This window comes from Balearica regulorum, chromosome 8 (genome assembly GCF_011004875.1).
Source record: "Balearica regulorum gibbericeps isolate bBalReg1 chromosome 8, bBalReg1.pri, whole genome shotgun sequence".
Taxonomy (NCBI): Eukaryota; Metazoa; Chordata; class Aves; order Gruiformes; family Gruidae; genus Balearica; species Balearica regulorum.
Genome location: NC_046191.1, coordinates 24,650,538 through 24,722,626, shown reverse-complemented (window position 1 = coordinate 24,722,626; position 72,089 = coordinate 24,650,538). Strand labels below are relative to the sequence as shown.

The 72,089-nt window shown below is 38.4% G+C and overlaps 1 long non-coding RNA gene across 2 annotated transcripts; it reads right to left on the bottom strand.

The window, feature by feature from the left end:
* Positions 1 to 40,206: 40,206 nt before the first annotated feature.
* LOC142602777 (uncharacterized) lies at positions 40,207 to 70,185 on the bottom strand. 2 transcript variants are annotated; one of them, XR_012836569.1, is made up of 3 exons: positions 69,975 to 70,185; positions 50,277 to 50,389; positions 40,207 to 42,213 (listed from the first exon to the last, which is right to left on the bottom strand). It is a non-coding gene; the product is annotated as an uncharacterized LOC142602777 (long non-coding RNA). The 2 variants fall into 2 exon arrangements; XR_012836568.1 differs by lacking the exon at positions 69,975 to 70,185 and adding an exon at positions 51,190 to 60,134.
* Between the last annotated feature and the right edge of the window lie 1,904 nt (positions 70,186 to 72,089).

Below are 72,089 nucleotides of genomic sequence, written 5' to 3'. Positions count from 1 at the left end.
GCGTTGCAAGAAATAAATTGAGTAAAATATGATTTGATGCCAATAAGCAGGTGGGTTAGAATCATAAAGTACTTTTATTCAAAAATATTTATTGAAAATGGGTATTTAGAAGGAAGAACCCTGTGGCTGGAACAGAAATTAAAGTAATTCCCAAAGCAAGCACAGACATGAAACTTCAAAAGACAAATTTGAGACTGACTAGAAAAGGGAGCAAGAAAAGTTTCTGTTTGGAGCAAGTAATTATCTTTTAGGATTTTGCCCCACATTGTGTGAATGCACTGGCACCCAATTTAGCTTGGAGCACAAGTCTTTCATTCATTACTAAACTTCTTTTTTCTGTACATGAATTACATATTCTGCAACATCATCATGCAGTGAGAGTGATTTTAATAGATTGTTCTACAACTTCACATTAATTTTCTAAATTTAATAATCATTAGTGAATTAATATCTATGATTATTTTAAAGGAAATTTCTCTCTCTAATATTGTCAATAATATGAGATTAATCTACAGCCTGAATTTTGTGGTACAAATTCTGGAAGGATGGTAGTTCTTTGGGGGAATTCAGCTTCAAACTAGAAATAAGTCATTTATTAAAGAAGTCACAGAAGTAGGAGCAATTCTTTCCTCCTCTGGCATTTCTCCCTTTTTCCCTTCATGCATTTCATATTACCAATGTGCTTTTTTTTTTTTTTTCCCCAGCACCCAAATTTTGCGAGTATGTTAGAATGCATTCATCTTGCTGAGATTTGTTACATATGCAAGTTTTATTGTAATTGACAGTTCAGACTAACGCTGTCCCTTGAGTTTTGCATTTTATTTTCTGTTGAAATGTTTATTACCTTCTTCTGATAATCTCTGCCAGTGAGAACAGAGTGGGAAAGAAAAAAAAAAAAAAGGAGGGGTGATGTCCTCATTTCAGAAACACTGCAAGGAGACCAAAGATCAGAAGGATAGGCATTGGAGTAAGAATTATTCAGAACTGATTTGTGAGCAAATGCAAGAGCTGCCTTCCTTCCTGGATAATATTAGCTGTTAAATGTGGGAAAGTCAAGTCTTCCATTTGCCTGTGAGAGCTCAAAAGGATTCATAAAGGGAACCATGGTTCCTAAATGAGATTCATCATACAGATCAATAGCTTGGGTGAATTTTGGCTGTGTTTAAAGCTCAGCACAGCATTTCAGGCTGGATGACCCCAAATAAGGATTTACCAGCTTAGCATTTATTAGCATTCAAGTTTCAAACTTTGGGTTTTGTGCGAAGCTAATTATATGTTGCACTATGGTATACAACTTGCATCAATTTTGATACCTTTTAACTGATCTGAAAGGGGATTTACATTGGACATGAACAGATCAAATCACTTTGCCTCGGGAGGCATCCTCACAGCCTGATTTTTGAGAGTTGCAATTACCTAGGTACAGTGAATACAACACTGGTGGGAGACAGCTGAAAAAAGGACTGGTTGTTCCCAGGTGCCCTGTGAGGTTTCCTTCCCTGGCCTCGCTATATATGAGAGATTTGAGACTTATGTAAAACTGGGTCTTATGCAAGGACTTTGACTCTTCTGGATTTGCTGAAAGTCACTGCAGACAGCTGCAGGTATTCCTTTGCTTTTTAAATTTTTTATTCAAAACAGAGCCTAACAACTGAATTCCAGAGAAGCAGCAACTGCTGAGAGCATTCTTATTTCGTTGGGAACATTCAACATCTTTAAGAACTGATGCTTTCCTGGATAGAATTGGCACTGTCAGCTTGCTTTCACTGTTATTTTCTGTTTCATCTACATTTTTCCTCTAGTTGTCATTGGTGTCAAAAGAGAAATAAGACAACTGATTCAAAGGTCAGAGACATCATTTCAGATTTGATGAGTCAGTGACAATAGAGCTCAGAGAGGTAGCCCTTGGCAAGTTTAAAAGTAGTGACAGCTTTGATGGTGAAATGGTTACAGGCAGCTGTGAAGGAGGCTTCTTTCTACATAGAAAAATATATAATGAAAACTAAAATTCCTATTGATGATACACATAAAATATTTAAATAGGGACAAGATTGGCCCTTAGTTTTCATACTGGAAAGTGAAGAATGTTCGAGTATTACAGCTGCTCCTATGAATGGGTCATGCTTGCCAGCAGGTGGTACGAAGCAGGTCCCCTAGGACTGAATCTCACCCCTTACATGATACAAAAGGATAGACCCTTTCCCAAACATATCCCTTACCTTGCCCAAATATATCCCTAGTGCAAGTGATCCTGTACGACTGGGAGACAAGCTGCTACTTATATGGCACTAGTATTGTATTTTTTTTCTCCCTGAAGCAAGGAAGAAAACAGAGAATAACAGTGAAATGTAAACCTATGTTAATAAGGACATGACATTTAAATGATGAGACCACTATCAATTGTCTTCCTCCTCAAACTTGAAGGTACATCTTAAAATGAAACTAATGAGCTACATTGTCACACAACAATGTTTCCTATGTTATGGGTCCTCAGCTGGCAAAACTATGTGCACGGCTCCCCGCCCTGGCCTCTCCATTCATCATTCAATCACTAGAAAAGCTAGAGGAGGAATCAACATAAAAATGCATTTCTTACAGGGGAAACCACTGACTGTGTTACCCTTTTTGACTTGCAACAGAATTTCACTAAAAATGTCCACATCAGATTTCATTTCTGTTGACTCAAATGTGGAGTCTAAAACAGAGGGGGAATCTTTGATAATATTAATAAAAACTTTCCTGCTTTATGCTTTGATTCTTGCCTAGAGTAGGAAACTGGTCACAGAAAAAGTAGGTCACTGAAATAATTGCTGTACTGAAAATAATATAGCCTGACAGTTCTGGGGTTGAGCTACTGTATGGCCATTGGGCTGTAGCAGGTTTGGATTCTGTGTATTAACGTAAAGATGGAAGTCTCTAGTATTTAACGTTAGTTGTGTAGTTGTGCCTAATCTCCTGTAAGAGGTGTTTTCTTGTAAGCTAGATGAGTTTTATGTTCATTTTCAAAGCTACCTTTGAATGTAAAGGAAAAAAAAAACAACTTTATAATTGTTCTTGCAAGTACTGCATTTTTATTTTACCGGACTGTGTGTATATCTACTTCCTTTCTGATCTTTGTTCCTGTTGTTCAGGTTTGTTCAGTTATTTAGCACTTAATTCCTCTAATTTTTGCACAAACTTTTAAGATGGATTTCTTCTTTTAGTATCATTGCAAATCACTTATATAACAGAGCATTTAAGGCCAGGTTGGATGGAGCTTTGGGCAACCAGGTCTAGCGGAGGGTGTCCCTGTCCATGGCAGGGGGGGTTGGAACTAGATGATCTTTAAGGTCCCTTCCAACCTAAACCATTCCATGATTCTATGTTTACACTGAATAGGGGGGGGGGGGACCCAACACAAAAAAAACCCAAAAAAACAAACAAACAAAACCCCAAAACCACCAAAGGTGGGGAAATGTGGAAAAGGGGATCCAAAGGACAACTGAAGGTCAGATTAGAAAGTCTTTATGTTACATTAATTCCCAACTGTTGCCTTGTCTTATATTCATGGTGTACCATGGGAGAAAGATTTGACTGTATAAAATATGTTTTCCTGCATTTTGTGATCTCATGTCAAAAATGTGCCATATAAAAAAAAAAAAAAAGTCATAACTCAAAGGAATGCTTTAAACCTACTAGTAAATATCCTCCTTTCTAAATCATTTACATAGAGCAAAGTAAAGGTAAGAACAAGGTTATGCCTTCCAGTAAAGATACATAAATCAACAGGAGAAAAAGTCACTACAAAACACAGGAATGAGCTCCAAATCATAGGTTTTACTGAGGACAATATTAGAAAAATAAAATATGATTGTAGTTTTAGAGACAATACTATTGCTTCTGATGTTTCACAATTCTATTTTTAGACAGCCAAAAGCTCTAGTGTGTTAAAAAGTCATTCCTTATGAATTATACATTTGTTCTTTTTCATTTGGCTACAGTGCCTTTGTCATATGAGTCCTCAAGATACTGAAGATGTATGTATGGTATGTCGAGATATTCTGTTGGCAGTATGCACAGTTGTCTGTTCATGCTTTTTGACTTGTTTTGTATATTTATATGTTGAATAGATTATACACTTTCTTTGACAGTGATTAATTTCTTTTTTTAATTCTGGTTTTTTATTGGGTTTTTTTTTTTTTTTAAATTCTGGTGCATTGCTTCTGCCTAGACTTCTTTTTAAATTAATAGTTTAAGAAGATGGGTATCAAATTTTTAAAAAATCCCCTTTAATTTTTAAGGACTAGTAGGACAAAAGCGTTCTTCAGTTAGCCTCCTGGCTGCCCTTACACCTTACAGAAAGATGAGAGACTGATCAGATTGTTGTCGGTGTTGGACTAAACATTCTGGGCACCTCTTGAGCAGAGCGTGTTGTAAAATATTTTAGGCAACCATCTTACCTCTCACTTTGATGAACAAGAATACAGCCTGCTTATGGATGTTGGGAAGAATTGGTGGTTTATTTTTTAGATTGTATTACCAAAGTTGTACATAATTTTCATGGTATGAAGATGTATACTGAAACCCTCAGCTGTTCATCAGCAAGCCAATACTTTCCTCTGCCAGTCACAAAAGCCCCACCAAACTGTCCTGCATGCTAATGAGACGTTTGGTATATTAAAAAAACAAAGGCAGAGCCAAGTAACCTCCAAAACTGCATATGTAATGTATTTTTCATTGTGATGTTATTTAATTGGTGGCATAATTCAACTTGAAATGATGGCTCTGTGGTGGTTAGCAATATAATCTGGGGTGTGGGCTCCATTTTGTGCTTTCCCAGGGATTACTTGTCCCATTTGGTCAGTAATTTAGTTGTGCTGTCTTCTCCTTCTGTGAAATGACCATGAATGCCCTATTTCACTAAAATATTCTGAAGGTAAATAGATCATCTTTTGTGAAGCATTCTGGCCCCCCTCTCATAGAAGTCAGATAAGAATTTATCAGAGATCAATGAATTGCAGAAGACGACATTTTCTGCCATTGAGAGGACAAATGAACATATTTATTTCTCATTTTCACAAGAACATTTGCTTTGGCCTTGGAGAAAAGGGACCATCTTACTCAAAATGCTTCCTCTGACCTCTGCTTCCTTTTCTCCTTAGCTATTTCCATCATTTCAGATGCCAAAGATTCCTTTTCACAGTCCTTTCCAGTCACTTGCCATCTGTAACCCTGAGTATTTTGTCTTCGCCTTTCTCTGCCCTGGAAAAGCTACAGATTAAAAATGAAGTAGTTTTCCTGCTTTCCAGAAACTTAGTTCATGCTCTATAGTTCTACTCTATCAAGTCAAAAGAGGTGAAACTCCTCTTAGACTAGGGGTTTTCTGTTTGATTTTTTGTTTTGGATTTAATTTGGTTGTCGATTTTTTTTTTTTTTAATTTAGTAGACAAAATAATACTTAAACATCTTATATTACCTACAGCATCTAATTTTGTTTCACCAGCGTACAAGTTTGCAGATCTGAATCTGCAGAACTTATTCAAACTGAACACCTACTGAAATTAATTTTTTACCTTGATTAAAACTGCAATTTCTGGTTTTGTGTATTTTAAATGTTTTTTTTTTTACCACAGTCTTCTGTAGTATGACATGAGTTTAAATCATGAGAGTTAGTATGCTATGAGTAATATTCAACAAAATGAGTTAATACAAGTTAACAGTCTCATAGCTGATGGAGGAATTTTACCCATGTTACAGTACTTCTGATTTTCTTCTGTCAAAATACCTCTCTCTGATTCATGGCAATTATGAACACTCAGGAGTTGTTAATTACTATTATTTTGACACATTTGTCTTTGATTCCTTCTTTGTAAATCTGTGGTTATTTTAAGTATCTAGTCTCTTTTTTTCCTCTGAACCTTACTTTTGTTTATACTCATATTTGCCATATTGCTAAAATCTGGAGTAGAATTGCTATATATCTTGCATGAACTTTAGAAAGAAAACCCGCCAGAGTGGAGGGTGACCGATTTCCTGCTGCTCCTCGGGGGCAGGCAGCAGGGCTGGGCAGGGGGCCGTGGGTTAGCCCCCTGCTCCAGGGCAGAGAACTTGTGTGTGTGGATCTCAGGAAGAAGAGATGCTGTATTCCTCTTCCTCGCCCTAAGCACCATGGGGGCCGCACCACAGCCTGAGCTTGAAATGCAAAATTAAGCATAATGTTGCCAAGTACAGCTGTTACCTGCGTGTGAACACCAGTACAGGGTGTGCCACAGAGCTTGTGGGATGTGGGAGAAGGACCCTCCACCTTCCCCAGCCTCAGGGATCCCTAAGGATTGCTAACATTTTATTACTGCTACTATTAGTAGAAAGAAACTTTATACATGTTTTATATGCTAGAAGAATAAATGAAAAAGTACAGATGACTCAAGGAGATGGGTAGAAGTTCTTGTAGCTTCTTACTTTACTGAAAAATTTTAAATTATATATAGTATTAGGAAATTGAGACCTTGCTCTGTTTTTATTTTCTTTGCAATAAATTGTGGATAATTTTAAAATGTGTTCAGTTACTCATAACAGTTTTAAAATTACAGAAGTTCTGTAATTAAAAAGGTCATAACACAGTAAATTATAATGATATTTTACAACGTACTTGTGGCAAATACTGGTAGGACATAGCTGGTCTAAATATAGGAACTAATGTAGGAAGATTCCATACCCTATGTCGATGACATTATTGCATTGCAAAGAGTTCATAAAAATAAATCATAATTTCACCTCTTTCAAATCATCAGCATGTATAGTTTGTGTTTATACTACATCATTTTGTACTACAAGTTTTCACTTCCTGTTTTGAGTTTTAAAACAATGTTATCTTTATTCATTTTTTCAGATGTGCTCACACAGTAGAATTTGCCTTAAACTGAAATTTTGAGTGATGATGACTATTGTGAACATTTACCAGAGCTCAATTTTTACTTGATGTACAATGTGTCTTCTTCTGTGTATGGCCTAAAATAGGAGCGGAAAGGAAAAAAAAAGTACAAAAATAAGCTGAATTTGTCTTTTTCTTACTTTGGGAAACTGACCTGCAAAGCCTCCTAACCTGTAGCAGGATTATGATACTATAAAGCTAAAGTCTTTTATTTCTCTTGTACTTTATTTCAAAATATTTAAAGCATTCAACTCAAAAAGCTGATTTAAAAAAAATCAGTTGGTGTATTGTGTTTTATCAGTAATTTTGATGGGTGAGAAAAGAAAGCTAGATGGTATGTGGATAGTGCTAAGAAATTAAATAAATGAACTAGACAATATTTCTGTAAAGTGGGAGACAGAGCTTTGGAGTCAGAAAAACAATGATATGATATACTACTGACTGCTTGTTATCTCAGTGTGCCTATGATTTTTTCTTCCAAGTCCTAATGCTTGACGCCGTGATTAATGTTATAAGTATTGTAGGTTATTTTTAGCCAAAACAGAAAATGGTATACCTCCTTTCCACCAGAAATGTGTGGAAGTAGAAGGTCACATGGCTTTCACAGCAATATTCAAGCAGCTGTATCAGAAAACTCTTTCCAAAAAGCAAACCGTCCCCCAGGCCCATCACTAAATTTGTCAAACGTTGACTGGTCTGTTTGCACCATTACCGCTGCAGATCAAGGGTCAGCACGACAACAGGAAGAAACCTGTCATTGGAAAATGGACTCGAAAGGGTAGAGAAGGTGAGGCTGTGTGGAGGGAGGTGAGCAGGACGACTGCGCTCTGAGATGCTGCATTGCGGGGGAGTGAAGCTAATCCTTCTTGATGTGGTGGCTGGGGGCTGAGGGAAGCCGTGGCCTCTTGGCGCGGGGAAGGACACCCTCCCCCACTACAGTATATGTGTGAAGCTGTCTGAAAACAGCCCTGAAGAAGAAAAGAAAAACTGAGGATTCTGTTCACCCCTCCAGTTGTGTTTTTAAGTACCTATATTCAGTTACATGGGAACTAGACACTTTAAGGGACAGCTGTGTTGGTGCTGGGTTTCCTACAGCTTCATGTCAGTCTAGCTACCAAACGCAGAGGATCTAGCATTTCCCAAAACGATACGGTTATCTGTACTGTGCAGGGCTGAAGAGGCTGCAATAGTGAAGGAGTAGTGTGGGAAGGCATATGCATATTAACACTACAGGAACCCCTGCAATTTCCAGGAGATGCAAAAAAGATGTGCAATGAGTTGTCTGTAGCGCCTGAGAGAGACTGATGGTGTTGCAGGGTGTTTCTGCCTCTAACAAATGATACTCAGTATAACAGCAGTTGCAGAGATCATCCCTACTAGGTTACCTTCAGACAGCTTAGAGCTGTTTACAGTTTAACTTTATAGCTTATGCAAGTTTTACTAGTTGGGTTGCTGGAGTGAACACAATACTGCATTAATTCTTTTCAGCTCTAGAAGGCCTTTCTCATCTTCAGTAGGTAAACAGGACAATAAGACAGCAGAATTCCTCTTTTTTTTTTTTTTGTTTATGTGGGAAAAGATGTCACAGAAATTTCAAACCACTCAGTGTGGCTTGTTGACTGTCAGCTTTATAATGCCAAGTGATATTCTATACTACTTATAAATAAAAATACAAATGAAGCCAGAACACAAGTTATTTGCTGGTGATGGCATTTTAAAGTTAACTTCAAAAAAGTCAACCAAACAAACCAAGTTTGGCTTAACTCTAGATCTTGTTTTCCTTTATCTTTGCTATGGAGAGACCTAAGAATTATTTTTTTTTAATATCATTTTCAAGAATGCAGTAAATACTGTGAAAAAGCAGATGCTATGTAGCTTCACTAATAGTTTTAGAGTGCAGACTTGACCAAAACGCTACCGCAATTTTCCTGCATGTGCCTTATAAGGCGGAAGAGATGTGTCATACCAGTCTGGTCTGGCAAGCTTGTATGCCTCCTGCCAGCATGGTAAGGAGGGACTAAATCCACCTTACTGAGCTTCATGGGGGTGAATTTGAAGGAAATGCCAGTCATGCCTCCATGCATTCAACCCAGAATTGCTAGTGTGGTGCAAAGTGAGTTTCTCTTAACCCTGCAATATGCTGGGACTGTGCAAAAGTTGCCCTTCTGTCATGATGATCAAATAATCCAAGACTGAAAAAGCAACTTGCAATTAGACTTTCAAAGCAACCCAGAAGGTTTTAGACACTATCCTGAAACCTCTTTGAAAGTTTTCCTAACTAAAGTTTTAAACAAATAGGAAAAAGTCAACATCATTTAAAAGCAAAGCCATTAAGAAATGGGTCAGTTATTTAGGTAACATCACATATGTGATGTCCCAAGTGGATTGAAGAGGTATTTTCTCTCACAGAGTTTCTGGGGAAAAAATAATCTACAAGTCACTGGAGAAGATAAAGCTTTTTTTGCTAAGAAAGAAGAGAAATTAGGAAGGCGATTCACAAAAGAGTCTGAACATAGGTTTCAAGACCATAGTAAATATAAAGCTGCAGGATTCATTGACAAAGATACAAGGACATGGTTCCCTCTCATTTTACAAACATGCTATCTGTAATGCCAGCATGATTCCTAGCTGTAAGTCAACATTCTCTCCTTGACCAAAGATTAGATTAATGGTTGTCCTGGAATGATTGGCGCATTGCATTCTGGCATGTACTGAGAACACCTAAATTAGCTAGCATTTAAATAAAGTCGAGTTGCAGAAATGCAATACTTACAACAGGCAGGTTAGGTGGATGTCTGCTACGGTGTTTGTTGCTCTGTCCATCTGCTTGAAAATAATCAACTACATTAAATTTATAGCAGACATCTCCCCTCTCATTCTTTGCTAGCTAGCTGGCAATGTGGAAATGATTTATAGAAGTATGGGTAGCATCTTTCATACTAAAATTATTTACCCAGGTACTAGGACCTTAGGGAAAAATCACTAAAATGGAGGACACAGAAATAAACTTAATTAAGTAAATCAAAGACTAGATATGAATTGCATAAAGTACATGCAGTTATATTGCAGAAAAATCTCAGGTTAGTCTCCATTGTTTTAAGCAGTGAGTGAAAATATGACAATACTCAATATTTTCTCAGTGACTTTATGTACAGGACTATATTATTTTTCCCTCATTGACAAAAAAAAAAAATACCAAGAGAGGAGCGCTTGTTTAAGGCTTCTCAACAAAGCAAGAGTAGGGGTTAGCATAGGGTATCTCAAAGTGTAGGTTATGACCAGCAGTAGAATTGCTAAAAGATTCAGAGATGTGACTAAATAGACAAACTGGAAATGCTCATTTCCCTCTGGTTAGAGGAATGAGCAGTGAAGAGGGTTGCTGTTGATGACAGCCCACCAGGCAGGCACAGCAACCCTCTCCCTCCTTGGCAGCAGCTCGGTGCCTCCTGGCCGGGGGTGCCCCAGTAACTGCAGGTGGTTCTCACCCTCCTGCTGCTGTTGCATGAGGGGGGCTGTGCAAATACTGCCTGAACCAGGAACAAGGCTGATACTCTGGTGCTTTGGCATCCTGGAGTTTTCTTTGAACCAAGAGCTCTAGAACATACATGCACAGGATGGTTGTGATTGGAATCAACAGCAGGGTCCTGGTCTATTTAGACCTGCAAAATGACGTAAGACACTAAGATTGTGGCATGCAAATGGAGAGAGAGATGGGGATTGGGAATAGGGGAATATCTTTCTGAAAGATTTTTAAAAGTTTCTTGGTTGGTTTTGTGGAGTTTTTCCCCCCAAAAATCCCTGACTCCTGAAACCCATGAAGGAAGAAGGTGCAGATGCACTGTCTTTTAAACAGTTTTAAATAATAATATTATGTATGAGGGTCTTTAAAAAGAAAAGAGGACAAAAACCCAAACATTCATTTTCTCCTTCTTTCATCACTTTCCTGGAAGGCATTATGTCAGCTTTTCTTTGCTGCGCTCTCATGTTAATACCTCCTCTGGCATCTGGGCCTCAGAAGTCAGCCTAGGCTTGCAGGATGTGGGAGAGGAGTGACCACAGAAGTGGTGTTGAGGCTCCGTGTGCAATGCAACTACACAGCCTCTCAACTGCTTGGCTCATAGTGCGGTAGACTAAAGTGTGTAACTGTGCTCCCAGGAACCCGTAGTCGCGCAGCACGTGTTCGTTAGGATCAGTCCCTCTGCCCGCATGGGGCTGGTGAGCATCTGCCACTGTGCCAGAATGGGGAGCTGCAGCTTCCTCCAAAGAACCTCACAGCACAGTTCGTGTAGTCCATCAGACAAACTATCGTTGGTTCTGTAAAATCAATTAGAAAGCAGAGGCAGGGTGAGAAGTCATTGAGACAGAATTTGATGCTTTTTTGAGGAAAGGAAGAGTTAAAAATGGATGTTAAACTAAGAAAAATGGGAAGCAGCTGGATAGTATGTGGGGGATGGTTTATTACAACTTGCTAATTCAAGTTGATATTTAAATATCTTAAAAGTATTGAAAGGGTTAAAAACCATAATGGGCAGAGCATTCAAGTCTGTACAATTGCATGAAAACCCTGTAACAGCAACAAGAAACTGCTCTCAAATGCCAAACCTGCAACTAGCCTAATTTGAAATGCTGGTTAGAAGCTATGGGTCTGCAGTTTGCATGCCGATTATCTGGGCGTCAGTGATTTTCTCTCATTCTGTGCTGTGATAATAGATAATAAATGGGTTATTTTCTTAGCAATCTTTAAGTTCAGTTATTGGGATGCTGGAGGCGGACGGTTCTTGGAGGAAGTCTGTCAGCCCCAGAATTTGTTTCCCTGTTGGTTTGTCAAAGCTATTCTTTTGACCTTCAAGGTGCAGAACAGGGCTCATCTATTCGCTCAAGCTTTTGCCTGAGGAGAGGAGACTGAGGGAAATCAAGCCTGTTCTTGGATCACAGTCTATTTGGCTTGACGTTGTCAGTAAGCGTTATATATCACTGTAAATGTTTACTTAGCCTGTTGGTGAAGCACACTTTATAAGATGAAGGATATATAAAAGCAGTGTGGATATGTGTAAAGAGGGAGACAGTTAAATGGCACTAGGGCAGAACAAAGAAATGAAAGAAATGAAATGTATTTTACTGTAATCCAACCCAATGCATCTCCACTGCAGTAGACATTGGCAATTATTTTCCATGATTTTGGAGACTAAAATGCATCTACTAAAATGGAAGACTGTAGATGCCAGTTAAATTGCATTTTACATTTGTATGAAAATATGTATTTTGATTTAAACATGGTAGAAGCAATATTTACAGAAGGTTGATCTGCTGCTTGTTAGTATGTAGACTGCATTAAAAGTAAAAGCTGAGCATGAATGTGAGGAAAATCCTAGAGCCAAGGGGCAGTGGGTCTCTCTTCCAGGCTGTTCATGGTGTGCCCTTGCTCACAGGCAGTAAAGCTCCTGAAACCTTTGCATGGCAAGGCTGACTCCAGCTTTCCTGCACAGAAGTGCTCCATCAGCGTTACAAATAGGCCTATCGAGAGCCCAAGATCTATCAGTTAAGTAGCTTTTGGCAATGTTATCTAGGATAAAAAGAAGTCTGCCCATGAGCAAGTCCATTTATTTGCATGGATGGGCATTCGCATTTTAAAAGTTTGAAACAAGTAGCTTTTGCAGATGTGGTAGGTGGTCATGTTTCTAATTCTCGAATTATCTCCAAATTTCAAGCTCTCTGGAATGTTTTGCCCGAAAACTTTTTGCCAAAAAAAAAGTTGGCATTTAAATCAAAACCAGAAGTTTTGTCTGGTAAAGGTAGTAATTCTTTTTTTTTTTTTTTTTTCAATGGGAATTTTCCTTTAATTATAACTTTTGTTCTGTTTCTGCTTGGAAATGAAATAGCAAACAGCGAGATCAAAATAAACCAAAAATTTCCTGGGAAAAAATAAAATACTCCCATTTTTGAGCAGGAGAAGGAGTTGCATTTTCTGGCAAACTTTTCCTATAAATGTTTTATAAATCTGAAAGGATGTATTGTGGCATTAAAGAAAAACAGTTCTTTCTCTGCTTTTAGAAAATACATACCAAAATTACCTTCTTATTCCATGGTCTTTCCACTGATATAAGCACAGCAAAGGCAATACAGACCCATTGCTGTGGGTTCAGCCACTCTGAACTCAACACAACAGGCATAAAGTCTCACAGAATCTAAATGGTAATGTCTTATGCCACCTTTGTACAGGTGCCTATATGACAGTGTTCTGTTGTGTTAGAAAAGAATTTTTGCAGTCACCATGGCACATGAGAAACCTTCTTTGTCTTGTCCCATCCAAGTCAAAGCTGTTACAGCTGTGTGATTGCAGCTAGCACGGAGTGATGCAAATGCTCCTTTCCATTTACTATCACTCAGTGTAAAAATAGAGCACAGCTGGATCAGACTACTGGCTAGACCATCTGAGTGTGGATTTAGGGAATGAGAGAGATTTTCTGAGTTTGGGTGGGGTTTTTTAATAATTCCTAGAGACTATAAAATCGGTTTAAATTTCTGAGAAATTATTTCTATGAATAAATCTGACCAATATAAACTTTGCATCCATCCCCCATCCAACACACTTGGTGAAAAACCTCATCTCTGAACATGCCTTCAAATGTTCTGAAAGTGCAGATCTGAACACCCCGGTTATTGCTAACATGTAATGTTGTTTAAAAAAATAATAATTTGGCATGAAATTCTGTAGGCAATGTGTTAGGAAAGGAATTAGGAAATACAGTGAGTAAGAAATAGATTAGCTTAGGCTATTATAACCAACCTACATTTTTTTAAATGGCTGCCCAATTTATCTCTTCTGCAGCTGTATCAGACCTTGTAATGGGATTAGGCTGTTCCTTAAAGAGCTTTTTTTTTTTTTTTTTCGGAGCCATAGGTTTCTGGCAGGGAATAGTATTCCAGTTATCCCCCGCAAAGAGACGATACACTTTATTAAAGGCAAAGAGGGGACGTCTATGGAGACTGAGTCAGAGTGTGAACTCATTTCAACATGATGGCGAGTGGTACACAGTGTGTGCATTGCACAACAGGCTGGTCCTCATTTTGTTTAGATACAAATGCTGTTACTGGAATAACTTTATGGCTCAGTATTGGTCTGGATGAATGGTACAGAAATCCTGTCTCCTCACAAAAGAGGGAGAAGGAATTCACTGTTTAAACAACAAAAAAAAAATTCCCATGCTTTGCCAGCACTGACCTGAATAAGGACATAAACTGACCACAAATCTCCAGTAAACTGCAAATATTCAGAAGCCCGCAAAATGATGGAAGTCCCAAAGTTCAGCTTTTCAGTGATCTCAGCTGTTAAATGTCTGCCACGCTATTTCTGTAAATTTGCCCAGTAAATGGAGTGTCCTGATTATAGAGCATCCTGACACAGTTGGCACCCAGAATTGGGGAATCAAAAATCTACTAATACTAGTAATGAAAAAGCAGAGAGGGATAGGCTCTGTGAGTAAGCAACAGTTGCTGAAGCTGTTGAGGCTATCGCCAGCGAAACATGCCCTGTCTAGCAAATCAGAATATATCTGGTATTCAGTTAACTTGGTCTAGTAAATACTTTATTTCTTTGAGGAAGTCAACTCAATGCTGATTGCTGACCATAGCATGGTTTGCCTCCTGGAAGCACAGAAAGCACACGACACTCAGTGGATACGCAGTGTGCTCCTTTAGTGAATGCAGCGCTCTCCTGTATTTCCGAAGGGATCTGCCGGGGTCACATGCAGAGCACTGAGAACAGTACTGTCATTGCTTTTAGTGATTTATTTTGCTCCTGATTTAAGAGGGATTATGAATTGAGGTTAAATTGTACATCTCTCTAATCCCTATTGTGGGTAGTTTCAGGACAGATATGCATGTGTCAGGAATTCTTAGCAGAGTCCCTGTTTAGCACGGATGAGAGCAGAGGGGGCTGCGCCGCACGACTTGCTCCAAAGACAAATTGAGAAGTGTTGAGTGGGCTTGCTCCCTGGGATGACCTGGGTGTAATCCTCTGTAGGTGTGGCACGGTTTTTGCTGCCAGGCCAGCACGTCTTTGGGAGGCTGTCCTAAAGCACAATTAGCAAAAATCATGGAGTTGTGCTATTTTTCAGTGTTTCTGCCCCAAGTTTTAGCAGGATTTGAAGCAAATGCCTATTAATAAGAACAAAGTTTGTAATCCCTATATTATAATTCTTTAAATATATACTAATAAATAATATATATAAATATGTATTTGTGTATAAGTCTGTATGTATGTTTACATGTATATATGCATACACACACAAATGTGTGTATGTGTTGCTGCTGTTATGGTCACTCTGATTCCAGGTATAATACCTACTGAGGGTCACAGTCTGGATGTCAGCAGCTGGCGTGACTCTGACGTGACCCTGCCTAGCAGAAGTCAGAGTGTGACTGGGGCAGATGACTTCATGGGGCAGGGCAGCACAAGGTGGCACTGGACCATAGCAAAAGAGGCTACAACATAATCATCTATTACTCTTCCTCCTCTGTGTCGAGTGTTGAAACCTGACACAGAATGTACTTTGAAAGTTCTTTTGTGTTTATTGAATACAGCAGTATGCAGGGTCTTACACGTTGAGCATGACAATCTGGTTTTCAAATAGATGCTATCCTGGATTTATAACTTCCACTTGTCCTTTCTCCCCACGCAAACATGCAGAAAACTGTTTTGGAGTAAGGTAGACCCTACTGATTTATGTTTTATCTTTTTTTTTCCTTTTTTTTTTCTTGTTGTGTGGCTGATTCCTGTGTGAAATAGGTGTGTTCAGTGCATTTGCTGAAAATGCCCCAGGTCATCGAGAGGAAGCATGTATTTGCTAAGACATGAAACTATAACTTCCATGAACAACATTTGCATTGCAGTGCATTACTTCCAGTAGAAAAAAGGGACTGATAACGTAGGTTTCCACATCTCCTGGGAGTTCATTTTATGACCTGTCTTTCTACAAGCTAAGAAGTGTTTGTCTTGTGTCCATGTATGATTTTAAATGAAAAAGCATACTCTGTGCTCTACTCCAGCCATATAAACAGAAACACAGACACAAGTCTTTATTGAGCTACAGTGAGCTGTTCAGCACAAAATTGAATTCCTGCCAACTCCACCTCTCAACACTGTCTTAAAAACAGCTCAGATCCGGTTTTACATTTCCCTGTTAGACTTGGGTTGGGATTACACAGGCCTAAAAACAAATGGAAGGCAAAAAAAGTCACCTTGAGGTTAGAGTTTTCAGTTAACCTATAAAAAAGAAGATGGCACCTAGCCAGGGGAAAGACATCCACAGGAGTCTCCTGCTGGAAAGAGATAAAAAGTTGGGAGTAAGAGAATTTGAGTGCTCAGTCTGAATAGGAAGCAAAGTACTGTGGATGGCAGGACAGGGAAAATATCAGAGTGAAAATTAAAATTCTCCAAGAGCTGTCTCTTGAGCTAATGTTGCTGCAGAAGAGATACAGGAGCTATGAAGAAAATCTCTGTTCATAGTGGAAGTAGCCATGCACATTCCTTGACTTGTACCCATTTGCTGCACAACCTGCCCATCCTCTTGAGTTCCCTGAGCCAGGCAGCAGCTCCAGAGGGAGGGAGATTTTCAGTGTGACAACTTCAGTCAATGAACTATTCAGAAGACATGAACTGGATTCATGGTAGACTCCCCTGTCAGGCTTCCTCCAACTGTTGGATAAATTATAATGTGTTCTGGGAAGTTCTGGTGGCCTGGGCCACTGAGCATGCCAACTTGTTTGAACTGTTTTTTAAGAAAGATAACCTGGATAGGATAAAACAGGACTCTTGGCCCAAAACTTGATCTAGAATGGTTTTACAAGTAGAAGCAAGATAGGAGGGAAGGATGGAAACAACGGGATTTTTTTTTTTTTTTTTCAGTTTCCAGTTAATACAAAGATAAAACTGCTAGTCACAAAGAGTGGTTGCTGTTCTCGTTTTTTCAGGCCAGCGGGAAAGAGAAGGCACTAGTAGAAATGCTGGAAAACAGCTAATTCTCAGGAGCAATGTGATAAATTTTAGACTCAAGGGCAAGATTTTCAAAAACAAGCAGCTAAGTTTATGCATTCTAATCACTGTACCCACTTTCAAAATGAGTAAGCTCCAGGTACTCCCACTGTGATCAGTAGTTTTAAAAATTAAACTGAGTAATGGAGTTTAAGACTACCATTAGTGTTTCCATATAAAATCAACAAGAAAGCCTGCTCAAGAGATTCAGTTAAATGTCTAGCTTCTTGAGGGTAATTATCTTAAACAATTTTCCAAGTCATCTGAAACTACACTGTCATTATTTATGGGAATTCCAACACATTTCAGAAACTCTTGGGTATCATCAAAAGGGAATGAACATGTTACTGGATGAGGTGCTCTGTAAGAAAAGCTGACAAAGCCAAGGACCTTCAAAGGTACTTCTAGGGAAGCAGAACTTACCAGAACTTCAAAACCTGCTCAGGTTAGAGGCTGTACAAGAAATAGAGTTATTTTCCTGCACTCATTTGTTTATATTTAGCATATTCTTGACATCAATAATTATCAAAGACATTATTAACACAGGATTTCTTCTCTTACTGATATTCAGAATAGTCCACATTGCATTTGAAAATTTGATTTGGTTTGAATATTGCCAGGGTACTGTCTGCTAGACACAGGGCTACATCACAGCTTTTTTCCTTCAAATATCATTAAAGAGGACTTGTTGAGACTGTAATACTTATTAAACAGTTTAGATCCCCCAATTTCATAAACAAATGCTCTGATGTCCTTTTTCATTTAGGTGTTAAGCTCCTCGCATGCAATTGTTAATTGAAATCATTTTCCTCAGTGACCCCCAGGCAGCCTTGATGCAATGCATCCCTGATTTCTGATTGCAAGTCCAGAAGTCAAAAGCAACAAAAGATAATTGTTTTATTTCTAGTCTTTGTTTTAATTTGTAATTTTGAAATTAAGTGCTTCCAAAGTTGCCAGACAACAGTGCTATTGCCTTTTTAATTGCCTAATGTGAGAAATGTTTGCCAAGTGCCTTGGTAACTGAAGAAATACTGCAATTTACTGATTAATAAAAGCCTTCTGTAATTTAGTTTTATGTTCCATACTGACTTTCAGTCACCCAAGGAAAATGTCCTTTGACATGGCCTCTTTTACAGTCCTTGATTATTTGAACGCAGCTATTTATCTGCATTTCAGATCTATTTATGTACAAATAAATGCCTTCACAAAAAAAAAAAAAAAAAAAAAGCCCTTGCATGACCAATATGCACAAATTCCACGGATCTTCTGCATGACTGGAGCTGCATAATTGTACATGTAGTTCTAAAAATGGATGACTTACACAAGGGAACACTAGCCTGCAGCCATGGTTGAAAGTGCATATTTCTGTGAAATATTCAAATCTGAACCTGAGTTTCCAGAGTGAAAATGAAGATTTACATTTTTTTTATAAGATCTGGAATTGCTGTATGTCTTGCAACAGACCTAGATGTCATATGGGTCACTGGAAGGTACACAGATTGTAGTAATAAAATGGATGTAGTTCAGCAGCAAGTATTACTGAAAGAATAACACAATGTAGACTGTCATTAGAAATCATCCACTTTATTCCAATTTTAGTTACAAATGAGAAATGTTCAAAATATTGAGAATTTCCATTTGGACAAGCCTTTGGAAAGGGAATGTCCTTATCAATTTTTCCTTGCTCTAAAAGCAAGGGCAGTTGTCTTTAAAAATAATAAAAAAAAAAATCTGGTGTTCTTAGACTATAGTCTGGATAGAAAAGAATGATCTACTTTATCTGAAGTCTGTGATAATTTCATACTAACCCTAATTGAAAGAGGAAATTGAAGTAATCATAATTTATGCTTACCCATTACTTTTGATTCATGAATACTAACAAATTTCACAAAGACAGGAAAACGTTTTTACATGGATGGGTTAACTGAAACCCAGCAAAGTTAATGGCCTAATTTTTCAAGGTTTTAGGCAGCTGTAACTGCTAGTGAAATAGTTTTACCCCCCATTCTAATAGTTTTCCTAAGAAATTTTCAGTAAGTGACTTATCTGCTCTGTGGAATTGACAAAGAGGTGAGTTATGCACAACAGAAGACTTTAGAGGGAGTCTGCCTAGGGTGTGGGAGAGGATTTATTTCCAGTCACAGTTCAATGTTGATAGCCAGCAATGGGATAGTGGATGGGATCTGCAAGATACAATATTTTCTTTCCTGCTTTTATGTAAGACTAGAAACATCCCCTTTATCCTCAGAGCTGGACGTTGCCCTCTCCTAGGCTTAGCCCTGCACCAATGAGTTACTTCTGTGCAACGGCAGTCCTGGCTCCTCCTCGCCCCAGTACAGGAAGATCATTTTGCAGTGATTAATATGTGATGTGCATTTTGAAAATGCCTGTTCTAGAGGACTGTCATTCTAGGCTAATCAGATGCTAATTAAACTAATTTCAAGAAAACGTGTGTGGGGAGACAGAGAAAATAAGTATTGATAATCAAAGTATTAGGAACAAAACTACTTAAGGCATTGTGATACATGAGAAGAAATTCTTTGTTATGAGTCTGGGTGATAACACAATTTGGAAACAGTCATTTGTGAGCCTACGTTCAACTAAAATCCATATGATTAGAACTCGCTATTTGACAATGGGGTCCAAATTCCTCACTAGCTGGAAAATATACTCCTAAGTATGCATGGATTAGCTGTCAAGGTGCTCTTGCTTGCAGCATGTGTATGATTTGGGGATCTGTGGCAAACGCCAACACAAACAAAGATCGTGTCCAGAAAAACCTGCTTAACATAGTGTGAAATGTTTATGTTTGGACCATCGTGGACCTTCAGACATGCAAACTTCTGCGCCAGAAAATGTTGGAATTTCTTTCAAAAACTATAAATTATAAATATCAATTTCCTGGCTTGATGAGCACTATATCTTCCATGCAAAATCCATAGTAATCCTCATCTTAATGTTTATATAGGAAGTGATCTTGGAACTAACTATTGGTGGTTGTTCTGATTATGAAATGATTACTTGAGATATATGTGAGTATAATAAAATCCTACCTAATGTTCATAAATCTGTAATTGATTATGAGTTAAGTCATAAAGGAAAAATATAAATATTGATCATGCTTGGGAAGTAGTTGGCAAGATTTTACTTTTTTATTCTTAAACCTAAAACCTCATAGTTAGGAAAGAAAATCTTATACTGATCTAAAAAGAAACATATGGGGTAGGAGGGAAGTATTTAAATCCAGAAGAGGGATAATTCACAAATGAAAATGAAAAACAGTAGAACTAGTAGAAAAATTATAATGGAAGCAAAAGAACTAGAAAAAAGTCTATGGTCATTAGAGAATGGTAATATACTAAGATTAAAGGAACAAAGCAATTATATACAATTACTAGATGAAAAGGTAACATCCTTTCTCCTGGGGGGGAGCAGATGTGTTCAATAAATATTTCTATTCTATAACTACGAAAGAGATGATGTATTCATGGGACAGACTGATGAAATGTTTTCCATTCTTGTGGTTATTCAGGAGCATTTTTAAACAACATCACCTAAATCAACAGGTACAGAAATTTCTCCAAAGTGTTTTAGGAGATGAGTCTTATGAGCATTTTGGACTGTTAACATAAGTCTTGGAAAACTGTGAAAGTTCCAGAGGCCTGGGAAAAAATCTTATGTTTTCCATTGTTTAAAAGATTAAATGAGATAAATCAAGTAATTACAGGTCTTGTCAACTTGACTTCAGACATGGAAGAAATAGTGGAATGGCCTATATGACTCTAATATGAGATGAAACAATGATACCGTAGATAATATTGCTTAGCAGAGGTTCGGAGATGTTTTTGTCAGATCAGCTTATTTGCAAGATTGTTTTAGTAATAGTGCTAATCTATTTTGTAAAGCTTTCAACTTAGAATGGTGCAAAAGTTTGAAAAATAAAGTTGACATGGCACATATTAAATGAATTAAAATAGGTAGGTGCCAAAATGGAAGTGTAACCAGGGAGTCATCACAAGGTTTGTTTCCAATGTGAGTCACTGAACATTTGAACCTTAGAGTCCCACTTCATATTTCATCCAAACCTATATGAGATATCATGGTGTAGAAAATATCAATGCATTCTGAATCCAAAAGAAGAAAAAGATATTGCCAAATTTGAGCAACCAGAAAGGACAAGTTCGTTCAGTATCAGATGGAAATAAATTAGGATGTTCATCAAGTATGAGTCTCTTTACGTGCCCTCTGGAGGGAGGCTTCTGTGAACATTCAGATGCTGTTTCAAAGTACATCAACCAGTGTTAGTATACCAACAAATTGGCCAGCACATGCATCAATCATCCTTATTACCTCATCACTGGAGAAGCGAATTCTGAACTCTGTAAAGGACCTGCAAATATCACCACTATCAGGCAATTACTCTACTTTTAGTTGGCAGTCCTTAGAACAAATTTGTATAGCCTGTTGCAATACTTTAAAAAAGAAAAGGATGATTATGTTGGCCAGGAGCTGACGCCTGATTTTTCATTTCAGATATCAAGGCAGAAGAGCTTTTAAATCCTAAACTGATAATTTGTAAGAGACATTTTGTGTAAAATAAATAAAGCCCTAACTTTCCATGGAGTAGTTTCTTGTGGCAAGCATGGCGAAGATGATCATGCGCCCTGTGGACAGTACTTGTTACATTTTCCTGGGTTGATTTATAGAAACCTGAAGCGCCTCACAAAGTTCCTAGTGATAAAATTATGTAAGTATGAGTTGAACTACTTTTATTCCTTCTTTCCCCAAATGATGGGTGCAGTTCAGAAGACCACAGATTCTAGAATATCTTTCTCTATTAGCTATGACATGCAAAAGCTCTTTGAGAGAAAATTTGAACTTGAATACATTATTCTATATATATTACAAAATAAAAAAGACTTCATGTGTAGTAAGTCTTGGCAAGCTTCACAGAGATTTTTGTCCCTTCTGTTCCACCTAGGGGTGTGCTACTTTAGAATGGGTTTAGTTTTAGTATTGTTCAGTTTCCTTAGTTAATTAAACGTAGGAAGAATGTTAAAGTCCTATGCTTCGTATACTATAGTTTTTGTTGTGAGTTTCCTTGTCTGTTGGCTATGGAAAGTGTGCAAATTAACTCAAGATGAGAAACGTACAGTAAAAGACACATTGCGTCCTGTCACATGAAGACACTGTAGTCTTTAACCGTAAGTAAAATCCAATCAGAGTGACATTAGAGTTTTCTTTTTTGTGTTTGAGGAGCATAACACAACCAAAACAATCTTCAGGCATTATCTACGTTTGGCTTTTGTTTGGAGAAAGAACCATGCTTCTAAACTAAAAAACGCATTTGGACATAGATAATTAACATCATTTTTGTCTTGACAAAATGGACTATCTCAAATATAAACAGGCTGCCTTCTTAGCATCTTATTTGCCTTAGAATGCCTGTCTCACCTCATAGCTTAGAAATGCCAAGAACAGTAGAACTCATTTTCCAGCTGACTTCAGTTTCTGGTGTAGCTCTGGAAGAGAACTCTCTGATCCTTTTTTGAAATATTTAATTTATACCTTCTATCCATCCATGCATATTGATAGCATTTTTGACATGTCTTATATAAAACACACTTGTAACAAACCCTGCATTCATAGTTATGTTTATGAACACCACGGATTCTCTGTGGAACAATTGCCTATGAAACCAGTATCTAGAGGTCACTTAACTATTCCTGTTCAGTTCTTTCCTGAGTTTATTCTGCAGTTCATCTTAAGAATTGTGGTTTTGTGCAAAGTTGTTTTTCAATCTAGAATTATTTTTTCTCTGAAGGAACAAATATAAAACCATTCACTAATTTCATGACTTTATTAATGTTGATTTTGCTGTAAGTTAAATGATGTTTCTTAAAAGCAGTTCTGCTGAAAGCACTTTAAAAGACTTCTTCAAGATGCTCTTCTGAAGAAAGGAAAATGCAGGTGAGCTTTAGAACAAAGAAATCTCCCCACGAGCAGCCAGAGCCCTTGCGCATTGCCATACCCCCCCCAGCAGTCCAGCTCTGCTTGTTACGGGCACTGGGAGCCAGGCAGAGCACACACGGTGGCCAGCGCTAATCAAGAAGTCACAGTCCCAGGGTAAGGAGTGTATATGTGCATTCTGTAATAGAGTTTCAGGGTTTATTCTCTAAAGAGGTTTTTTCCCCGTAGAGCTTCACCTGATTTTAACAGTGATTACGAGCTTTGTCACATCTTAGTGTCAAAAGGCTTTTTTTAATTATGTTTTTTTTTTAACCACTTGTTGCCAGGGAATGTGGCTGTGTCTGTTAGGCTTCAGCGGCATGGCATGCAGGAGGTGACCTGCCCTAGCTTATCTGTGAGTGGCAGCTACAGTGAAGACACTTGCATGGATCTTAGTGTCACTGGCTTAGCAACCAGAATAGGTAAACATAGCCTGCATTGAAGCCCAAACCTCTTTGTTTCTGACACGCTGGAAGTTGAACCTGTGTGGGTTACAATCCAATCTCGCGGTAACACTCTGGGTATGGTGTTAGACTTCGCTTGCAAGCTCTGAGAGCATCACTGAGGTCACAGTGTAGCATGTGCTACATTTCTCTAGCTGCCAACCATGTGCTTGCAAGGGCACGATAAGAAAGGCGTTGCCGTCTGGCATGTCCTAACACTACAGGATACATGCATTTTCTTAGCCTACTGAAGTCAACCACAAAACATCCCTTGCATTTAACTGGGCCAGAATTTCATCTCTTGCATTTTTTTAATTTTTAGGTGCAAGATATGTAAGTATTCTTTAGACATTTTGGCTTACCCATAATACACGCCACTAGGGCTGGAGACACATCAAGTCTGTTTTATTATACACATTAGGTATGTCTGCAAGCTATGTGTCTCTGTCTGGTAGTTGTAGGTAATGGTATAGCTCACTTACATGTCCCCATTTGGAATTATAAAATTATGTTTTTCTTTGCTTTGAATTTTTAAGACTCCTCAGGAAGGATTTGGTGTAAAATAGAGGATTAGACAAAAATAATGTAATCAGTCTCAAAGCAGCAAAATGCAATTTAGGCCACTTGCACTAGTTAGCTCATCAAATTGAAGATGCTGAATTCATGTGACATACGAGTTCTTGTTGCTGTAACGCACTTAAAAGATTACGTTGAAATGTAACAAGATACATATACAAAATCAGGTTAAACAAGATTGTCAAATGTATGTACATTCAAGGAATGTGAGACCAACAAACAAATAAAAACCATTTATTCAACTACATTTCATCCACAGACAATTAACATTTTTCTAGAAAGTTTGAAACAACTTCCACATTTTACTATATTCTTTTTAGTATTAACGTTCCTGGGCAAATTTTGTGCTGGCTAGTACTTCTTATAAAGCCACTACAGGCTGTAGGATTTTGTAACATTGTGCAGTCCCAAATTTGGCTTGCTATAAGCCAGATTAATCAATTTAATACTGACATACTACAAATCATACATTAGTTATGCTCATACTGTTCTAAGTGTTTTTCTTAAAAGCAGTAAGTATATTTTTTTCCTGCTGCTTTTTTTTCCTCTCAGAGGTCAGTTTTTTACTACAGTGTATCATATAAAAACTCTCAAACATTTGCACATAGATGCTAATGTCAAAAGACATTTTATATTCTAAATTGCTCTCTCAAATAATTGAGTGTAAGCAGTGATATAGATGTCCATTATAAAAAAAAAAAAAAGCTTAAAGCTGAAGCTTTACTATATATTTCTGTATTTAAGACTGTACAGTTACACCTTAAGGAAATTCAGAAGTATGAGTTATCTGATTTTCGTCCTTTTCTGTCAGGAGCTTATCTTTACAGTCTGAACTGACATGCTTCATTATTCTGATGCCTGATCTTTCATTGCCCTGTAGTTAGAGCTGCTGTATTAGATGAGAGGAATTAAATGCTTAAATACTGAGTGCTCAGTGCTGAATGTGTCTGCTTTTTGGCTAGCGTGTGACATTTTTTGCATTTTTTGCAAGATAATTCCTACCCTACTAAGTTTCATAAATGTACAATTGGGTTGACTGTACTATCTCTTGTACTATATTTTACTGTCAGTTTAGTAAGAGTATGCACTTTGATTTTGTATGCTTCAGTATAACTTGTGGTCAAAAGATTGTGTCAAGGTTAAGTCTTACTTGGAAAAAAAAAAAAAAATGCGCAGAATGGATTTACTGGTTATGTGTCCAGCATGTTCTGGGCTGTGTGGGACACTCTGTAGATACCACCTGCAGATTCTGCATTTTCAGAAATTGTGTCCCCTACTGTATGGCAAATCATAGAATGGTTTGGGTTGGAAGGGACCTTAAAGACCATGTAGTTCCAACCCCCCTGCTGCGGGCAGGGACACCCTCCATTAGACCACGTTGCCCAAAGCCTCATCTCACATTAAGCTAAACAGAAAAGGAACAAGCAGTAGAAATTCAAATAGGAAAATTTATGTGGTCATGTTTGATCACTGTAAAACAAATCCACTGTGTAAGTATTTCTTCAGTATTTTTGCAGTGATCAGGACTGTTTGGAAAAGAGATTAAGTTTAGGCCAAAGTCTAGTCAAAAATCCATGTTTTAATATGGAACGTTATCCTGCCAAACTCCAACACCAAAAGTGTTCTACTGACATCACTGGAAAAATCTTGCTAATCTACATCTTTTATAATCTGAAGAACTGGCCCTGCCAGTGCAGGCGCATATGCCAGAAGCCCCAGCTGGACTAATTGTGTAGACACAGTAGAGCTCTGCACAGGTGTAGGAAGGCTGGAGCAAGGATTTTCTGCCTTCCAGCAGCCCAGACCATAAGATTTCCAGAAATTAAATAGGCCACAGATTAGGAGTAGATCAGTGATTGCAATGATCAGTTTATGATATATATGTATACAAAGCAGGTTCATAACAGATGGTTGGTGTTGCTATAAATATAGGAAGGATTACATATATTCGTGCTATTATTTTAATGAAGGAATATACTTGGACCTAATTTAGATTAGGTTATTGAAGTTAGTTTGCAGTCAGCCTGCTACAAAAAACTAGAAACTTTTAGAATTCAAATTAAAATAAGTTATGAATTCTGCTAAGAAGCTGTTGGGTCTTATGGCTAAAAATATGATTTTTGAAAGTTCCTCAGACTGGCCTTCCAGTAATGTTTCCATATTACACTTCAGTTCTACCCTATCGATACTTAAATGGGCAGTCACACAGACACTGGAGAAATTGTTGACATTCTAGTGAATTCTTGAGAGAGAATAAAAGCAACTTAATGCTTCCCTCTGTAGTTTTTATATTATTACACCATAGCATTAAACATCTCCCATATGGAGAATGAGAGAACCAAGCTGTCTTTCAGATGACCAAATCACATAAAGTTTGGACCTATGGGATAAGCATTAACTAACTCCACAGGGAGGAAGTAATTCGTTTCTCATTTTAACTTCTGTTACAGTGTCTGTTTCAGGCATCCTCAAAATTCCTAGTAACAAAGATTCAGGTATGCAGAATATGTTAATCACAAAACCAGCCAAAATGAAAACAAAATTGCAAAATGTTATGCCTGTCCACAATCTTCTCTTCTCATATCTAGGCACTAATAGCCTCTTCCAAAGTAAAAGCTTACTTAGATTAAAAAACACTTGGAGTCTCACTTGTAATACTTCATTGGAAGACAGTCTTGAGTATTCTTCTGAAATGCAGAGTGCTTAATAACTTGCCTCGACTGTGAATGCTGTCAAATATTTATGCTTCCTTCCTTCCAATGTTTATTCAGAATGCATTTTCGTACAGCTGGGAAGGTTGTTAGGAGCTGATGACTGGGACTGCAGAATGACAGATATTCTTAAAGGGGAAGAAATGAAAACTTGCCATCCAGAAGATGCAGATGTTGATGTAGCCTGTGATGTGCGGTGTGAATTAGTGATGAGTAAAGCAGCATGCATGCAAGATGAAAGACTAAATCATAGTGAAGAGGATTCCTCAGTAAATGAATCCCTTGGAAGGAAAGCACCACTTAGCAGCCCAGATTTAACCAACTTGAAACACAGACACAGAAAGAATTAAATTATTGACTAAGTAGCTTATAAAGACATGGGGTGGAAGAAGGGGGGACCTTTTGAAAGTACAGTGCTAACTTTTTAATAATTTTCTCATCGGATTGAGTACACTTCAGTGACAGCTACAGTCAGGTGTCTTTTTCATGTAAATTGTTCTGATCAGTTCTAACAGACTAAAATAATTTTAATTAGCAAATAGATAAATAGTGTAGATTAAGGTAGTTAAAGACGCTCTCCAAAATAATTTTCTGTAGCAATTGTCATTCTCATTTTCTTTAGAGAGGCTAAATCTTCACTCTCAGCAATTATACTGCATAATTCACAGTACTTCATATTTTAAAATAGCTGTGCAAACATTACGTAATCTCCCAGCATCCCCGTGAGCCAGATAATGTTGTCTTTCACATTTTATGGATGGAGAGATCAAGACTTAAACAGTGAGTGCTCTCTGTACACTAGCCCAAAGGGCAGAGCAAAACCAGCAACTCTCAGGCACATGATTTCAGCTGGTTTATGTCAGTCAAACAGCTACTACTCTGCATGCGATCTTTTTTCATGCAAGTACAGAAGGAAGTCCATGATCTTATTTCTTCTTCAAAGTGCTAAAAGAACTTCCCTAATCTACTTACCGTATACACTGCACAGCAATTTTCAGACTGGCTGAGCAATTTAGAAAAAGACCTTAGGATCTCAATGTATATTTCAGCAAGCCTCTCTCCTAGTAAAAAAAAAAAAAAAGCAGCAGCAGGCCTTTTTTTAAATGTGCTCATGGTTCTGCAAAACTATGCTCTTTGGACTAGGCCAAAAGAAAGATCACCTCCGGATCTATAGGCCTTTTACCTTCCCATTAACCTTCTTGCATTTTGTTCCATCAAATGGAATGTGCCTCCACACAAGGTGGAGGCAAGGTGAAAATAAAAGCTGTACTGCTAGTAGTTCCTAAAATACCTCTGCACAGCTCCTAATCAAGCCAACGAGCTCTCTGTTTTGTATAGGCCTTGTAAGCTCAGACTCTAAATAGGTCTTACAAAACCAAGGGATCTCATGCCAAACTGGAAACTGAGTTTTTCGAATGGAAAAAAATAATGACAATTGGGGGTCTGGAATCTGGGTACCTGGTAGATGGGAGGGAACTATTGAAAGAAATTAAAATCCAAATGCAAATAGGTAAGACAATATCAAGAGATTAAAATATGAGGTATGCTTGAGAGCAAGAATAATCTGATTTGAAGACATTACAGAGATGTTTCTCTTTACTGATTTCTGTGGGTAGCACAGATTGTTTCTCTCTGCACAGTGTATCCCAAGCAGTGAATGACACAGAAGAGCACGTCGTTCTTTTCTCTTCCTTAAATGTAGCACTAAGTCTGCGGAGTCCACATCAAATAAATGGAAATAAATATTCAAAGAAAAGGAGTAAACAATTTTCAAATGGGTTTTTAGATGTAAGCGCTTAGAATATTTTATTGTTTGATAAGCTGAAGTAAAGGCAATCAAGTTTAAACATTTTTTTCTTAAATCACATCCGATTTTATGTGCATAGGCCATTTTGTCTTTTATATTCACAAGTCTGAGAACATTAATGTGTACTTTTGGCTCTGCTTATTTAAGTAACAGTCGTAAAGTAATTTAGGAGATGGATTTTCAGGTTAGGTTGTATACTAGAAGCAGTCTAGCACATCTATTCCACGCTTTGTTTTGCTATATATATTTTCACCTTTGTTATGCTTAAGGGGGAAAATATACCTCTTTAGGTTAGAGTGAAGAGGTGACTGTCAGAGGTCTCAATCCTGCTAGGCAGTTTTACATATAAGATGGGACCTTGCTTTTGCAGGCAGGCTCCTATGGCATGCAGTCATGCCTTCCACATACAAGACAAGAAGTTTTGAGTGTGTGGATCTGTATCTACTGAGTATCCCCTTTTTTCAATGAGTATGAGTAGAAGGTGTACAATTCAGCATGCAGCTGGCAATCAAACAGTTGTTTCAAAAATGCTGACAATTGGTTTTTGTCATCTTCTCTTTGTTATACTAATGTTGATATAATACTGATACTTGTAGTGATAAGCAGTGTCCAGGATGCCTGATCATTTTCCTGGGAGAGAAAGAGTAAATGACTGTTTTAAGGTAGGCTCTGTTAGTCGTCATTTTACAACTTTGAAAATCTATTTTGCTAAACTAGATTTATAAGTTTAAATGTTAGTTTAAAATCCCCTGGAAAGTGGCACTGAGCCTAGAAAGGTAAAATAATTCTGGAAAAGATTAAAATACTTTACAAGGCATTATAGAATTGCAGGCACTAGATTGCACTTCCAAAAAGGCCTCTGACCTGGATCACTGGTGATGAATACCCAAAAGAGGCAAACTGGGAGAAGTTGTCTTGTTGTATAAAGAAATAAGTCACTGCTGGTAAATTGTTGTGGCCTGGATGTCAGGGGGAAAAAAAAAAAGCTACAAACAGATCAATTCTTAATGCAAAAGTAGAAAGGGAAACTGATGGTAAAGATTACTAAAAATATTAGCTTTATAGTCTCTTGAATTCAGAGAGAAAGTTATTCTTGCGTAGCAGGAGGAAACCAGATTCTCAATGAACTGTGAGAACCTGGTTTTGGAAGAACAGCTTTTAAGTTAAAATAAAGCAAAATCCCTTCTTGATACTAGTAAAATTTTATTTTATTTACCTTTCTAAACTACAATCAAATTTAAAACTGTATACATATCATACAGTGGCTGAGAAAGTAAATAATGTGTTTCAGATTCTAACTTTTCTAGCAGTTTGGTCTGCACACGAGGGCTGCAACCCTATTAGCCAACCTAGAACCTGCATCTCTGTAATCATCTTAGGAAAGAGTGTATTGATTCTTAAAATACAGCTCCTTACCTTCCAGTGAAATTAGATCAATACATTGTGGACGTATCATCCAGTATGGCACTGGTCCCACGTTAGCTTCTGTGAATGCAGATGCAGTATATCTCAAATAGAATTTTAAGAAGGGGTATAAGTTTTAAAAATAGCATAGGAGCAACAAATAAAAAAATCTCGTGTGTGTGTGACATGTAAAATTCAGGTATAAGGGGCTTTTCATTTGTTTTGCAACTACAAAGAAAATAGCCACACACTGAAAACCCTCATGAAGCACTTGCATAATCTTTCTCATGCCCTTAGTTTCCCCTTCTTATTTCAATACACTCCTCCTCCCACACCACATTAAATAGCCTTCATGGATTATGAGGGGAACAACAGTGGAAACAATAGCTCATACTACAGTGGTCTGAATTCAAACCCTTCCGAATACTCTGAGGAGCGCTAGTAGCACTGGCGGCCTCCTGCTCTGCAGTTTCCCACTCCTACTGCCTTGCACAGCTGGAAAGAAGGACAGCAAATTTCAGAGAAGCATCAAGGCCTAACTCTCATTTTCACTAATGAGAGTGAAATTAATTAATTTTACACCACTGCGGAAAAGTAAATATTCCTTCCATATATAGCCCCCTAGAGAATTAGAGGGTAAAGCTTGTGGGAGTGGACAGTTTTGTATCCAATCATTTCTTGTACAAGTCTAACTGTTACATGTGTGTTGTGTGTTTATATTAGTATAAGCAGTTGTACTGAAGAAAATTTTTGGCTAGGATTTCTGGAGAATTAGCAAACTAAGAGGGGGGAGTCTTGCTAGTCCCAAAATGGAAGTATCATTGCAGTTTTGCTGCTGGTATTTTCATATAATCAAATTGCTTTTTGGCTACTTTCTTGTAGTTTCATTTTCTCTGTCATTCTTTAAAGCTGAGACGTTTGATCTGCTGCAGTAGAAAGAGCTGACCTTCTCAATGCCCAAAAAATGACATTTTTGTTTTTCTTCTGTCAAGTTACTGGAATATGATCTTCTGATGTCAGACTCTTCTTTTCCTTAATTAAATGAAAACTTAGTCCTATAAGTGGCTATTTGTCTAACATGGGGGTTTTTTTTGGATTCCTCATTGTAACACTCAGTAATTCCAAAATACTTTTGAAGTGAGCAATAAAGGAATTTATTTTCACGTTTGAATGCAATATTTGTTCCTATAGCAGCATCCTTTCTGGGTAAGAAATTGCTGTATTCATTCATTTCTAAATTCATTCATTTCATTACTGAAGTATTTTAATGATGGTTTGATCTTTTAGTATAATCTTCTGCCTTTAGAAGCTTTTAGTGGCTAGTTTTACTGCATCTTGTTCTCTTATTTAAGCTTTGCTGTTATTATTTCTTAGTTACTATGTTGATAAGAGAGTTTCGTTTCTGTGTGCTCTACAGAAGACAATTAATGTTGACTTCTAATGCAGCACGAGCTGTGAGCTTTCACAATGCCAGACAACTGACCACACTTTCCACCACACCAGGATACCTTTTCAGCCAGGCTTGGCAGGAGACACCATCTCTCTCTGGAGAACTTTGCCTTCAGTAGTGTCTCCAATGCAGAGCAGTATTTGGGGCACTAGGACGTACTGCTCACTCTCTTCTCTTTGGGATATGAGTCTTCTCCCTACCAAAATGTCTTTATGACCTACTCCCCTCACAGGTCCCATAGATCACCACCAACATATACAGCAATTGCTGTTCAGCTCCTTTCCTGAGGAGAGAGGAGAGGAGAGGGAGGCCCTGGGCAGCCTTGGGGCTCCTTGCTTCCCAGCAGCAGTATCAGAGAAGCAACACTGCCCTGGTTGTGGCAAAGGCAAAAGATGAGTAGCCACAGCCCCGCTGTACAGCTGGGGCTACACGGGGTGGCACAATGAGTATCACTGTTACCTTGGTCTTGGTGAAATCTGGTACTCAGGGTCTTGCTCAGTCCTGCTGAGTTATGAAAACGTTATGGTGCTAGTCAGTAGCAGATACAGGAGCTAGCGACATACCTAGGGATATTGCAGAAGGAAAATGAGTTGTCATGGGGGAAAAGGGGCCCGAGACTGATGGCTGTGAAGCAAAGACCTCTATTCCTGCAAGATGCCAAAGTCCGTAATGAGAAAAGCCACCAAGCTAAGCCATATTTTGGGCAGCCATTGTGTTCCTTTTCTTATTCAACATCCCAAGGCCTGCTGTCATTATCTTTTATTTCTGAGGCATAAGCCTTGACACTGGACCCCATTGCCAGCTTACGTTGCCTTTAAGATGTGGTAAACTAAATGCTTCCTGGTTGACAATACTGGGAAAAGACAGCAGGTCTGAAAGGTTTCCGGCTAATTCTGCTGCTCCCAGAAAAGTTCTTGGAAGAGCATTTCTTTAAAATTTATTATTTAATTTTTAAAACAAAGATCCAAACCTGCTGCATCTTTTCCCCTGCAAATGCTGTGCCTGTTGATAGTTGGTGTTAGTTCTGCCTCTCTGTTGTTTGAAGGTCTGGGCAGTGCTTCTGTCTCATTTAAAATGTGTGATGCTTGCAATGCATTGCATGCAGTGGACTTTTGAACATGAAAGGCCTATGAGTACTTTACAGCCCCTGTTCTCACCCCCAATTTCTCCCATGCCCTCCCTGTTTGAGCTCTGTGCCGAGTGCAGGGCCATGCCACCTGCAACAGAAGTTCAAAAAAATCTAAATATTTATATTGTGAGAGTAGCATGCAGGAAAGTGGGGAAAAAAGCCCAAGCAAAATTTGAGTTGCCAGCAAAAGGCAATTGTTGTTCTCTTCACCTTACAAGAAAATTAGTTGAGGGGGAAAGGGAAAAGATGGATTTCCTGCAAAGCTAACTTCTTGTCCCTGAAAAACCACAGGCACCTGTGTTCTGTGCACAACAACATTAAACAAGCAAATAAAACTGGGGACTGCAGGGACCGCATTACTAGGAATTAATCAAAGCTAAACAGAGCAAAAGGAAGGGAGGAGAAGGAGGTGTATTTCCTCGTAAAACTCCTCCCTCTCCCAGCCCACCCTAGGGGATGCGTGGCACAAAAACCTCTTCAGCCGTTTTTTCCTCCAATACTCTGCCTTGGCTATCCTGACTTGCATTCAGGTTACGTGTCCAAAGAAACAAGAGCCTACCAAGTGGGGGGAATGAAAACCACGGCGTTCCCTCTCAGATTCAGTGCTTTATTTTTAAGTTATTTTGTTTAACATACATTGGCTATTTTTGTCTGAGGTATGTTGATTTCACGCTTAACTAATTCAGCAAACCCTTTGTTGTTGTTGTTGCAAATTGTACTGTTGCCAAAACCTCATGGAACTCCGCTGTTAGTGCCCACGTGGGAAACCTACAACGCTGCTCTGAATGGTCTGCAATTCGTCCTGCTCCATTCATTGGGGTTTCACATTTCTTTTAGCACAGACCCCAATTCTCTATGCTCTTTTACGTTCTGTTTAGTCTAGTACTATTCCTTGCTTGCTGGCGGTTGTACTGGAAAAAAATTGTTGATATTATGCTGGCAAATATAAGCAGTAAGGATTACACCACAGTGACTTTGTTGCTTTTAACTCACATTTGAGCTTCTTGATGGAATCCTCTACTTTTTTTTCCCTATTCAGATACAGTAAACTTGGCTGTCTCTCAGAGCACAAAAGATACACCAGGCACAACAGAAGGTACAATCTCCATTCACTAGATGTATTACAGTGTTCGCTGTACTGCAGTGTGCTATCGTTCCCCTTAAGCATTACAGTAGTCCTCTAGAGGGAGGAATTCAAATAGTTAAAAAAAATTAGATGCCCATTTCTTTCAATTCATTGATGCCTGTATTTTGAGGGCCCTGGTTTTTACATTTGTAAGTCAGTTAAATGTTAATTATTATCCTGACTAGAACATTATCTCTTTAGTATTGCAGACATTTATAGTAATGAACCATTCCTGTGGATCCAAATGTTAAATTCTGCTCTTAGCATGGGTCTGCCTCTGAAACACAGGGACTAAATGCTCACATTTAGCTACCTACATCCATCAACTGAAACACCATCCAAGTTACTGTTCTGCAAGAAATTTGCTTGATACAAATGAAAACTCTTTTCTACTTTGGATTATATCAATAGACTTTCCATGCAAGTGAAATATATACTATTTTTCCTCTCAAGTTTCAACTCAACATAGGACTCAAGCATATGTGTAATCCTATTGGTACTGATTTTCATGTACACTAAGATTCTTTCACCCTGCAAGCATGTTGTTAAAAAGTCTGTAGTGAAAATAAGAATTAGGATCTTTCACCTTAAAATGCCTTGCCAAATCAGAGTTACAGAAGGAAATAGATCATGGGCCTTTAATCTTAAATCATAAAAACAGAACTGTCATTTAGTATTAAATTTTGTAACTTTTTATTCTGTTGTAAATATTTTAGCTGATTTTTTTCTCCCACTATGGCTGTAGTTACATTTGAATTACATTAGATTGGTTGAGGCACAGAATATTTTTGGCGGAGGATAAGATATGTCATTACCTGAATTTGTATCAGCTTGGATGGTAGATATTGCACCTATTTATTGAAAAAGTATAAAAGATGTTCCTAGAAATTGGCAACCAGGGGACTTCACTGAAGTCCCAGGTAAATGGACTAAAATAGTAACTAGAGACAGTAATAAAACATCTGCAGAAATAAAAAGAAGTTATAAAAGCAATAAAGAGGAATATTTTATTGAAAAGAAAAAATACTCTCAGATTTACTAGCATCTGTTTGTTGTGTCAACATAAGAGTGAATAAAGGAACTGGTTTATGTTATTTTAATTTTTTTAGTGTTTTTTTCAAAGTCTCTCAAAAGTGGTTAGTAGAGCATCTATGTATACAAAGGTTTAGACATAGATTGCTGTCATAGATTGGAGATTGGTAACGTGGTAGAAAATAAAACAGAAAAATTGGTAAAATTCCAAAGTGGCAAAGAATTAATTGTGGAGTGCCCATAATAAGACCAGTTGTTTAATAGAGTCTGGAAATGAGGGAGAACATTTGCAAATTAAAATTTGCATATGGCACAGAATTTGTTAGGTTAGCCAAGACTAGAGAACTCTTGAGGGACATAGACAATTTAGGCACTTGGGCAGCACAATGGCAGATGGGATTAAATGCTGACAAATACATATTGGAAAGGATAATTGGGTTAAAATATGATTACATCAGCTCCCTTAGCTGTTTAACGGTCTCATTTTTAAACACTTCCTTTGAAGTAGTTGGCAAACACCCATTTGTTTCAGTTAGAGAAGACCCAGATCTGCTGTCTGAAATCTGAGTGCAGCCCTATAGCTTGTTTGGGAAAATTATGCAGATAACAGACTCTGCTGCTGCATCTCTGCTGCTGCAGAGATTTTGCTTTTTGTTTTTTTATTTACCATGTGTTGCCACTGTTCTCCTCCTTACCAGTCCCTGCAAAATTATTACTGGGTCGCATCACAATGGCCACACCCAACTTTTACTCACACAAACAGCTATTGAGTGCGATGCAGTTATTCATTCGGTGGGAGCTGTGAGATACGTTGTGCCACTGCCATTATACCTGGTGCCAGCTGCTGTGAGCAGCTGTGTCCTGCTGCCCGTGGCGTGGCTCAAGCCGAACTCTCCAGGGCTGTGGGTAGTGCCTGTCTGGCCAGCACATACCAGGTGATGCACCAAAGGCCAGATATGGGCAGCTCTGTGTGTGCCACCACTAATCTGCCAGGCACCATATGCTAGTTGTATGATTTAGGGTAACTTGTGAGCTCACCCGGTGGGAGGAGAAAGAAAGCAGTGTTGTGCTCATTTCAGTTCTTCTCTTGTTCAGGTGTTAGTGGTTTATTTGTCTTTTAGGCTATGGCGGTCATTCTGAATGGTGGTGAAACCCAAACAGGCCTGGCTGTGGGCAGTCATTTTGTGTTAATAATTCAGATGCTGTCCCTGGACCACAAATGTTGTTGTTGCCAGCTAAGACAAATCAGCCTGTTATGGATTCTGATATACTGTGGTCTGCAAGGGTGTCAAAATAAGCTAGCTATTGCAATATTTGTGACTCAAAAGGATGGACACTGAACTAACAAATATCCAGGAAGCTTCTCCAAAATAGCCAAAATATTGCTATAAATAAAAGTAATTTCAGGTACACTGCCAGCCTCCTGCAGTTCATTTGACTAAGTATTCCCCAGCACAGTGCTTTCTCTGGGCATGGCTTAAGTGCTGGGATCATCTGAAGAAATGATTATACGTATTGTCTCTGGGTTTCTGAAATTATCTATTCACACTGATAGCTCAGAAAGGTATCTTCCTATTCATAGACAAAGTCTCCTTTTTTTAGTCCATTTCACCAATCCATTCCAGGAATTTATATTATCATCTTGATGCATTTTCTCCCTTGGTTCTCGCAACTCCCTAAAAAATGTTTTTCTCAATAGATTTATTTTCTTTATCAGATTTTCTTCCTGCCTGGGACTACCTTTCCTCCAGTCCCTTACCAGCTCTTAGATGTCCTCTGCCAGGACCACGTCTGCCTGCACCATCTGAGGCTGAGGCAATGAGCACTGGCCTCTTCATTCTGAGCAGCGTCCCCACCACCTGCCCCGCAGGGAACATCTGGGGTCTCGTTCTGGGGACTCTCGTTCTTCTGCAACTGGCTGCAAAGCTGTTCCAACACTGGTCTCTCTTTCCTTCAGCAGCTTAGGGATGGATTGAGAGTGAGCAGTAGGTACATGGAAGGGAAGAGGAGGCCGCTTCTACTCACGTGGGGTGGAAGCAGAGGATGGAACTGAGGAAAACAGGTATCTCGGACATCCTGGCAGGAGCAGCAGTCCCTTATTTCAAGCAAATAGGGGAGGACTGAGAAGAAGTACAGGCAGGGAAGAAGGAGAGAGGCCAGTGTCTGCTTCCACTGTGTTCCATGGCTCTCTTGTAGCCCCTTCCCACCCAGACCCATCTGATGCCTTTCTGCTTGCCTCTAGATCCTCCTTAAATTGCACTCTCCTCTCTCTATCCTGGTGTTTGGCTAACCTTGGAGGTCTTTCCTGCCCTGGAACTGCTCTGTCCCACATTTCTCCCTGAATCCAGCTGACCCCTCCAAGTCCTCTTCCCCTCTGGCCCCCTAAACTCATTTTGCCAGAAAATTGGATTTTGCCTCCATGGCGGAGATGTTCTGAGCCAGCTCTGCACTCCTTGAATCCTTCCCTAGTGAGTCTGGTAATATCAAACAGATGTCTGAAGGAACTGGGAACTTTGCCTGAGGGAAGCCGGGCCCAGGCTTTTACATGAGTAATGTCCTTGGTGTCCACAACTCAACTTGTCCCAGGCTCTGGCTATTCACCAAAACCATCTTCCTTTTCTCTACTATCCATTTCAAATCTTTCTAACAACATACTTTTTTGTCAAGTGGAATAGATGACTGGCTTTACAAAACATTTCATTTGGCTGTCGAGTATGTGAATAAACGATCTAAGGCAGCAGGTAGGCTTGCTAGTGCGTGTGTATAAAGTGAGTGTCATGACTACAGAGCTGTTGCAGGTGCGATGTCAGGTCATGCCCAGCCATGCTTTGCACTAACAAAGGGACAATTTTGCATGCATACTATAACTTAGTAGGACTTTTGAAAGTAGTATATAAAGTTCCAAGACGATGGTAATGTCACTTTGGTTTTGCTTCTATTCAAGTTTCATTCTTTGTTGTTAACAAACTTCTATTTTAAGGATGAAAATGTTAAAATATTTACAGTATTTACAATTACAACACAGCTCCCTGGTATATTAACGTTGTTACAGTTTGCATTATGTGTTCATCACACCATATTTATTCTTTATTTCTAATTCACTCCGTTCAGATTTGCAGTAGATTTACCTCAGTATGGGTGAACGATTTCTGCTGAAATAACTGATTTGAAACTTCACCCAGATATTTGGGAGGCTTAAAGATGTCTAAAGAAGCTTATTCTCTCCACTTCTTATGTTCACATTGTTTCTTCTTTCTGATTCTTGCTCAAATTGGAGGCAACACATGCCAGAAAATATTCAATTTTAGCCTAAATTTTAAAACCATCAGGTAGAGAGAAATAGGCAAATTTATTCAAATTAAAAATTCAGAGAGTTCTGATTTCTGTGGGGGGTGAAAGTGGACCAAACTGCTGGGTCAGAGATACTTTGAAGTTTGGATAATTGAAATAAAGACCAAAATGTCACGAATTTAGTCCATTTCTGGTCTTCAGAAATTTTGCTGAAAGAAAAAGCATATGCTGTGAAATATGATTGCAGTTGGTGATTACAAAATTGCTAGATATATTATTTTTAATTTTTACACCTCATTGTACTAAAAGCTAAATAGGACAGAAGTAGAACTGTTCTTATTAAAAGGGGGCTTTTATTTACATGAAACTTAAGACTGATGATGTAAACAGTCCTGAGAGTGTCTGGAGATCTTACCCGATCTGTTTTCTGCTTTGGTTGCTCTTGCTGCTGGGGTTGCTATATCTAAGCAATTACTCATTCTTTTTCATTGACATTTAATGTAATGGACTGCTTTCTTTAAAGGGTTGCTGTCAACCAAGCTCATACTTTTTATAAAAAATAAAAAATGCTGACCTGACAATGCAGTTTATTACAATGGAAACAATTTTAAAATACCTCTTTTGGGATCTATCACTCTCTAGTTTCTTTTCTGTATTTCACAAAGCCCAGACTGTGACACTGGAAAACATTCAGCCTGGCTTTTCTCTCCATCCAATTTTATTTTCTGTTCTATGTACCCCTGCATAATAGTACTGTTAGACCTCTTAGTACTTCAGATAGATGTTTATATTAGAAGAAAGAAAATTACTGGTTTGAATTTTAATTAATATTTTGTATTTCATCTTAAGTTTTGTAAAATCCCCTTGCAGTTTGGGCCCCCAGACTAAGGGACAGTGTCCCTTTAACAATGGTGGAAGTTTCACAGACTTCCAACTTGGCTCCCTTACAGTTTATTCTCAATATAAATATACCATCTGGGAATGCTTGATTCGATGTTTCCCACATAATTGCTTTCTCATGTCAATTCTCCATTCTTTTACTGTGTGAAGTAGCCTTCTACTGCACTATTTTGGGGGACAACGATAGCGGTCACCAGATACTGAAACAGATGAAAATAATGGTAGCAGCATGGAATGTTCATGGTTTGCAGCATTTTGTCAATAAGATCAGTAGCCTTAGGAGGGGAAGGGACTGTGTGTGCAAAGTGAAGCAAATATACTCCTTCAGAAAAGGCATTGAAAAAATGTCCAATATTAAGGGTGTGTAAATATATATTTGGAACTTCATGGAATTTAAGCTTATGCTTAAAGATAAACGTTTTTAAATGTATTCTTAAACTGAAGCTTCTTGCATTTTTTTTCTAACAGGAGTTTTCTAAATTAATTTTAGACTGCAACAAGTTACCAGAAATTAGTAGAAAGCTAGAGGAAGAAATTAGTTTTACTCTGTATTTAAAACTAAGATCTCCAAAGACTGAATTTCTTTCTTACTTTTTTCCATGGCTTATTTTTCTCCTACGTGACTAAAAAGTTGATTTTGTCATAGAGGTGGTATAGCACAAGTGTAAGTTCCTGTTCTGTAATCAAAAAACTAACAGATTTTTGGCACAGAAAAAAACCAATAATGTTTCAGTTGTTCATACTGAGACACACAATAAAGAAAAAGATAACTTTAAACATATTGTAAAAGGACAAATGCCACATTTAACATTTTGGTTATTTATTTCAAATTAGCGGTTAAATTTGTTCCCTTAAAAATGACATCATCTGTTGGGGCTTCTGGTAGTTTGTGTCCATGCTGAGTGCTCTGCTGACTCTTATCAAACTTTCCAGTATTTGGGCAAGCCTTGGCCAGTACCCAGATGGGGACTGGGCAAAAGGATCTCCTCTATCCTTTGGAGGCTTCTCAAGAAAAGAATCATAGAAAACTAAGATCGGAATGGACATTTGAAAGTCATCTTGTCCTGCCTTGTGCTCAAAGCAGGGGTGGCTTCAAAGGTAGGCTGGGGCCTTGTTCAGCCAGAGTTTGGAAATTTCTGAGGATGGAGGTTGTGCTCTCTCTCTGGGCAACCTGCTCCACTGCTTAACTTTTGACAGTATGGGCACTATGAAAAATTGATTCTTTACATCCAATAGAAATTGTTGTTGCTGCAAATAGTGATCGTTGCCTGCTGTCCTTTTGCTGTGTACCTCTGAGATGCCTCACCTCCTGTGGTGGCTCTCCATGGCTACTGGCTTCCCTGTGGTCTGGGGATGAGACCTTTAGCTGGTCTGGCAAGGCCGTTCTGTAGTCAGATTGTGCAGAAGGCTATGAAAACAGTTATGAATCTGTCATATAATACCTTATTGACCTGCTCTATTCTGTCAGAAATGTACGTACTATAACCTGATGACAGAAAGTGAATGAAGCATAAGCACCTTTTATTTCATATATGGTGTCTGTGAGCACACAATGTAATACATAACAAATTCCAGTTTTGAAAGAATGGACTGTTTAGTATTTAATGATGCCAGTGACATTTGGGTTGTCCCTATTTTTAATGTAGCCGTGTATAATTTAGGTGAGTTTTATTATTCAGTTTCTATGTTAGTGCTAGACATCGTGGCCCTAAAGCTATAAACATCCTGTAAAACAATATCGGGCACTATCTAAATCAATGGAGTGCTGGACTAGAGCTTAAGATTTCGATTAAAGTAGAAAGTATGTAATATTAAGTAATTGCACACTAAATCATCAGCAAGGACTTTTCTCATAAATGATTTTTTGGTAGGTACATAAATCCTGTAGGTCTTTTAGAACATTTTAAGAATTCCTGTACAAATCCATCTGTGTCTTTAGGCACACAAGAATCTTTAAAAATCTCTCAAAAGTACCATCAAAAACTTTCCACTGACTTCCACGTTGGGTAACTTGTTTTCCTTAGAATACACACATACTTTGGTGTTTAGATTTTGCATATTTATCTTTCTTTTGATATGCAATATTTAAATAAATACAGATTTTGCATCTACATGGACCATGACTTTGAAAAGGTTCTTAAGATATTTGGATAGCTGTCAAAAATTATGTTGACTTATTAATAACTACCATATGGCTTAAATATTTCTTTTTAGTCACATTCACATGATGCTTTTATTCCATCTAATTGTTACTAATCTAAACATTATTCAACATAATAAAGCTTAATAAATTCTCGCTCTTACCCTGTAGTTTTTCCATTATAGTACAACTGTTTGTCATAGAGGAGAAACATTTCACACACACTTTTATAGCTTGCTTTCATAAGAAAACTCTCAAATGCTTTAGAGTACATTGCAAAATCTTTAATCCAGTAACAGAATTAATAAAATGTGCTGCACTCCTCCATGGCCACAGAAATAACCTTAGAGGTAAGACTTTTCTTAATGCAAGTGAAAGGATTCGCTGCAGAATTGGGACAGATTGCTAGACATTGCAATATGGTGCTAATTCGAGTTTGCCCTGTATTCCTTCCCGCAGAAGACTATAGATGTACATAGTCCTTTTTTGTGTATGAAGTAGTAGTCAGCATTGGCAGAGAGCATTAGCATGTTGTGTCTGGACAGTTGACTTTGAGAATTGGTATACTTTGAGCAAGGGGATGAAAAGTCGAGCAAGGAAGGATTCGTCAAGCAGTTTGAGAAGTATCATCAGCTGGTGGAGCCTCAGCTGAATTTCTGGATACTTCATTTTTCAATTTTATTTTACTTTGTAATAAGACTAATATTTATAACCTTTTTGCATTATAAGTCAACATTTTCTGGAGATGACATAGTAACCTCTTCCTTCCATATGCACCTTCCTTTTCCCCTTTCTGTCATCCCCCCACTCAATTTAGAATCAATGCTATTTATTCTGTTATGCCAAAGAAACAGAAATACAAAGGCTTATTAGGGTCATAAGCATGCACCAGGTTGGTGATAATCAAGCCTTTAAGATCCCGGAAATGTCATTGCCTTGGGTTTAAACAAATAGTTCCATAAAAGTTTCATTTTCGTTACTGAGTCTAGATGTCTGATTAACTGCATGTTGCTCAGAGCTCTAAACATCTCCCATCCTCCTGTCTATCTACAGCAAAACAAAGCCCATCAGGAACCATTCAACACACTTTTTGCTCACTGTGAGCATTTCGGTTCATTCCACAGCCACTGCTTTAGGAAGTCCTGTGATCTCTCTTGTAATAATTCTCGGTCCTCTCTCGGTAGGAAAGGTACTTTTCTTTAAAGGTAGCATCTTTGGCTAAGTAGTCATTCATGGTAAAAGTTCAAGTGATCTGGAAGATTTAAGACAGAAAATATAGGAAATTGATCTAAGAAATGATTTGTTGTTTACATTGCAATGTTTTAATCTTCCACCTTTCTGAAACTGATAATTCATGTATCTAAAAATTTCATTAAAATCTGAATGAATTGAAAAGGATGAAATCGTGATGCACTTTATTATTACTGTGCAAAATAACCTAACCAACAATTTTTTCCTAAAAGATTCTTGGACTTCAAAATAGCATGCCTTATTTTCAAGGCTTTGGTTACAGACATTAGTGCTTCCTGAACATTTTCTTGAGGCTATAGCAAGTTATGCAGTGACAGTAAGATATTTTAGATGTTCCAGGTGGAGGAGCAGGGGCAGAAGGCACTCCAGCATAACACCTCTTTTGAATCTCTAGGCAGCCTTCTGACTCCCTCACACAACACAGTGGAAATAAGAGTTTCCAATATCTGTGACTGTAACAGTTTGTTTGTTTTGATTTCTGTATTAGTCTTCATCTGGCTTAATAAATCTCTTTTTAGGACAAGGATACCTCCTTCATTCAGGGTCCTGCAGAAACGCTCTGTGGGTTTGCAGATTTCCTTACCAAAGGTAAGAATGCGAGGCAGGTCACCATTCCCCAGGTGATATCCATGTGAGTTCCTCCCTAGCATACTTCAGTCTAGTCCAGCCTTGGGTGAAGTTGTCACTCCTATGCTCATGGTCAGTATAACTTCAGCTCATGTGAGCAGCACAGAACGCTTCCCTGATGCTCTGCCATGGCTTTCCACTACCTATCGTCTTTATCCATCTCACCTGTACTGCTGACTTTAGCATTAGGGTCCCTTAGTCCCTGCACTGATAAAGGACAGTTGCTTTCCTAGTGAGAGTACGCACTAATAAAATGGAGCCCTGTGTTCTAATATGGGAGCAATTATATACACAGCTGTCCCAGCCTCTGTTCGGCTGTCATGCCTGATCATGCAGTGCATGGCTGGAGCATGCAGAAGGCAATAGCACTTCACCTGTGATTAATAACTACTAGAGGCCACAGTGCTATCACGGGCATCCTTGTCTATTTGTGGGTTTTAACATAGATCACTCAATGGAAAGGCAAGCGCACTGACCCAAGCTAGCTGTCTTTTTCCTACAGTCAGAAAAATGTCTGTGTGTCTATGTCAAGAGGAAAAAAGGGAGTAAAGGCTGGCAACTGAAGTTGGTGCAAGCATAGGAAAGTGAAGGATCTACCCCTCTGCCTTTGACTTCAGAGCTCATTTTTTGATGTTTTTTACCTGATCCTTTAGAAAAACTGGGCACAGAAGTCAGTTTCCAAGCCAGTAACAGAGGATTTTTTTGTAAACTAAGTAGGTTAATTTTCAGAGCACTTTCCAACTCAAAGGGCTGTACAAAGTATGGGGAATTCAGTTTCCCACAGTGCCATGAAGGGAGTCTTATTTTTGTTATGTAGACTTATAAATCAGTATAACCCTCAACAAAGAAATTACATGTCAGAAATTATCCCTGACCTAGAAACCTGATCCCTTTGCCTTAAATCCCTTCCTTACCCCATAGACCACACCTGTTTCTTTTTGCCTTCCAATAAACACAGGTATAACAATGTATTCACTACAGCTGCACACCATTTATCACTGCTGATGTTCCCATTACATGGGAGTACACGACTTTTCTCTTTGCATTTAATTAAATGTTTTTATGGTTTTATTATGAGATAATTAATCTGTCAGAAAACAACTAGAGATTGTGTGTGAAATCTTGGAGATATACCAGCTTTTCTCAAGCACTATTTATATTATATTTATTGCCTTTAATTTTATAGGTAATAACTATCTTCTCTAACAGTGAATTCATCTGGGACAGAGTTGTGTTATCAGATACGCTATTAGCTTCTTTTCACCTACTGTTCTCTGTCTTCATTTCTTTCTCACAATGACGATGAGCAGTTTTTCTGTTTAAAGCAGCTAGATTAATTATTTTCAGCTGCACATGTGATTGGTTTAATTCTTCCCAAATGGCCCGAAATTCACCAGAAATATTGCCTGTGCTATCTCCCGTATTTGTTTAATTGTGCTTCAGATGTGCTGCTTTACTTTTAACTTTTACATCTGGAGAGCAAGTCATTCTCTTCTCAACAATTTTGTGAAGGCAAGTACTGGCTTTTGTTATCTAGAACCAGAACTAGTGAGAGAGTAAATGAGAGATTTAATCTCTTGGGTTGCAGATCACTCATCTCCTTCAGACATAAAATTCACTGCTATTCTGCTTTAAGACAATGATCCAAATCAGCAAGTAAAATGAAATATTGTGTTAAATTGGGCCAAATTTAGCCTTGAAGTAATCCAGGAGAAAAGGTTGTGTTATACCTGAGCTGACCTTATTACTCTGTCATTAATCTGCTTTGTTATGCCTGAAGAATTGTGGGGGTCTCAGAACTGCTGGTAATCTCCTTTGCCATATGTGTGGTAATATCTGAACACAGCGGGATAAATTAAGAATAGTCCCATCCTTGCTTTATTGCTTGTAAATCAGCCCATTAATGTTATCTGAATGCACTTTGTTAGGATTAACATACATGATATTTGAATTGCCACAGTGATTACTTCTTAAAAACTCTTTACTAACATGAATTTTGAAACTTAGAAATAAATTAGTACTGAAAGTTAAAAACCCCTTCAAATGTAGCAAAAGGAAGAATAAGGAGTTATGCTATCAATAGGAAGAAACAGCTTGAATCAAAGATATGTAAAATGTCTTTTGCTGTAGTTTATTTGAATCCCAAAAGGCAAACTAAAGAACAAAGTATTGGCTTGGGAGCTAGAGTATTTCTTGATGAGGCAGCAGAGCTCTTAAATCACAGCTCAGTTTGAATTACTATAGTAAACTGATATTACGGAAGGCGCTTTTTTTTTTTTTTTGTAAATGTGTCTTTTATCTGATTTACAAAGAAAACATTTTACAGTAGTCCCCACCACCCTACGGTCTGGCTTATCCTCTGCGCTCTCATCTTCTACTGTGGGGTTTCAGTCAGCTGCGTTTGAGAGATGACTAAATTTTTCTGATTTTTACAGCTTCTTTTTTAGAAAGAAATCCTCTGATTGTCACAAAAGATCATGAGGAAAGATGACCCAGGATGAGCAGTGACTGCCCATGGGCACAGACAGGTTAATAAAAATATGCCTCCTCTGTAAAAGGTGGCACCTTCTTTCTCTTGTAAAGATATGCCAAGAGGCAATATATAAACAATATGCCTGTAATGTGATGAAAACTAAACAGAAAAATCCGTCTGTTACATGATTAGAGCGACTTCATAGCATTAATGTTTTTATTTGCCAAGGTCCTGCCAAAATTCTTGTTTTTATTGCTCGTTGCATTTAAAAGTTTCTGGAACTTTTTCACTGTGATTGATTTTGTTACATTAATAAAAAACAGTGCTTTGGCATCGTACAGGTTGACTGCTTCCTTTGCCTTTTTAGTTTTGTAATTGTTTACAGGAATATGGTAGAGACTTTTTAGTGATGAGTACGTTGTGAGAGCCCAGTGCTCAGAAGGGAGGAGAGGACACAAACAGCAAGTTGAAGGGGCACCGTGAGGGGCAGCGCCCTGCTGAGAGCCCCCACCTCCCTCTGCACGTACACCCTTTGCAGGGAGGGCAGCCAGGCCTTCTGCCGTGCACCGCCTCGCTGGTCTAGAGTTTCATGTCCTTCTGCATACTTACTATGCCCTGACTTAAAGCCCATGTGGACAGCATGGGCATAGGCTGAAAGGTTTATTTTAATAAGCCTTTAACAGAGAGGATGTTTTAAAGAAGTTCGTATCAGTTAGTTTCTACAATAGAGTGTCTCAGATTTTTTTTTTTTTTCCTACCAGCAGTGATTTTCTTAGAATTCTGACCGGCTAGAAAAGGTGTGAAAGTGGAAAATGGCACAAAATTCGGTCAGCCTTTTTACAGGGGGTCTTCTCTGGCAGAACACGTCCCGCCATTTCATAGCAAGCCTGGCAGCTGTCAACAGGCAGGAGGGCATCTTGGTATTAACTCCTGCAGCGCCGCACAATGAGAACAAAAGCCATGAGAAACTTAGTTTCAAAACAGAGCAAGACTGTACCTTCAGATTTTATTATGTTTACTTTTTGTCTTAAAAATAGCAATCTTCCAGTTGGAAAGCTACCAACGTCGTGGTATTTGCAATCAGATCTTATCTGGACATTTGTTTTATGTTCTCTCTGAAGGTGGCAGTTTAAGCAGCATGTTGTAGCATACCTTATCCTGGGATGATTTTGGGATGTTCATATAGGAATAAATTCTCAAATAACTAATTATCTTTTGTACCAGTGTATGAAGAATTTAGTCGCTGGTAATCTCTGAAAGTACTAATCCAGCCTGATCCAGTTTAGTTTGTAATATCTGAAAGCAACACAGAAAATACAGCAAGTCACACTACAAGAGCTTTGTATTCACATTGATGTAAGGTAAGATTTACTTTAATGTACTTGTGGATTCTTAGAACCAAGCATTTGCTATCATCCTATAACATGTCAGAGAAGTAACACTTCCGAGAGAAAGATGGCAGATTGTCAACTTCTGATGATGATAATTTGGGGATGTAGCATTTTTATGGATAGAATTACAAAAGAACAGCATTAACTGCCTGTGGCAAAGAACACTGTTAGGTATAGTAAGTTAAAATGAAAATCTTGTGCTCTTACTAGAAACTGGAACATTATGTTTAAACTCACCTATTAGCAAGCCTGTCGTTGCAAGTAGGCTCTGGGCAGAGGGTTACATCCGTTGTTGCTCAAGACAACAAACTAAAAGTACAGGTAAAATGATGATTGAGTTATTAAATATTAAAGTGTTGTTCTATTTCACTTACCCTACAGAGGGAACTGCAGTTTGGGTTTTAGTAGGAATAGCTAGTTTACTCGACTGAAGAGAAGGCTAAGGGCAACCTAATAGCAACCAAACCCGACTTGAAGGGGAGTTACAAAGACAACAGACCCAGGCTTCTTGTCGTAGTGGTGGTATAACAAGGGGTGGTGGCCACAAGTTGCAGCTTGGCAGAGTTTAGACAGAACATTGAAAAAAAATTCTTCATCAGGAGGGTAGAGCAGCATTGGAGCAGGCTGCCCTGTGGCACCATGGGGGGTCTGTGTCCCCGGAGGTTTTCAAGAGGGGAAAACCCTTTTGAAATCCTCTTTCTACTCAAAGCCACAGCTGATCCGGTGTTGCTGTGAGTCTTAAAAGGGTTATACTGGAATAAAAATTGCATGAAAACATAATTTAAAAGTAAACCTGAGCACACAAGAATCTTTAGCACTGGGTATTATAATGAACTACTTTGCACATGGAAATGTGACAGTCAAAAACAATATTGGGCACCTGCAAATGGTAATTGGAAACTGGTAATGGATCACTGTTAAATCATGTATCTAGGTATGTGTTTTCCTGGGCAGCTGAGTATCCCCGCCTCCATCTCATGTTTTTTTTATTCTGTTTGATTCCTTTTACATAAATCTCTACTCTTGTCCCAATAGAATTCTGCACTGGAACTTGGCAGACAAATGTCAATTATTCTGCTTGCCCTCTTATAACACCATTTAAATCACTGATGTCTTGGACCAGAAGCTTTTATGCAAGTTTTTTGTATGAACACAAAGGCAGCAATTTAGGTGGCTAAATGTAGGGTACCTTGCCTGACCTCCAGCTGAGCATGCGTCAGCTCTAAGTTCTGGTCATATCTATAGTCCTGTGTGGGTACCTTATGTGAGTAACAATTCTGGGTTGAAAGTATATTTGTCTTCAACTCTCAAAATGTTAACTTACAGAAAGTTCAAACCGGAAGTATTTGCTAATGTGTAGCCATTGCAGCATGTCCTGTCTAAAATGCAAGGCAAGAAGAAAAATTTAAAAAGAAAATTAAAAAGCCACTATTGTATAAATCATAGTATAAAAATAAGGTCAATAATTTGAGTAAGGAAATTGCCTAATACAAATATCAAGGTCTATAAAAAGAAAAGTAAGTCAATTAAAGTTTTCTGATAGTTTCTTTTTGGTTTACTCTGCCTAAAAATCCAATGCAATAGAGAGCACTATCTTCTGTGTACAATAGAAAGAACACATATCCGTGTCCTTATGTCTTGTCAAGAAAAAATCCTTCTGTGATATTTATATGTCAACTTGCAATATAGTATGTATTTTATTTTTTCCCATTAGATGGGACCCAAAGTGGTTAAAAGAAACTTGCATCTCTGGCTCATGAGTTTACCTCAGTCTAGGATTAATTTTTATACAATTACATGCCAAAGTTTTTATCTAGATTCCCACCAAACTCATACTGAAACAAATACTGTGTGGTGGGTGGACCTTGGCCCACCAAACTGCTCAGCTTGTCAGCAGGACAGGGAGGAGAGAAAAATAAGATGGATAAAAACTCGTGGGTCAAGATAAAGGCAGTTTAATAAAGCAAAAGGCTGTGCATAGAAGAAAAAAAAAATAATTCTCTATTTCTCATCAGCAGGCGATGTCCAGCCACTTCCCAGGAAGCAGGGCTTCAGTACGCATAGCACTTGCTCTGGAAGACAAACATTGTAAATAATTAATGCCCTCACTTCCTCCTCTTTCCTCTCAGCTTTTTGTTGCTGAGCAGACATCGTATGGTACGGAATATCCCTTTGGTCAGTTTGGGTCGGCTGTCCTGGCTGTGTCCCCTCTGAACATCTTGGATCTTGCCCACCCCCAGCCTCCTAGTCAGGGGGTGGAAACGTTGGAGAGACAGCCCTGATGCTGTGCCAGCACTGCTCAGTAATAGCCAAAACACTGGTGTGTTACCAACACCTTGCTAGCTACCAGCACGCAGCACAACACTATGAGGGCTGCTATGGGGAAAATTAACTCTGTCTCAGCCAGACCCAATACATACTGAAAATGTGGGAAAAAAAACCCCCAGGCAGGATAATGATGCGCTATTTTGGTTTTGGACTGAATATTTCCTGTAGAGGTGAAAATATATATTCTCTTCCCATCTCTTCTTTTGTCCATACACTGAGATTCTTTTAATTAGCAATGTTCTTTCTGCAGTAGAATAGCATGGATAAAGTTAAGATGTGTGTCCAGGAGGTGTCTTTAGCTGTCAAGTAGCAAGATTGGAGTAGTGATGATTGAAAAGCCTCTTCTCAATACAGAAATTTAGATTTAGATGTTTTGGGTTTTTTTTAATAGGACATTGGTTTTGTGTGCTGGATATTTGGATTGAGTTCATTGTTGCTTTCATTTAGAAGAAAGAGATTATAAAATGTTCCAACACTTTATAGAAATCAAAGAATCTGTATTCTTCTGAGTTGCATACTCATTGTTTTCAAATAGCTAGTAGGATTTTAACTAATGGCTCTAAAAGTGGATACCTCTCAGATAAAGACAAATTCTTTTTATTTCCAAAAGGGTATGCGAATAAAGGGTCAAATGAGAGTGCTTTTATATAACTTATTGATAATTCTGTTTTGGAGTCCCTGACCAGGTTGGGAACATCATTTGCTGTGTGCTGCCATGTGCTTTCTAGTGCATTGGAACCATTTTAGTAATTAGAACATGAATTATTCTGTAACAAATGTCTGGAATCCATTTTTAATGTCCCTTAGAGAACTTATTTCTAAATTATCAAAGCTACAAAATTATTTTAGTTATTGGCCCATTAATTACATTGTAAATTTCTGCATTACTCCACTGTGTATTCATAAAGATTATAATAAGCCTGATTCTTGGTTAAACTTGTTTATATATATTCTGGGATCACACCAAAACGTTGATATTTGTCAACATTCACCAGTGCTATTTAGCTGAGAAGCTGATGTTCTGGCATTTTCTTTTAGTGTGATTTTTTTGGTATAATTTGGAATTCCAGAAAGGAAAAGCTTCCATACAGGAGAAGGAACTTGAAAAGTCTGGAAAATACTGTAAGTAACAGCATATATATGTGTATATTTATATGAAATGACAGCAGTCCCTCTAGTGACCTTAAGCATCTATGAGCTGTTTTCACTGGGGTTTGTTGGAAGGGGAAAATTGACATTTCTTACCTGCTTTTGAAGACTTTTCCTCAATTCAGTGAAGCTGATCATTTGTGGCATTTCTTTTACCTAGAGGCTTGTTGATAGTTGTCTTATAAAAGTTGTATCAATCAGTTATACATCTAAAAAAAAAAAAGATTGGCAGTTAATTTCAAAAATCAACATAGAGCTGACAAATCAGCTCTAAGATTCTGATTTAGGCTAAGGTAAAAAGTGTATTTTCTTATTTGGACTTTCTATGAAAAGGCTCAGTGCTTTGTTAAATTAGATGGCTAAAGGAAAATGGATGGAGTGATTTTGTGTTGCGTTTTACAGTTGATAATCTTCAAGAGTTTGGGAGAAGGCACTTGTTTTAATATTTATTAAAATGTGGTAGTTACATTTCACAGAAAAAATCTAAAAATAACTGTAACAACTCGAAGCGTGTGTGATAGTTTCTTTGTAAATTATAATTAATACATAATAGATTCCCATAAAAAATATGCATACAGTTCGCGCAAAGATTTCAAACTGCATAGGCTTATAAGTACTGCTTCAATGGGGAAACTCAAGGAAAAGTGGCTGAAGGCCAGTTGTAAAGTTATGATATAGTTCCTGCTCTTTTAAACCTCTCAGTTCTTAAACTAGAAAAGAAACACAGGTCTCCTAAAAGTCTTCTCTGATCTTCTACCATATTGTCTCCTTTGAGATATAAAGCCGCAGAGGACATGAATTACTACACTGAAGAGTTTGAGTTGAGAAGACATTTATTAGTCTTTCAAAGAAGTCACATCATTTTTCAGGAGAGAGATATATAAACAAATTAATTTCATGACCACAGACCAGACCCAATTTTGAATATTTAATTTACACTGAAAAGAAGGCCTCCTATTACATACCACGTTTATTAATTTTAGAAAGTAAATGTAATACATGGCCTAACCCACTGAGAAGATGTGAGTTCTTTTAATCCAAGACACATCCCTCCTATAAAAAATGAATAAGTACTAGTTAGTTTTAACCCAGTCTCTGTCCTCTGCAAAGCTGAGTAAAAACATCGTTTTGCAGTATGTCTTAAAGGTCAATAGACTGAGTGGGCTGATTTTTCTATTTTGTGCTTGTTGAACCTAACATAAAATGCTAATATAATGTTTTTATTTTCTAGTAGGTAAAATATGTATTTAAAAGAAAAATAAACCCAAAGAAATAAAAGCACATACATTCACACATCTAACAGTAAAATTGATCCAATTTGCTAAGTGTGTGTGCATTTCAGGGCTCAGACCTTGAAGATTTTGAACACCCTGTATTCCCTTGCCACAGTGGGAGGCTAGGGAACCCATCATCTTGCAAGATGCAGGATTAGATATTGCAATAATCTCCCACCCCCTCAACATTTACATCCTAATATTTCATCATCCTCCCAAGTCCACAACCTTCTCTAGTATACAGGGAGACAGATGGCTCATAAGATTACAAGCTATGGAGATTTGGTGCTACAGACAGGTCCCCCGGTATTCTAAGAAAATTAACAATTTATTTAAACAGCTCTGTCAGATGCAATCCTCTTTGCCTCATTTTGTCTCGTGCTGGATCTGTCTCATGTAGGATTGCCTGCACATAGATTCACTGGTTACGGATTAATGATGAAGGAAAGAAAAGAAACATGGTTGTGAGCTATATGACCTGGGGGTGCACTGGACAAACATGTGAGCGTAAATGGAATAACAGACCAAAAAAAATCAGTTATTTTTGTACAGTCTTTATGAAGGAACTCTCTCTTTCGAGGCAGCTGAAACAGATTCTTGCCTGTTGATCAGCTCTAAAATAAGTCAAAGGATTATCTGTATCACAGTGGTCCTGAGCAACATCAGACTTCAGATGAGGAGGGCAGCAGTCTGACTCTGCACCCTGAAAAATCCTGTCTGCTGCTGCTGCCTGCTCATCTGTCCCTCGTGGCCAGCAAAGCTGCTCACCAACAGTACCCGGGAGCAGGCACACAAGCAGCAGGTGGTTGTTTCACATAGAAAAATCTTACACTTCACTGATGATCGCAGCATTGTGCGGTTTTCTGAGCCGGCCAGTGAAAACGGGTAGCCAGATTAATGATCTAGTTGTTGCGGAAACTGTAGCTGTGTGCTGATGAGGGGCCACTTATAGGATGGAGCGATTAGCCACACGGCTCGGTGTCACAGATAGGGAGCGTGCCCTCCTCTTCCACTTTCTTGTCGCTGCCCTGCTGCAGAGGTCTTACTTTGACCACTTTGTCAAGGGGAAGGATGATCATTTCCTGCCTTGTCATTTAAATCTAATGCCAGAGGTAAATAAGCATGTGTGCCAACCAAAGCTCCTAAATTCAGTACGTGATAGTTCATTCAGCTGGAAGGCAGTCACTGAACTGCAGAGCCTGCTTCCCACCGTGAGGCATGCTGAGAAAGCAGAGTTGTACCCAAGGGTCTCACCCAAGTAGAAGCCTCATGGTTCATACTGCAGCATTTGGCTTGAGGGAGAGCAACGAAGCAACCAGGCAGAGACATGCTCGCTTGCTGAACTCTCCCGTTCCTCTGCATTTCTGAGGAATGCAGACTGCTGGTTCAGCAGCAAGGATGCAGCAACACCCGGGAAATGAGAGGCTGCAGCCAGTCTGTTCCCAAGACCTGAGCAAAGGAGAGTAGGTGTCTTCTAAGACCATGCAATAAAGTCAGCTCTGAGAAAAATGGAAACCAGGATGTGTGCTTTTCCAGGCTGCTTATGGTGGAAGTTCTCTTTGAAAATAGTGGTGTTCCTCTTTTACTTAGCAAAATAAGTACAGTTTCAGTAATGTATTTTAACATCACTTTTCTGAGTGTGACTATAATTGTAGATGCTACACAATTTGTCAACAGTGTATTGTATTTGCTTGTCACCAGAAATACCACACCTAAGACACGCTAGGACAGCATTTACCTTTTTTACAAATTAATTACAAGGAGTGTATAACTATCCTGTGATCTTCCCATACCCATCCTTTTCCACTCCAATACTCCGGATTGAAATGTTCTCGGTTAACAGAATCATTATTCCCTTTGAATTTTCTACTGTTGAATTTCTGACTGTTCCTATCACATTTTTTTCATTATCACCTGTAATTTCCTCCATGGTATTTGGAGTATCTCCTATATTTACAGTTCACCCCTCTTCGGTGCCATCATTAAATTTCATTAACACATTACTCTCTTTTCTATGACAACTATTACTGGAAGCATGAAACAGCCTCTGTTCCCACACTGGTCCTTGGGGAAACTCAGCTCCTAGGGAGTCTCCAGTCCAGCTTTATGCTTTCTGCATAACACAATGGTGGCCCTTTCCACCAGTTCCATCCCCACTTGTACTCTTCTCCTCAGCTGAACTGGGAATTACTTGTGTGGCACCACCCTCAAATGCCTTAATCAGAAGCATCTAATCTTTCATAATTCCTTTGTCAAGCAAATCAGTTCTGCCAGGTAGTTTGATGGCGTGATCTGGCATAAGAGTTCTAACAATATCAATGCAGCTTTTTATCCCATTTCCTAATTTTTTAATGCATTTACATGAGTCTAGTCCATGTTTCATTCTTTTTCTCAAATGTTTAGTGATGCCACCTTTACTTTCCTTGTTCTGTTTGTATGCAGTTGAAAATCCTTCAGCAATCTTAACTTCCTTTACAATACTAGCTAAACTTCACTTTTGTCACTTCTCTGTGCCCCTACATTCCCCAGCCTTTAAGTAGTACCTTTTTCCTGCCAATTAGTGTGAGGGTTTTTTTGTAATTCTTGTAGTTCGTGTTAGTTTTATTCTTAGTTCTCCCTTCTAACGTGTTTTCAGGAACAGTTTGTCATCCAAGGAGGTCTGGAGCCTTTTCTTATCAGGTTCTTTTTTCTTCACTTGGGAAACAGGGTCCAAATAGTTTTCTCAACACTGACAGGAATAAATTTAAGTTTCAGCTTAGGGCCATCGCCATCCTCCTCCTTATTTCCTACTGTGGTTATAAAGACACACATAGTCCCATGGAAAACAGATACATCTCTGCTCTCTAATTGGCATTACAGAAGGCAGAGGCAATTTTCTGCAAATGTATACGTATATCCTTTCTCATGTGGTTTTCCACATGCAGTTTGGAAAAACTCGTTCAAAGAAAACTGAACTTCCCACAAGTTTTCTTTGTTTCAATCCATGACATACTGAGAGTTTCTCTATTTCTTCTGCCTGTAGTAGAAAACTGCCACATTCTTATGCTACAGATATTAGTAGTTGCTATAATAAAAGTTATTTAGGATGAAGTAAAAGAAAATTGTCAGCAATTCTGTTAATCTAAAATCCACAAGCATTATTTTATATTATTGCTTTCTCAGTAATTACCCCAATACACAGCTATAATAAAGCAAGTAATTTATCATGGTAAATATTTCAGTTGTTCACTGTTTTATACCATGTTCAGTCCTTTGTACTTTTACAAAGGAAGTTTAACTGGAGTTGTCCACAAACTCATAGTTACCCACCCACTTTTCTCACCAGTGAATTACTATATGACCTTCAAGGCTACAGAGAGTCAGACACAGAGTCTCATTTTAGGCCCACACACACACAAAAAAAAAAATCCCAAAAGTATGAGTCAATGCAGTATATTAATTATTAAAAAAAAAAAAAAGGCAACATGTCCTAAACTGAACTGTTTAAAACCAAGTAGCAACTCAGCCCTGGAAGACCAGGTGTGGCGGAAGAGAGACGGCATTGAGCTATTTCTTGAATGTTTTGTGACAAAGACAAGAGGTTGTGAGAAATCTTTAGGTACAGTACCAATAAATCTTGCATGGAAGCATAAGCTCTCTGGACTTAATTTTCACTTAACAGGGACATCTGCATTCCATGAGAGAGCATTAACGTGTGTATAAGTCTTACAGTCTCTTAAATATCTCTTTGAAATAAGTGGCATTGAATTTTGCCTTTCACGTTTCTCTCCACCCCAAAACCTAGAAAAATCAAATTTTTCGTGACTCTCTATTACACTGTATAAAGAAGTTCTCATTTTAATTTGTACAATGTCTTGCTTTCCCTTAGTTTTTCAGACAGCCATGGTTTTAATTTGACAGCTCTCAGTGGTCTCTGCAATATGATTCAGCTGTTCACTGTAACAGCCACCTTCGCATATGAAAACATTTCCAAATACAAAAAGTCTGGGATATAATTTCTTAAAGAAAAACATTGAAAAATCCATAAATCAAGATCAAAAAAGTAAAAATGCAGTTACTGTCACAGAATATACTCCTTTTTGTCCCCCATCTATGTCTAGGAAGGAAAATGCAGGTAATTTGGTGCAATAGCTGATCACATTGGAGTACAATCTGTTGAAAGGGAAGTATTCCTTTATCTGTCTTCCAAAGCCTGTCATCTTGTAAGGGAGGAAGGATCAATAGCTATTGGTGTTCAGGTGAAACAGTAACTTCTCCAGTGAAAGATCACTGAATATCCAAAGACGATATGCTATGAGTAGATCTTACATGTCTCCTACAGAAGTGTGGTTGTATGAAAATCTCCTGAACAAAGCTGATAATTTGATAGTATAATAAGAAAATGATCTGCTGAAGAGGACAAGGGAACTCCCTAGTCCCAGTGTTTTTTTATTCTCTGGGCTACCATTTGTTAAAAGCTGTCTGGTGGTCTGGGCTCAAGAACTTTAGGACAAGACTGATGGAGAGAGGATTGAATTATTCTTGTTCAGAAAAAGGCAAAAAGCACATGAGATGGATATGCCTCTCTGTTAATCCAAGCTTGTCTGTCTCTCTTCTGCTGTCTTTGCCTTCCTTCTTAAATTGATAGTAGCAGCTAAATGTGAGTGATTAGCATTCTAATCTCTGAAGCACCTGCATGCAGCTGAAGATTTTCTACCCTACCTACAGGATTAGCAGGCCTAGTGCTGAAGTTAATGGAATTGGGTATTAAAATCACAGAGGGAGTTTTGAAAATCACAAGAAGTGTGATCGGCACCTGCCCAAGGCTGCTTTTAGCTTAGGGAAAAGAGTTCCTTGGAGGATAGTCAGCAAGTGCAGTCCGGAAAATCCTGGTGCCCAGTCATATGCTGGATATCTTTAGTAGTGGCCTACTTGGGACAGTTTCCTTTTAATTCTTAGTACAAATGTCACTAATAAACTTTAATTTTTGAAGTTGAATACATTATCCTGAGGGCAAAAATCAAAGCACATCTGTCTTTTATACACAGCAAGAATGTACAGATTTGAGTTGCCAGACATTTTATAGTAAATGTATAGCAAGTGGCTGGATAAGAATGAAATATGAAAAGCATGGATGTTTGGGGTCAAGCTTGTAGATAACGAAGAGAGAAAGTGAAGTTGGGAGCATAGTTCTTCTGTAGAGAGATGCAATTCCACTGAGATTGTTAATGACTGCAAAGCTGAGAGGAAATCTAATTGGTGGCCTGGAATTGAAGGTCAGACGAGGTCAAATCAGTAGGAATTCCTGAAGGCACGGGCAACCAGAGCAAATGTGATTCTTCTCTTTGCCATGCAATATGAAGGAATTGAATGAAGAGTAATTTTGAATTCCCTCTCTGGTATGTCATGGTGTGTTGTATGCCTAGCAAGGCCAAGACAGTAATATTTCACATGATGCTTACACAAATGGTGAGCTGTGGAAGAATGAAAACAATTTAATAGCACATAAATGTAGAAGATATTCAGTAGCCCTTCAAGGAAAATCACCATGACATTAATCTGAAATTTACTTGGAGCTGCTGTAATAAGTCTGTGGTATTCCGTGAGAAAAAGACTAACTTTTTTTTCACTTTGGAGGAAGCTTTGTAATATCCAAATTTTATATTCCTGTAATATTCACCCACAAAATATAAATAGTGTATAAAAATACAAAAAGATAATATGCACACTTGGCACACAGTATGTCTGGGGCCAATCAGTTGGGATGCTCAGAATCTGTTCACAGATTCTTTGTCTTTTCTGAAGTCTAAAATTTGAGGGCTTAAATTTTAAATTACGAGTCCCCCAGAAATGCAGATCTAAAGCAGGACTGTTTCCAGTAAGCCTGGGCCCCCTGCACTGTTACTTAGACAGGTCTTCCACTTCAAAATGAATGACAACTTCACCACCCATTTTTGATCAAAGAGCTTTAGCATCCTTACTGGGCAATAAATGAGGGGACAAACATTAGAACTATGTCAATCAGGAATTTAGTTATTTATTGGGAGAGTTAAGGGAATATTGGGCAGAGGTTTCATATTAAGAACTGTTCTGAGCCAGGGCTAAAGTTGAAGAACAAGAGATGTTCAGGTTCCCCCAAGACTCAGGCTATCACCGACAGTCGTTGATCAACATAGGAAGATGGCTGAGCAGTAGGTATTGCACACTTCATACTCCTCCTGTAGGACTTGGTCATTGAGTATCTCCTGTGGGGACACATTGGTAGCAATAGTCTTAGTGTATGTGACCACACCTTATGTGGACATATCAAATGCATTGCTGAAATCTTGCACGTGCAAATGATTGGAATCAATCATGCTGACAAGAACCTGTGGACTCCCTGCCCTTTTCCTCTCTTGCCTGTCTGATCCCAGTGTAAGAAGTGGGTCAGGATTGTAAAAGATTATGTTTGTGACAGGAAGGCGGATGAACTTATTGTCTCCGATGGCAACCACAACAATTAATGTGAACTGATTTATGGAAGCTGGTTTACGTATATATCTATTCCTACATTTTAGTTATTTCACTTGTGCTTCTGAACTTTCACCCTAAAAACCAGAAGTCTGTTGAGAAAAAGATGCTGGGAATCATGGTGTTTATGTCAGCATTAGTACACTGGAGATGTTGTATTGCAGAAATTGTATAAAAGATTTTCAAGAAAGCAGTGACAGAGTTTGATGTTAAGTAATTCATCTCCTTCTCTTGGAACCACAGAGAATTGACACATTCGTTGCAGACATTTTAACAAAAGCATTAATGAAATTGAATTCTCATCAAATCAAGTTGCTGTAATCTTACTATTCCCTTAAATATACCAGATTTCTCTACTTTACCATCTCTATATAGAGAAAGACCCTATTTATGTTATGACAACAAATATTTCCAAACATCGTGGCTTTAGGAGCCAGAACTAATCAATGATCAAGAATTTAATTACCTACCTACCTACTATCAGTGTTGCTTTTTGCCTGAGCAGTGGGGGTGTGGATCTCTGTGTTGTGTCTTACTAATGATCTCAGAATCTCCTGTGAGCACCGTTTTCTCTTCTGGAGCCCCCAGCTGTATTACAGTCCTCACCTCACATCTCACCAGACATTTAACACATACCTGCACATTACTCTCTATAAGGAGAGAAACCTGCAAGAATCCAAATGAACGCATTGAGACAAGTTGAAGCAGGGTTGTAGTCACAGATAAATTCATGGTCCAAAGGGCGCTGGCCACAGGCCTGAAGGGTCCATGTCTGCGGTGCTCAGGAGACTGCTAACCATTCGAGCAAAAAGTATTGTGGCAGTAATCAGAGTAAAGGAATAAGAGGATGGAGAGCATATTTCAGTGTAATTATAATAATTTATAACTTGAGGTTGTTCTCCTGTTAAAGTCTCAAAAGCAGAATATTTTTACTTTCTTATAAATTATTCACAGCCATTTGCTTTGCTTCATGACAAGTAACTTTGCTTTTCTTCAGACAGGATTTTCAACCTGAAAGAATGAAAGTGTTGACCCAGTTATGCCTAACAAACAAAACGTGAAAAGAGCTAAAATTAGAAATTGAAAAATTGTCTTAATATGAGCAAGAAATAAAGCTTTTTTTTTTCTCCTTCCTGTTCCATCTGAATTTACAATTGGCAATGATATTTCATTTAAAGAAGAAAACAGACTTTTACAATGAAACTGCTCAGAGAAGGATGCGGTAACATATATGGAACATGCTGTATATTTTCTTTATCAGAAAATTTGGTTTCAAAAATGCCCTAAACCAAAACTTAATCCCTAACCAGTTCTGCAAAACATTCGTGATGCCTTGCCAGACTCTCATGCCCCATCTGTGGCTTCTCTCCTGCAGACTATGGCCCTTGTTATGTGACATGAATTTTTGAAAGAGTATTGAGGGCAGTGTATGGGAATTGAGAAAGTATATATGATGTGATATTTTATGGGGTAAAAATGTCTGAACGGTATAATTTTGCAGCCTCTAGAGCAGTGGATCTAGAATTGGATCTACTCAGTCCCAGATTAAGAAAAATCTTGAAAGGGAAAATTAAAAAAAGGCTTCATGGTAAAACTGTGCACCTTTTAACCTTCCGGTGCATTCAGTGCTAATGCATGGGACGTTATTCATGTATTGATTGCATATTCTATTGAAAGAGTCTCAGTTGGTTAATGTAGGTCAAAAAATTATGTACCTTCTAAGACAGAGATTGAGACATTAAAAATTATGAGACTTTCTTAAAATTCCTAAAGCCATAGTTAAAACATTTAATGGGTAACATTATTTAAAAAAAAACCCTTGCACTTAAAATTCCCACTAGGATCAAGGATTTAGGTTTTATTATCTGAAGTGCTTCACAAACTGGTAGTAAATAGCACTTCATTAAATAGATTAAATAAAAAATGTTTGTTTACATTATTCTATAAAGAAAAGAATCCCACAATTTTTGTAATGTGAACTGTGTTTTCCCTTCTAAGGAGTTAACAGAAACAGAGTGCCAAGCAGTTTCTTGTCTGCTTATTGGAGTCATGATCATATTCAAGATAAGAGAGGGATTGTGTGTGCATATATATATATAAATGACTTGTAGTCCTGGTTTGTACATTTTAAAATGGCCAGACGCATCTACTTTTCATTTTTCTGCTACCACTATTCACAGTATTTGAAATCTTTGTTAGTTCATAACTCAGCTCCCAACATGCTCAAACTACTTTCTAAAGACAACAAAAGATTTGGGTTTTATTGTCCTCTCTGTTAGTTTTGCTCCATTGTTATATCTCCTTGTGCACATACATTTCCTTTTTGGCTAAATATTTTGCTGAATTTGTCCTATTCGTAGTAGTTTTCAGTGGTTTGGTAATGTCCAGTTAAAATATCCAGGCAAATCTCTTCTGAATTGGGAGCTCTGGATTATTAGAGGTCTTCCTGCTTGCAATTTGAAAGAATACACTGGAAAAACTATGAAGTGATCATTGCTTTCTGTGTTCCCTATTTACTTTGGATATCAGACCTAAGCTTGGCTGTATTTATGGCTACTTTCTTAGGTGTTTAGAAAAGTAGTTGTTGGACAGCAGGGACCATTTCAATTGCAGCTGTTTATTTAGTATTTATCATTTTAACAGTTCAGGAAAAAGAACATTTTCCAACCTCATTTTTTACAAGAATTTCCATTCAGTACAAGCTATCAACACCTTTACCAAGTCAGAAATTTAAAGCTGCCCTCATTCTCCTTACCTTATAATTTATAATGATGTTTTGGTAACTGGTAATCTCAGCATGTGCAATGGAAGTCAGTCAAGAGAATCATATACACAATTAGTAATGTACATAGCGGCTCTGAAAATGATTATAACATCAGGATTCTCAACTGTATTTTAAAAACATAATTACTCTGTAAAGAACCTGAAACTTTCAAAGAGAGAAAGCAAGCCAGCTGCATGGCAGGCAGTGATAAGCAAAACTGAAAATCAGGCTGTGCTAATATAGAATTGTAAGCCTTTTAGCTGCATTTTAAACCTTGGGAAATTACCTCCAAAAGAGGAAGGCATAAATATCTTCTTCATTTAAATGACTGTAACTTGATATTCTGATGGAGAAGAAGTTAAAAGGTTTTGGGTTGGGTTTTTGTTTAGCTTTGGGTTTTGCTTTCTTTTATTTCTTCCAGTTCTTGACTGCTGTGTTCACACTCTGGCTCAGATGATGTGCTTTTCCTGTGAGAAACCTGTGCAGGTTTCCTGAATGTAGGAGATTACTACTGCTTAGGGGACAACACCACAGATGCAGTGAAGATAAGTGGATTTGTGACTTAATGATCCCCTTTCTTCCATGCTCTTCTCCTTTCAGCAAATGAACAAGAAGCTCATCTGGATAAAATTAAAGTGGAAGGAGGAAGGGTTGAAATCATAATTAAAAAACTGATCTAAGCTAGGTCAAAGCCTCCCATTGATGTCACAAAATAATATGTAAATTCCCTGAATTATTACATCCTTGCCAAAAGAACATTTTTTTTTCCAAGTGAAAATGCCCTTCTTCAGTTGCTTTAGTTAGATTTACAGTGAATATTTGTGTAATTCATGCCCTGTTGACCAGGGAAATGGTTGCCATTGATTGCAGTCATAGGAGATTAGAACTTTTGATCCCTTTTAAAGGAAAACTAATTATTGCTGTGCAGTAATGCAGTATCTGAGCTAATCAGATGGGTAAAAAGGGCACTTTCCCTGATAGGCAGGTGTCAATCAGAGACGAATGTCGAGGGGTCTGAATCTGGTCAGTAGAGTAGCCATCAAAGCCTTGATATCTCAGCATTAGCTCCTGTTTGGGAGATTCCTGTATTTACCGCTGTGCTATATTGACTTCACTTGTTAGGACCACAATTGCCCTTTCACAGGTCTGCGACTCCAGCATATCGAAAGACGTGGGACTATTTACAGGCTTGACATTAGGCGTACACTTAAACAATTTGCTGATTCAAGCTTATATTCAAAGTTTTATTCCTGAGAAAAAATACTGTTTTATTCTGTAGCATGTAGTCAGAGCTGCATTTAATCTCACATTGACTGATGTGTGCTATCTCTAACATGTAAAGGAAATGCTTACATACTCATGACTACCTTTATTTTAGAGATGTGACTGTTGCACTTGCTGCACTAATTCCCCAGGATATTTATTTATAAAAAATTACTTCCAGAACCTTTTAGTGCATTGACCTTGTTTCAGGGTTTAGCTGGGAGGAGGGAGAACTGGGGTTTTTTCTTAAGCACTGCAGGGGATTTCTGTCATGTTGCTTTAACACTTCTCTTCAGATTCTTGCCAGGCTTTCGGGCTAAAGAATTTTCAGATGCAACTAGCCATCATCACATAGGTCTTTGCATAATCTCTGTTATTTTATAAATGTAAAATTTAATTTGCTTTCAAGAAAAGAGAAAACAAGAGAACATAAATATAAAGCCACCAGATCAGAATCATAAATACATGGAAAAGGGTGACTTCTTATCCATCAGATATGTATGATACAGTGACCACTGCATGGATTGGCTTCACACATTATATCAATTCTCTGTGCAAAGACTTGGAAGGTTGTTATACTCCTAAAGAATAGAAGAGAGAAAGTGAGATGCTACACTGTTGAATTTTCCTTTCAAAAACTAGAGGTATCTTAGTAATAGGACACCAGTTTTAGAAATCACTAAAATACTCATGCTCTACAACATGAAAGTCTTAGTCATCTTCACCCCACTCAACTGTGACCCTAATAGATTAGCACTGCAACTGCTATTTCAACACCTTTTGCTCTCTCTTCCTGAGTGCTTTCGCATACATACTGATAGTATGGAAAATGCATGCAGATAATTCTTGAACCTCGTTCTCTGACTGAAGTATCTAACTGTACAGTAGCGTAAGGTGCATGGGGGATTTTTTTAGTGTGGATTACCAAATCTGAGTCTTCTTCATTCCCCTGAAATAACTGGTTACACCCAGACCTTGAGAAGGTCCCTCACGTATTCCCAGGTAGCCACGCTAAAGCAGTGATTCTGGATTAATATTAAAGAAACCCTATAGAAATGGCAACGTCCTACGTCTTCTTATGGTGCAATAGGTATAATTGTAATTCTGTCCTGTTACTGCCTGATCTTTGAACTCCATCCCTCACCCCTCTGTCATCACTCCTCAATTTCACGCAGGGCTGCCACATATAGAGAGTGGATATACAGCCCTCTTCACAGATGGGGCTTAGGCAAAACGCTCAGCTTCATGGCATTTCTGTGCTAATCCCTGAAGGCCTTTGGATACACCCTTGCGGCAATGCACTTACATTTACTAGTGCTACTAGAAACCCTGCTTGGCCAGACAGAAGCTTGGCTTCCATGGGGTTAAACACCAAGAAGATTTCAGTGGTAGTTAAGCTGGATCTAGGCAGGTGAAAATGTACAGCACTAATGTAAACTCTAACTCTACTGTTTCTTGATTTTATTAATGCCTCAAAGAAGGGCTGGGTTATTCTAACTGCAGTGTGAGGTCTACCTACAAAAAGGGACATTTGGAAAAATCATTCATTTATTATATTTTTCAGGAAAAAAGCAATCCTATCTTTCTTAGCAGAGAATGGAAAGAAGGCAGTAAATATGACAGCTGTTCAGTGGTAACTAGAAAAAAAACAGTCAGATTCAAACCTTGCTACTTCTATTCACAGGGAACGACTTAGGGGGGAAAAGATTGCCATGATCCTGCTAGGTGTACAGTCTGAAGAGAGTATTACTGGTAAAGTTCTAAGGTTGTTTCTTAAAATGGGCAATTGCTAACCATGTCAACTGGGCTCAAGTTTGTCACACTGTATGTCTATATGCAATATGGTGATATATACAATTTCAGTCACTCTTTTCATCTCTAAGTGTACTTTGTCTGAATTGCTGTCATACTGCAAAGTGTCTGCACTTTCATTAAAAGAATGTTCCTGTCATCAGCTTGGTGAGAACAGCAACAGGAAATAAGCTACCTGTAAATTAAAAGACGCATTTTATTGTTCATGAAGCTGGGGAAATATTAGTCAAACATATAACTTAGCTGGCAGATAGGTTGTTTGGAAAAGGGAGTTAGTGCCCTTGCTGAAGTGGCGGTCTGAAAAACCGCCTGGCATTTCTGTCGATCCACTGGCATCCCCTTTGCTGTAAGATCTTATGAAGGTCATTCAACTTCTCTGTACCTCAGTTTCTTCATCAGTAAAATTGTGATAATTGTTTTCTGCTGAAGTTTTCAAGTGATAGGCTTAATTGCCATGCACTGCAAAACACTTATAGATCTCAAATTGAAACCCATTACAGAAGTGCAAAGTATTATTACTATTAGAAGTTCATTACAGCTCTGCTTCTCTTTGTTCAGACTGGTCCTTTGGTACGTGCAGCTAGACAGCTCCTAATGTTATCTTGATGCACAAAGCACTTTTTGTGTGAGGTTTGACTCACAGTAAAATGCCACTTAGAATTTTTTCCTCAGGAACTCACTGGAGCTTGGCTTACAAAATCTGAAAATTAAATCATCCAAAATAGGTCAAACACAAAACTATATGTCCTTATGTGTCCTCTTGTCCTCTTTTAGCAGTACAGCAGATAGTTGTTGTTTTCTTTTCCGTAAAGTTTAGGCCTGTTTCGTTTCTCAGTTGGCTTTGGTAACTGTATCATAGTTACATTTTGAATACCTGCTCATGCAAGTTTTCATTCTCTGTTAAATATAGTTTAGAATAATATGCTCATCTTTTAGTCATCCAGAAATAACGTGCTGGATACACAGACAGCTGATGCTACTGAACACAACAGAAGAGTATATCAGTGTTACAGCTTCTTGGTAGCCATCATTACAGAGATATTTTTGAACCTTAAAAAAAAAAGAACAAAGCATCTGAAATGTAATCAAATGTTAATATAAGCTGCAGTTTTGCATTTACTTTTCCCCTGTAGCTAATTCTTTAGGAATTTATTCCTATTTGCATAATCCTTTAAGTTGATATGTTTATTCTGTACCTAGTTTATAATTTCTACTCATTCTTGTGTCAAGCAGGTGAAGGTGCTGCTCAGATTAGTATGTACTTCAGTATTATACGTTTTTGAATTGGTTGTTCATTACAGTCATAATGCAGTGAATAAATTTGTTAATAGTTGAGGTGGGAAAGGAGGTAAAAAGGGAAACCATCTATACCAGTGACAGCCCAGCTTTCTGGCTGTAACATATTATAATTTATTTAAACTCAATCAATACTTAATCTGGACTTTAAATTCTGCTAAAGATCTGCGGCATGGCTAAAAGCAGCTGATGCCAGGGAATAAAATTTTCTTCAGGCTGCGATTCTGATGAATTTATAATGCACTCTAAGGGTGATGCACTGACCTAAATTCACAAAAGCACTGCTATTCCTATTTATTATTATGAAAGGTATCCTACCCACAGTTTTGTTCTTTAAAATGTTGTGACGCTATATGAAAAAGATGACAGGCTGTAGTGAGGGTGACTGGAGAGGAAGGAGCTGCACGCACGTCCCCGGCACGTACTGGCTGCCCAGGCTGGCAGCCCTGGGGTTTGGAGGGGTTTGTCGCACTCTCCGGCAGGAGGGCAAACGTGTGGCGAGGGGTGGGCAAGCAGAGGACAGCCTGAGCCCCCTTCCAGCCTTGCTCCACCATGGGAAGCACCCAGCACCCTCTTCAAGGCTTTGTCTGTGCAGCCTGTAACCACAGACAGGGTGGTGTCTCACTGTAATTCCAGGATTTGATGCAGGAATAATTTCAGCACTGTAAAAACCCGGCAAATGTTTGAAGCCAGCAGTGAGGGCAGACTTCCCGAGAGGTGTGTGTTTGTGGTGATCGTTGGGATTTGTTTTGTTGGCAACATGAAAGATGTTGTTATGGCAGGAAGAAGACAGTTGTGTTGAAAACTGCTTGTCTCTTTTTTTTTTTTCTTTTTTTTTCCTTTTTTTTTCCTTCCCCCCCCCCCCCCCCCTTTTTTTTTTTTTAAATTTCCTTCCCTCCTCTTGCCTTACAGGGGAAATAAATAGATCTGTGCAGGGTTTGATTTTCTGTATACAGTTCTTTTAAAATCCCTCAAGTCCAACCATCACAGGACAGTACCCATGAGCAACTCATACTGAAGTGTCTGGGAATTGCACACACTGATCTCTTGTAATGATCAGGCCACTTAATTTTTTCCAGTGCATTTTGGCAAGCTTTTCCCTAGCATCATCCAAGGGCTTTTCATAGTAAGTGGTGCCTTCCCAATGACCTGAGTCCTTATCCAAGACTTCTTTGTTACCTTGATAGTTTGCAGTCATATTTGTCTATTTTTTGTGAAAAGCTATGTTTTTTAGCAGATTCATAAATGTGGGAGACTTGGTGGGTTTTTTTAAAAGCAGAGTGAATAAGGGAGATATATCGTGAGTAAAGGCTGACAATCCTCCCCGCTTCTTTCATGATGAGGTATGATGCCTCTCATGTGAAAACCAGGAGAGCTCAATTCTGCTTCTTTATTGGTACTTGGCCACTTCTCAATTGTTGCTTTTCCAGACAGGATGTGTAAGGCAGGACTCTCACCTCTGCATTGTTTATCCCCTGCTCTCTCTCCTGCCTGCTTTTGGGGCATAATATCAGACACTGTCTTCCAGCATGTCTATTCTCGTTGTATTTTGTGCCCACCACTGCCCATATTGCTACTGTGGTCAAATTTCTGTTGTGATTTATGCCAGAATAACTGTGGGATAGAATAAATCCACAGACTTTAAAGGCATTAGCCTGTCTTTACTCTAGCACAATCAACAGCTGTACCTAGCACTACGACCTTATTCCACCCCAGTGAGGCGGCATCCAAAGCCATGCTACTTTGGAAGAGCACTGCTGTGTGCTTGCTGGGGTTTGCTCCTTGCAGCCAGCCCAGAGGATGAGAACAGCATGCAAACACAGCTTCTTAGCAGGAGCAACTGCTTGTTTCAGCTCTAGCCTTTACTTAATAGTTTGAAACTATTGAACAAAAATACAAAGACCTGGAGTTCAAACTCATACCTAACTTGGAGAGCTGGGCTCTTAGATCCAACTGTGCATTTCAGCCTAGCAGCAAGAAAGTCTGAGTTTCACTTCGGTTTGTTTTCTTCTAGCTGTAGTGCTCAAAGTGAGAACTTCAAGATTCAGATGCAAGGGTGCAGATATATTTAGCTGCTGTATAGGTGGGCTGGCTATTTATAGAGGTCTTGGACAATTCCTTCTTCCCAACATGCCAGTCTGATCCACATCACCACTTTGAACTGTATCAAGCACAACTACAGATCAATAGTGATTATTGGCAGTGGTATCCAAAAGCTATGTTCTGCCTGGTAGAGTAATACATTAGGAACATCTGCAATTAAATATCTGGAAAAATAATTTAAATAAAGATAATTGGAAGTTCCAACAAAGGAGTAAAGTTGTATCTTATTCCTTATCATGATGGTCTGACCAATTGAATCTTCCTAATCTGTCTTTAATTTTTATATAAAATTTGATTTTTTCTATAATTTTATTAGAATTTATAATCTATCTTGCTTTCTGACAGGAGAAAAAACCTCCTCATGTTTACAGTAAGTCTTCGGTATTTCTATTGCAGCCAGTGGAAAAGTGGGCTGAAGCAAGTTTGTGTACAAGTCTAGAGAAAAGCATATTCCTTGCCCCATAGAACGCCAGTTGATGAGTTGTAACAGATGGGTAAGATAAAAATGGGGTATAGGTTGGGTGAGACAGGCTGACAAAAAATGATCGTGTGTGCATAGTTTTTAGCTACTCAAGAGTAGAAATTGTACTTTGCTTCCTTGTCTAATCATGATTAGGTGCCAATTTTCTCTCCATATAACAAAAGAGGTGAATTTCAAAGGTATGATTTGAAGGTGGCTGGGGGAGAGTGGCAGTATTTTCTTAAATTCAGAAAGTTTCTACTAGGCAAATCTACAGACTGATTTCTGTCTGTAGTTCAGAAAACTGTACAATAACTGTACAATAATGTTTTTTCTTCCCACAGTGCCATGAAAAAAACTTTTGGCTTCAGTTCATGTGTGAAGCCTTTTGCACAACAAAAGTGGTTTCTTGTGGCCAGTAAGACTAAATGTTCTAAGCATTCCAGGAAGCATATAAATAGATCAGTACCCTTCCTAAGGTTATGGAGCCTTATTTTTCTCTTTCTTCTTTCAGGTTCTGTTTTTTTCCCCATTTATGCTCTCTTCATCTAGGCAAAGACTAAGCAGAATACAGTGTTTGAAAATCCTGACTATCATTTTCCATTTTACTTCGGTTTTCCTTAGTTATGTTTTCTGAAAAGAAGTTGTTTCAGTAAATGCAACGTAGTAAATTATCTTAAATTACTTCTTACAGTCCAGGCTAGTATTATAACATGAAAATTGTTACTTGGAGTCTCCCACGCCCCCGGCTGCTGCAGACCTATGTCTCCAGGCTGGGGAGAAACCGATCACAGTACTTACCCAGCAGAGTCTGCAGGCCAATCCACAATCTGGAAAGCAGAGTTTACATAAAGATTTCTTATCTTTCTCTTGCAATTCTGCTAGATTCAGTAAAGTTGTAGTGATGGTCAAAAACTACTAAAATGGTGATTCTATACTGATGGGTAAGCAAAAGTCTATGTGGAAACCAGATGAGAAATTATTCAAGCCAGAAACATTAAATATCAACTCATCTAAGGATACTATAAACCAGCCATCCCATTTCTTTGATCTATGATATTTGAATCTGAACGTGTGTTAATAAGACATATATGTTGGGCATTGACATTGTCTTCTGTTGAACAAGGGTAAACACTGCATTTGTCTCTGTAAAAATATACTTCAATAGCTGGGAAGAAAGTAGAGATTCATTATTTTTGCAGTTGTAGAAGAAATTTAGCAGCTGTGTTTATACTGGCAGACAATTTGGATATTAGGTGGCAGGACAGAGAACTGCAGATGTACAATATTGTGCAGACATTGTGCACTTACAGCCCATTTCCAGGGAAACATGTTATTTTATATTTCCCTTGGTGTCATTAATCACTTTTCATGATGTATCTCACTATTTCAACTCATTCCCCTAGATTCATTCATTTTTTGGCCTGTTTGTTTAGTAGTTATTGAGCTCCATTTCAACAAATTCCATCTCAACTACAGATAATAAAGTTCTTTTTGCTTCAGGAGAGAAAATTAAGATGGCCTTATACTGATTACTGAGACTACCTATAATAATCAGCACGCCTACCACATCAGAGAGATAGTTAGCTTGCTTTTGGTCAGAAAAATATTCATTCTGTTCTTTGGTATTCAGAAATTAAACTTGTTTCCTGAAAGTAAAAATATGATTCTTATCTTGACCTACAAAGGAAAACAGCTGCTCTTTTCTCTGTTCTTGAAGTTCTCTAATCTCTCAACAGGCTTATTCTGGTTTTACAGGTGAATCTCTTAAACTGCATCAATGATGGCCTTTCCTCTAGAAGAAATATGTTGATATAAACAGTGAGGAATCCCCCTGCTGGGTGCAAACCTGAGGAACCTCAATGTATGGGACATAACCCCAGGCCTTTTTTTGGCATTACTTCTTCATTTACGTAATGGCATTAAATGTTCATGAGTAAATTTGGCTTGTAACTTCTACTGTGGGCACCCTGAGAACCACCTCACCCCAGGAGGATCACCTGGTGGCATTGTGCTTCTTCTGCAAGCCCCCCAGCCCATGAGAAACAGTCCTGATGCATCACTGTTCAGGGAAAGACAATATATCTGTTTCCTATATGGCTGACCAGTTGTGCTGTAGAGAAGCTAAACAGGGACAAAGCTTGCACCAAACTTTTAATCTCCTTTGATCAAAGAGCTAGCTGTGCAGGAGCTCTGGCCTGGGTGGTGGGCAGCTCCCTGGAGGACTCTGAGATGGGAAGAAAAGACCTGCCAGGCATACTCTGTCCTGGCCGAGCCTGGGTGTCTTGCTAGTTAAGGTTTTTCTGTCAACAAAGAAAAGGACTTTTACTTACCTCTAAAAAAGAAGCAAACCCAAAGAATTCACTGCACAGCGGATTAATGGTTGTGCGTAGGGGATGACTTACCCAAGATGGTGTGATCAGCAGATTGCTTGAAGAAACCACAAACCCTGCCCAGTGCCCCTTCTCGTGACTAGTTCGGAATGCTAAATATAACTAGGCAGTATTTTTCTTAGGGATAAATGAAAAGCAGAGACAAAAATGAGCTCTGTTTATATTACATGGCTTAGCCACACCTAAGGAAATGCAACTTGCTTTCACCCTTTATGTTTTAGAGGATGGCTGTGATGAGGCTCTGCCCACTACAGTGAAAGTAGCAAACCAGTGTGTTATAAGCACTGTTCTGGCATTGCAATGAGTTGTGTAGAAAAGATGGCCCCATGCATCCAAAGGGGGGCTGGGGTGGATTTTAAGCTGTGCTCAGTTCTCTTCAGAATACTGAAATCTCAAAAAGAGATTTACTTTCAGGAAGGTCATGGGGTTTGGACTTGGGAGGAAAGGACTCTGGTGATCATATTTTTATTTCTAGAAACTAATCACATATATATTTTATATATTCTCAGAAATTAAGTGGCTTGTGAAAGCACGTTGGAAGCTGGTGGCAGAACTGGAAAATTAATACAGCTCTAGGGAACTTGATAGAAGTGCCTTAGTCTAAAAATCATTTATACAGAGAAAATAAAATGTCATTATTATTCATGCTTTTGTGGACCCCATAATTTTGCCTTCTCTAAAATGCTTGCTCTTTTCTTTGATATTTTCCATGTTCTACTCTCTTTCTTTCTCCAACATTCAGGTACAGTTCTCTTACATGATGATGGTTATACAATTGATGCTTAACACAACCTAGTGGAAGCTGTCTCCAAGCAAGTAACACTGGTAGCCAGGCTGGAAGTATGATCATCTGCCAGCATGCTCCCTACATAGACGGTATGAGTTTTGTTGTATGCAATATAACATGACCTCTAAATGTATAGCCCAAGCATGCATAAAACAGATTAATGAATTATCCATTAAAAGATCTATCAATACGTGCTGCAATTCCCACTACCTTCAAATATGTTGATCCCATTTCTTTCTCTTAATTCCTATGTTTTCTTCCCATGTGTTCATCTGCAAAGCACCTGCCTTTCTACTGCAAATAGTTCAACAGCCCAAATCAAGACCAGGTTTCTACTGCTTCCGCTCTCCTAGTACAGACAGGCTTCTCCAGTTTCTTTCTATACAGCCTGTCTCTGGCACCCCAGCCCGCTACCGCCTGTCACTGTTGCTGAGCCATCATTGTTACACAGCTGAGCAACTTACTGAGGAGGTTCAGGGAAAGGAAAGAGGTCTGTCTTGCCCTGCTTTGCCTGATGTTCCTTATAGTACTTCCCTAACACAGCGTTTTTTCTCTCTTCCACACGCTCTTATCCATGTCCCTGTCGTCCTAGGCATTGCAGTGCCCTCAGCATGACCTGGGGCTGTTCCCTTGCTGTTGCCTTTGTTGAGTCCAGTCTGGCTCGCCTTCCCTTGCAGAGCCAGAGACGCTCCTGACAATACCATGCGTACTGTACCAGTGCCACATGAAAGCACTTAGTCAGCTGCTGGTTGTGCAGGTCTCATCCGTTTCAGAGAACGTTGGGGATGGTGCCTTGAGAGCTGCACTCCTCATGCAGATAGCTCAGGCAAATCACCAATGCTTTACAGAGTAAATTAAATCTCTTACAAAAGCTTTAACAAGAGCCTAACTGAATGATCACTGAACACCACACCTGGAATCATTTAAATTTTAGCGTTACTAGGTGTGTGTTTTATTTTTCCTTTTAAAATAAACCTAGGAAGTAGCTAGGTTAATGTGTATGACCTTAGCCTAAAGGATAAACAGCCAAGCCAATAAATATGATGTTCAGGTTCCTGCCTATTCCTGTCTATACAGGCAATCATCTATAGCACCTGTATCCTCTCTGGTAGATGTTTTATGACCATATTAAAGGGTAGAGAAAGAGAAATGCTCTTCAAGTACAATGTATTTAAGTGAATTTTCCCCTAGGAACCAAAGCATTTAGTTGCCATTTGCCAGCTCATGACAATCATGTTTTTCTTTTTAATTCTGGCATTGAAATATTG